The sequence below is a fragment of the Camponotus floridanus genome, unplaced genomic scaffold, assembly GCF_003227725.1.
Source record: "Camponotus floridanus strain SB8 unplaced genomic scaffold, Cflo_v7.5 scaffold99, whole genome shotgun sequence".
NCBI classification, from domain to species: domain Eukaryota; kingdom Metazoa; phylum Arthropoda; class Insecta; order Hymenoptera; family Formicidae; genus Camponotus; species Camponotus floridanus.
The window spans coordinates 2,761-74,849 of NW_020229870.1; the positions used below are offsets into that span (position 1 = coordinate 2,761).

Sequence of the window (72,089 nt, forward strand, 5' to 3'; positions counted from 1 at the left end):
AAAAGTAGGGAAATAGGAAAATTAGAGACAAAAGACGGATATGAGCGAAAGCTCGAAACTGTAAAAAGAAAGAGTAACAAATTAAAAAAAAAAAAAATGTCCGCTGCCGGCTGCTGCTGCTCGCTGTCCGCTTCCCGCTGCCGCTGTCCGCTGTCCGCTGCCCGCTGCTGCTGCCCGCTGCCCGCTGCTGCTGATGTCGACTGACAGACCGAAATTCTGAAAAAGAAAAAAAAAATAAGAAAAAGAAAGGAACAAATTAGAATAAGAAGAGAAACAAATTAAAATAAAGAATAAAGTTTAAATAAAAGAATCCTTAAACATAAAAGTAGGGAAATAGGAAAATTAGAGACAAAAGACGGATATGAGCGAAAGCTTGAAACTGTAAAAAGAAAGAGTATCAAATTAAAAAAAAAAAAAATGCCCGCTGCCGGCTGCTGCTGCTCGCTGTCCGCTTCCCGCTTCCCGCTGTCCGCTTCTCTCTGTCCGCTTCCTGCTGTCCGCTGTCCGCTTCCCGCTGTCCGCTGTCCGCTTCTCGCTGTCCGCTTCCCGCTGTCCGCTGTCCGCTTCCCGCTGTCCGCTGTCCGCTTCCCGCTTCCCGCTGTCCGCTGTCCGCTTCCCGCTGCCGCTGTCCGCTGTCCGCTGTCCGCTTCCCGCTGCCGCTGTCCGCTGTCCGCTGTCCGCTGCCCGCTGCTGCTGATGTCGACTGACAGACCGAAATTCTGAAAAAGAAAAAAAAAATAAGAAAAAGAAGGGAACAAATTAGAATAAAAAGAGAAACAAATTAAAATAAAGAATAAAGTTTAAATAAAAGGATCCTTAAACATAAAAGTAGGGAAATAGGAAAATTAGAGACAAAAGACGTATATGAGCGAAAGCTCGAAACTGTAAAAAGAAAGAGTATCAAATAAAAAAAAAGAAAAATGCCCGCTGCCGGCTGCTGCTGCTCGCTGTCCGCTTCCCGCTGCCGCTGTCCGCTGTCCGCTTCCCGCTGCCGCTGTCCGCTTCCCGCTGCCGCTGTCCGCTTCCCGCTGCCGCTGTCCGCTGTCCGCTTCCCGCTGCTGCTGCCCGCTGCCCGCTGCTGCTGATGTCGGCTGACAGACCGAAATTCTGAAAAAGAAAAAGAAAATAAGAAAAAGAAGGGAACAAATTAGAATAAGAAGAGAAACAAATTAAAATAAAGAATAAAATTTAAATAAAAGGATCCTTAAACATAAAAGTAGCGAAATAGAAAAATTAGAGACAAAAGACGGATATGAGCGAAAGCTCGAAACTGTAAAAAGAAAGAGTATCAAATTAAAAAAAAAAAAAAATGCCCACTGCCGGCTGCTGCTGCCCGCTGCCCGCTGCTACTGCTGCTGCTGCTTAATTTTTCCTTTACTTTTTCACTTTAATTTTTGCTCGCGTATTGTCCCGCCAACGGAGAGTTAGAAGCAATGGATTTCTTCATGCATTTATAAATTGATATACGAAATGTAATATTTCGCGCCTCGCGTTTCACACAATGCGGCCATCTTTTTTGCTGTTTAGTATCGCCATCTGCATTCGCGTTAAACGCCAGAATTACGTAGTCTACATACTTCGACTGCCGGTAAAGTCATCATTTTGTGCATGTCGGTAAATTGTTAGAATCACTCGCGCAAGCATGATTTTTTTTATTTGTAGTATAATAAAATATGTAATTAAAAATTCATATAAGAAACGTATTTTTAATCAAATTACATATACTTATTCCGTTACTCTAATACTTGTACGTTAACAGATTTAGGTTACACACATTGCATAAAGCTTCCAGAGAAAAGTATCCAGAAGCACAAATATTTTATAGACGAAAAACATGCGAAGATGAAACAATAGATTAAAGAAGCCTTATAATCATTGTACTTTTATGTATAAACGTTTCACAAAATAAAATCTTTATAAATGAAGTATTACATTATAAATATTAGTATAAAATTAAATATCCATGTCAGATTAAAAATTTTTTGTCCTTTTTTTTCTTTACAATTTTTTTATTTTTTTTTTCTAAAGATTCTTTAAGCGAGAACTGCTTCTTTCGCAGGACTATTGAACAATTTGAATATTTGATATTTTTCTAGTAGTTTAAATTTCGTGAAAAAATTCGAGAGAAAATTAGATTTTATTGTATTACTGCACATATCTATTAAATGCTATATCAAATATGTAGTGTAAATATTTTAATTCTTTTGTATACGATCTACTTTTTATTCTATCTATGTTTTTATAGTGATGCACCTTGAGCACTTTGCTTCATATGTTTGCAATAAAAATATATTAAAGCAAATTATTTTGCAAATTTATTATTCTAATTTTTATTTAGAAAGATTAAGATTAAAAAAGACGTATGAATTTTTTCAGATATTTCTATTGAAAAAAACGCATCAGATAAAACTGACTTTCCTGTACATTCTAAATGTGCCAAAAGATTTCCTCTTTATTCCACTTACTGCAATAATGTACACTAAAAATGACAGATCTATATTAAAAATGATAGATCTATATTTAGTAGTTGAAAAGAAAGAGAGGAGAAATGAAAAGTGTATCTAGAGAATTTAAAAGAATAAAAAACAAATCTAAAAATAATAATACATAAAGATTAATATTATGTATTTTTTTCATGAGGAATGTGGGACGCACATTTATGCATTTATTTATTTAGATGAGATTTACTTTAGAGCACATTCAGTATTCAACTTTTACTTTATTTTCTCTTTCTTACGATATATAAGTATAACATAATTACCTGCAATTAACCAATCAACCAATTATTCCACCGCTCTGTTTCATTACAGTTGCAATTTTCTTTTATAATATCACGAATATTATAAATAAGATAAAGATTTCAGTACGTTTCAAATAAATTTATATATTTTATGTATGTAATACTGCGCACACATATTAAAAGGTGATAATATCGCAGTTATAATAAGATACAATCCTGGCAATGTAGCGATGTTTGGATTCTGAAAATAATTTAATTTGATTTATTTTTGAGAAATGCACACAATACTTGAGAGCAAATTATTTTTGTGCCATGTATTACCTGTGTAAAATTCCACACGCAGTATCATATTGTCTGCGATATATGAAAAGCTTCATCGATGAAATAAATGGTTGAATATGATTGAGATATAAGAAAAGTACTTGTAATGTAGTAATATAGTACTTGTAATGAATAACGTTAATGTGGAATACATAAATATTTTATATTTTAATTTCATGTAATCGAGATGTGATAAGACACTCGTGATTACTTTAAAAATGTGTCCACAAATATCATGTAACTTCAATAGCTGCACATTCGTCAAATTAATCCTATTACGTTAAATGCAATATAATCACAGCAGCTTGTTTTAATTTAATCTAACCTAACCAATTATATTATATGCTACTCATTAAAATGTGTAAAACTCTACGTCGCACATTTAATACGATTAATATATTACGTAATAAAATGTAATACACTAATGAAATAATTAAATATTATTTTTTAAAGCATGATACAATCCAGGCAGCATACGCTTCTGTTTACATTCGATATCCAAAGACACTGAGAGGTTAGGTTAGGTTAGGTTAGATCAAACAAATTTATCGTCTAACAGTTGGCAACCCTACGAGATAGGCTGTGCAGCACTGCGCGCGCGTATACAAAATTCAAATCGCTTCTAGCATAATCATCTTCACGCGATCGACTTATTTGAATTGCACCGAATCGAATTATGATGCGGCGCCGATATGTCCGAATATAATTCGGAACATCGCGATGCTGTATAAGCGTCGAATGAGCACGAATTGTCACGCAAATATGATAAATCAAATCTACTCAGGCGGCTGTTCCACAGGCCGCTCCTCCTCGGGACAGTTCGCTCGCGTCGGGACGTCCCATTCCGATCTTGATGCACACAAATTCAAACGATATCATCAACGCGAACGCGCGACACTTTATGCGGCACTCCCGATACTCGCTCGCATCCGATAATCATCATCAAGGGCGCGAATAACGCGACGCAACTTTGCTCCATCTTCGCGATGACGCCATCACTGAATATCGTCAAAAATCGCTGTCGCGCGTTTCCATCGACACACTATGAAAGTCGCGCGATCATCCTTGGACACTCTCGACGCTCGTTCACTCGCGATATTCGTTTAAAAACGGTTAAAAGATGCGAAAAATGCGGACGTACGACGATCCGTGTAACTGCGTATGACTCCGATTCACGCGCCAACATGGCGGCCGTATGACGCGTTTGACGTAGCAGTGACGTTGCAATGACGAAACAGTCACCCGCCAACATGGCGGCCGAATCAGTGCGCAGTCGTTTCTGCGCATGGCCATTCCAGCGCGCAACTTTGATTTCTGAATAATGTCTACGGCTTTAAATAATAGCACATAATGATAAATATATAAAGATGGAATCAATTAATCATATTGGTCATATATGTAGACTTGCCCGAAGAAACAGAAATAAAATTAAGAGATATTTTTAATTTCTTTTTTTTAGTAAAGGATGGAAATGTCTATTCATAGGCTTGTAATTTTCTTCATCTTTCGCGCAATTTCGATTCAATATATAACGTAGAAAATTCATAGTATATTATGCTAATGATATGAATTACGAACGATTCGATTGTTTTACTGCTGCCGATCGCCGCCCGCTGCCCGCTGCTGCTGCTGGTTCCCGCTGCTGCTGCTGCTGCTGCTGCTGCTGCTGCTGCTGCTGCTGCTGCTGCTGCTGCTGCTGCTGCTGCTGCTGCTGCTGCTGCTGCTGCTGCTGCTGCTGCTGCCCGCAGCCCGCTGCTGCTGATGTCGGCTGAGAGACCCACATTCTGAAAAAGAAAAAAAAATAAGAAAAAGAAGGGAACAAATTAGAATAAAAAGAGAAACAAATTAAAACAAAGAATAAAGTTTAAATAAAAGGCTCCTTAAACATAAATGTAGGGAAATAGAAAAATTAGAGACAAAAGACAGAGATTAGCGAAAGCTCGAAACTGTAAAAGGAAAGAGAATTAAATAAAAAAAAAAAAAAAAAAAAAAAAAAAAATGCCCGCTGCTGCTGCTGCTGTCCGCTGTCCGCTTCCCGCTGTCCGCTGTCCGCTTCCCGCTGTCCGCTGTAAGCTTCAAGCTACCGCTGTCCGCTTCCCGCTGTCCGCTGTCCGCTTCCCGTTGTTCGGTGTCCGCTTCACGCTGTCCTCTTCCCGCTGTCCGCTTCCCGCTGTCCTCTTCCCGTTGTCCGCAGTCCGCTTCCCGCTGTCCGCTGTCCGCTTCCCGCTGTCCTCTTCCCGCTGTCCGCTTCCCGCTGTCCTCTTCCCGCTGTCCTCTTCCCGCTGTCCGCTTCCCGCTGTCCGCTTCCCGCTGTCCTCTTCCCGCTGTCCACTGTCCTCTTCCCGCTGTCCTCTTCCCGCTGTCCGCTTCCCGCTGTCCTCTTCCCGCTGTCCGCTGTCCTCTTCCCGCTGTCCGCTGCCCGCTGTCCGCTGTCCGCTTCCAGCTGTCCGCTTCCCGCTGTCCGCTGTCCGCTTCCCGCTGGCCGCTGGCCGCTTCCCGCTTCCCGCTTTCCGCTGTCCGCTTCCCGCTGCTGCTGTCCGCTGTCCGCTTCCCGTTGCCGCTGTCCGCTTCCCGCTGCCGCTGTCCGCTGTCCGCTTCTCGCTGTCCGCTTCCCGCTTTCCGCTGTCCGCTTCCCGCTGTCCGCTTCCCGCTGTCCGCTTCCCGCTGACCGCTTCCCGCTGTCCGCTTCCCGCTGTACGCTGTACGCTGTCCGCTTCCCGCTGTCCGCTGTCCGCTTCCCGCTTCCAGCTGTCCGCTTCCCGCTGTCCGCTGTCCGCTTCCCGCTGTCCGCTTCCCGCTGTCCGCTTCCCGCTTCCCGCTGTCCGCTTCCCGCTGTCCTCTTCCCGCTGTCCGCTGTCCGCTTCCCGCTGTCGGCTGTCCGCTTCCCGCTGTCGGCTGTCCGCTTCCCGCTGTCCGCTTCCCGCTGTCCGCTGTCCGCTTCCCGCTTCCAGCTGTCCGCTTCCCGCTGTCCGCTGTCCGCTTCCCGCTGTCCGCTTCCCGCTGTCCGCTTCCCGCTTCCCGCTGTCCGCTTCCCGCTGTCCTCTTCCCGCTGTCCGCTGTCCGCTTCCCGCTGTCGGCTGTCCGCTTCCCGCTGTCGGCTGTCCGCTTCCCGCTGTCCGCTTCCCGCTGTCCGCTTCCCGCTTCCCGCTGTCCGCTTCCCGCTGGCCGCTTCCCGCTTCCCGCTTTCCGCTGTCCGTTGTCCGCTTCCCGCTTCCAGCTGTCCGCTTCCCGCTGTCCGCTTCCCCGCTGTCCGCTTCCCGCTGTCCGCTTCCCGCTGTCCGCTTCCCGCTGACCGCTTCCCGCTGTCCGCTTCCCGCTGTACGCTGTACGCTGTCCGCTTCCCGCTGTCCGCTGTCCGCTTCCCGCTTCCAGCTGTCCGCTTCCCGCTGTCCGCTGTCCGCTTCCCGCTGTCCGCTTCCCGCTGTCCGCTTCCCGCTTCCCGCTGTCCGCTTCCCGCTGTCCTCTTCCCGCTGTCCGCTGTCCGCTTCCCGCTGTCCGCTGTCCGCTTCCCGCTGTCGGCTGTCCGCTTCCCGCTGTCCGCTTCCCGCTGTCCGCTTCCCGCTTCCCGCTGTCAGCTTCCCGCTGGCCGCTTCCCGCTTCCCGCTTTCCGCTGTCCGTTGTCCGCTTCCCGCTTCCAGCTGTCCGCTTCCCGCTGTCCGCTGTCCGCTTCCCGCTGTCCGCTTCCCGCTGTCCGCTTCTCGCTGTCCGCTTCCCGTTGTCCGCTGTCCGCTTCTCGCTGTCCGCTTCCCGCTGTCCGCTGTCCGCTTCCCGCTGGCCGCTGGCCGCTTCCCGCTTCCCGCTTTCCGCTGTCCGCTTCCCGCTGCTGCTGTCCGCTGTCCGCTTCCCGTTGCCGCTGTCCGCTTCCCGCTGCCGCTGTCCGCTGTCCGCTTCTCGCTGTCCGCTTCCCGCTTTCCGCTGTCCGCTTCCCGCTGTCCGCTTCCCGCTGTCCGCTTCCCGCTGACCGCTTCCCGCTGTCCGCTTCCCGCTGTACGCTGTACGCTGTCCGCTTCCCGCTGTCCGCTGTCCGCTTCCCGCTTCCAGCTGTCCGCTTCCCGCTGTCCGCTGTCCGCTTCCCGCTGTCCGCTTCCCGCTGTCCGCTTCCCGCTTCCCGCTGTCCGCTTCCCGCTGTCCTCTTCCCGCTGTCCGCTGTCCGCTTCCCGCTGTCGGCTGTCCGCTTCCCGCTGTCGGCTGTCCGCTTCCCGCTGTCCGCTTCCCGCTGTCCGCTTCCCGCTTCCCGCTGTCCGCTTCCCGCTGGCCGCTTCCCGCTTCCCGCTTTCCGCTGTCCGTTGTCCGCTTCCCGCTTCCAGCTGTCCGCTTCCCGCTGTCCGCTTCCCGCTGTCCGCTTCCCGCTGTCCGCTTCCCGCTGTCCGCTTCCCGCTGTCCGCTTCCCGCTGACCGCTTCCCGCTGTCCGCTTCCCGCTGTACGCTGTCCGCTGTCCGCTTCCCGCTGTCCGCTGTCCGCTTCCCGCTTCCAGCTGTCCGCTTCCCGCTGTCCGCTGTCCGCTTCCCGCTGTCCGCTTCCCGCTGTCCGCTTCCCGCTTCCCGCTGTCCGCTTCCCGCTGTCCTCTTCCCGCTGTCCGCTGTCCGCTTCCCGCTGTCGGCTGTCCGCTTCCCGCTGTCGGCTGTCCGCTTCCCGCTGTCCGCTTCCCGCTGTCCGCTTCCCGCTTCCCGCTGTCCGCTTCCCGCTGGCCGCTTCCCGCTTCCCGCTTTCCGCTGTCCGTTGTCCGCTTCCCGCTTCCAGCTGTCCGCTTCCCGCTGTCCGCTGTCCGCTTCCCGCTGTCCGCTTCCCGCTGTACGCTGTACGCTGTCCGCTTCCCGCTGTCCGCTGTCCGCTTCCCGCTTCCAGCTGTCCGCTTCCCGCTGTCCGCTGTCCGCTTCCCGCTGTCCGCTTCCCGCTGTCCGCTTCCCGCTTCCCGCTGTCCGCTTCCCGCTGTCCTCTTCCCGCTGTCCGCCGTCCGCTTCCCGCTGTCGGCTGTCCGCTTCCCGCTGTCCGCTGTCCGCTTCCCGCTGTCCGCTTCCCGCTGTCCGCTTCCCGCTTCCCGCTGTCCGCTTCCCGCTGGCCGCTTCCCGCTTCCCGCTTTCCGCTGTCCGTTGTCCGCTTCCCGCTTCCAGCTGTCCGCTTCCCGCTGTCCGCTGTCCGCTTCCCGCTGTCCGCTTCCCGCTGTCCGCTTCTCGCTGTCCGCTTCCCGTTGTCCGCTGTCCGCTTCTCGCTGTCCGCTTCCCGCTGTCCGCTGTCCGCTTCCCGCTGTCCGCTTCCCGCTGTCCGCTTCCCGCTTCCCGCTGTCCGCTTCCCGCTGCCGCTGTCCGCTGTCCGCTGCCCGCTGCTGCTGATGTCGACTGACAGACCGAAATTCTGAAAAAGAAATAAAAAATAAGAAAAAGAAAAGAACAAATTAGAATAAGAAGAGAAACAAATTAAAATAAAGAATAAAGTTTAAATAAAAGGATCCTTAAACATAAAAGTAGGGAAATAGGAAAATTAGAGACAAAAGACGGATATGAGCGAAAGCTCGAAACTGTAAAAAGAAAGAGTATCAAATAAAAAAAAAAAAAAAAATGCCCGCTGCCGGCTGCTGCTGCTCGCTGTCCGCTTCCCCCTGCCGCTGTCCGCTGTCCGCTTCTCTCTGTCCGCTTCCCGCTGTCCGCTGTCCGCTTCCCGCTGTCCGCTGTCCGCTTCTCGCTGTACGCTTCCCGCTGTCCGCTGTCCGCTTCCCGCTGTCCGCTGTCCGCTTCGCGCTGTCCGCATCCCGCTGCCGCTGTCCGCTGTCCGCTTCCCGCTGGCGCTGTCCGCTGTTCGCTTCCCGCTGCCGCTGTCCGCTTCCCGCTGCCGCTGTTCGCTGTCCGCTTCTCGCTGCTGCTGTCCGCTGTCCGCTGCCCGCTGTTGCTACTGCTGCAGCTCGAAACTGTAAAAGGAAAGAGAATTAAATAAAAAAAAGAAAAAAAAATGCCCGCTGCCGCTGCTGCTGTCCGCTGTCCGCTTCCCGCTTCCCGCTGCTGCTGTCCGCTTCCCGCTGCCGCTGTCCGCTTCCCGCTGCCGCTGTCCGCTTCCCGCTGCCGCTGTCAGCTGTCCGCTTCCCGCTGCCGCTGGCCGCTGTCCGCTTCCCGCTGCCGCTGTCCGCTGTCCGCTGCCCGCTGCTGCTGCCCGCTGCCCGCTGCTGCTGATGTCGACTGACAGACCGAAATTCTGAAAAAGAAAAAAAAAATAAGAAAAAGAAAGTAATAAATTAGAATAAGAAGAGAAACAAATTAAAATAAAGAATAAAGTTTAAATAAAAGAATCCTTAAACATAAAAGTAGGGAAATAGGAAAATTAGAGACAAAAGACGGATATGAGCGAAAGCTCGAAACTGTAAAAAGAAAGAGTATCAAATTAAAAAAAAAAAAATGCCCGCTGCCGGCTGCTGCTGCTCGCTGTCCGCTTCCCCCTGCCGCTGTCCGCTGTCCGCTTCTCTCTGTCCGCTTCCCGCTGTCCGCTGTCCGCTTCCCGCTGTCCGCTGTCCGCTTCTCGCTGTACGCTTCCCGCTGTCCGCTGTCCGCTTCCCGCTGTCCGCTGTCCGCTTCGCGCTGTCCGCATCCCGCTGCCGCTGTCCGCTGTCCGCTTCCCGCTGGCGCTGTCCGCTGTTCGCTTCCCGCTGCCGCTGTCCGCTTCCCGCTGCCGCTGTTCGCTGTCCGCTTCTCGCTGCTGCTGTCCGCTGTCCGCTGCCCGCTGTTGCTACTGCTGCAGCTCGAAACTGTAAAAGGAAAGAGAATTAAATAAAAAAAAGAAAAAAAAATGCCCGCTGCCGCTGCTGCTGTCCGCTGTCCGCTTCCCGCTTCCCGCTGCTGCTGTCCGCTTCCCGCTGCCGCTGTCCGCTTCCCGCTGCCGCTGTCCGCTTCCCGCTGCCGCTGTCAGCTGTCCGCTTCCCGCTGCCGCTGGCCGCTGTCCGCTTCCCGCTGCCGCTGTCCGCTGTCCGCTGCCCGCTGCTGCTGCCCGCTGCCCGCTGCTGCTGATGTCGACTGACAGACCGAAATTCTGAAAAAGAAAAAAAAAATAAGAAAAAGAAAGTAATAAATTAGAATAAGAAGAGAAACAAATTAAAATAAAGAATAAAGTTTAAATAAAAGGATCCTTAAACATAAAAGTAGGGAAATAGGAAAATTAGAGACAAAAGACGGATATGAGCGAAAGCTCGAAACTGTAAAAAGAAAGAGTATCAAATTAAAAAAAAAAAAATGCCCGCTGCCGGCTGCTGCTGCTCGCTGTCCGCTTCCCCCTGCCGCTGTCCGCTGTCCGCTTCTCTCTGTCCGCTTCCCGCTGTCCGCTGTCCGCTTCCCGCTGTCCGCTGTCCGCTTCTCGCTGTACGCTTCCCGCTGTCCGCTGTCCGCTTCCCGCTGTCCGCTGTCCGCTTCGCGCTGTCCGCTTCCCGCTGCCGCTGTCCGCTGTCCGCATCCCGCTGCCGCTGTCCGCTGTCCGCTTCCCGCTGGCGCTGTCCGCTGTTCGCTTCCCGCTGCCGCTGTCCGCTTCCCGCTGCCGCTGTTCGCTGTCCGCTTCTCGCTGCTGCTGTCCGCTGTCCGCTGCCCGCTGTTGCTACTGCTGCAGCTCGAAACTGTAAAAGGAAAGAGAATTAAATAAAAAAAAGAAAAAAAAATGCCCGCTGCCGCTGCTGCTGTCCGCTGTCCGCTTCCCGCTTCCCGCTGCTGCTGTCCGCTTCCCGCTGCCGCTGTCCGCTTCCCGCTGCCGCTGTCCGCTTCCCGCTGCCGCTGTCCGCTGTCCGCTTCCCGCTGCCGCTGGCCGCTGTCCGCTTCCCGCTGCCGCTGTCCGCTGTCCGCTGCCCGCTGCTGCTGCCCGCTGCCCGCTGCTGCTGATGTCGACTGACAGACCGAAATTCTGAAAAAGAAAAAAGAAATAAGAAAAAGAAAGTAATAAATTAGAATAAGAAGAGAAACAAATTAAAATAAAGAATAAAGTTTAAATAAAAGGATCCTTAAACATAAAAGTAGGGAAATAGGAAAATTAGAGACAAAAGACGGATATGAGCGAAAGCTCGAAACTGTAAAAAGAAAGAGTATCAAATTAAAAAAAAAAAAATGCCCGCTGCCGGCTGCTGCTGCTCGCTGTCCGCTTCCCCCTGCCGCTGTCCGCTGTCCGCTTCTCTCTGTCCGCTTCCCGCTGTCCGCTGTCCGCTTCCCGCTGTCCGCTGTCCGCTTCTCGCTGTACGCTTCCCGCTGTCCGCTGTCCGCTTCCCGCTGTCCGCTGTCCGCTTCGCGCTGTCCGCTTCCCGCTGCCGCTGTCCGCTGTCCGCATCCCGCTGCCGCTGTCCGCTGTCCGCTTCCCGCTGGCGCTGTCCGCTGTTCGCTTCCCGCTGCCGCTGTCCGCTTCCCGCTGCCGCTGTTCGCTGTCCGCTTCTCGCTGCTGCTGTCCGCTGTCCGCTGCCCGCTGTTGCTACTGCTGCAGCTCGAAACTGTAAAAAAAAAAGAGAATCAAATAAAAAAAAGAAAAAAAAAATGCCCGCTGCCGCTGCTGCTGTCCGCTGTCCGCTTCCCGCTTCCCGCTGCTGCTGTCCGCTTCCCGCTGCCGCTGTCCGCTTCCTGCTGCCGCTGTCCGCTTCCCGCTGCCGCTGTCAGCTGTCCGCTTCCCGCTGCCGCTGGCCGCTGTCCGCTTCCCGCTGCCGCTGTCCGCTGTCCGCTGCCCGCTGCTGCTGCCCGCTGCCCGCTGCTGCTGATGTCGACTGACAGACCGAAATTCTGAAAAAGAAAAAAAAAATAAGAAAAAGAAAGGAACAAATTAGAATAAGAAGAGAAACAAATTAAAATAAAGAATAAAGTTTAAATAAAAGAATCCTTAAACATAAAAGTAGGGAAATAGGAAAATTAGAGACAAAAGACGGATATGAGCGAAAGCTTGAAACTGTAAAAAGAAAGAGTATCAAATTAAAAAAAAAAAAAATGCCCGCTGCCGGCTGCTGCTGCTCGCTGTCCGCTTCCCGCTGCCGCTGTCCGCTGTCCGCTTCCCGCTGCCGCTGTCCGCTTCTCTCTGTCCGCTTCCCGCTGCCGCTGTCCGCTGTCCGCTTCCCGCTGTCCGCTGTCCGCTTCTCTCTGTCCGCTTCCCGCTGCCGCTGTCCGCTGTCCGCTGTCCGCTGCCCGCTGCTGCTGATGTCGACTGACAGACCGAAATTCTGAAAAAGAAAAAAGAAATAAGAAAAAGAAGGGAACAAATTAGAATAAGAAGAGAAACAAATTAAGATAAAGAATAAAGTTTAAATAAAAGGATCCTTAAACATAAAAGTAGGGAAATAGGAAAATTAGAGACAAAAGACGTATATGAGCGAAAGCTCGAAACTGTAAAAAGAAAGAGTATCAAATAAAAAAAAAAGAAAAATGCCCGCTGCCGGCTGCTGCTGCTCGCTGTCCGCTTCCCGCTGCCGCTGTCCGCTGTCCGCTTCCCGCTGCTGCTGTCCGCTTCCCGCTGCCGCTGTCCGCTTCCCGCTGCCGCTGTCCGCTGTCCGCTTCCCGCTGCTGCTGCCCGCTGCCCGCTGCTGCTGATGTCGGCTGACAGACCGAAATTCTGAAAAAGAAAAAGAAAATAAGAAAAAGAAGGGAACAAATTAGAATAAGAAGAGAAACAAATTAAAATAAAGAATAAAATTTAAATAAAAGGATCCTTAAACATAAAAGTAGCAAAATAGGAAAATTAGAGACAAAAGACGGATATGAGCGAAAGCTCGAAACTGTAAAAAGAAAGAGTATCAAATTAAAAAAAAAAAAAAAATGCCCACTGCCGGCTGCTGCTGCCCGCTGCCCGCTGCTACTGCTGCTGCTGCTTAATTTTTCCTTTACTTTTTCACTTTAATTTTTGCTCGCGTATTGTCCCGCCAACGATGAGTTAGAAGCAATGGACTTCTTCATGCATTTATAAATTGATATACGAAATGTAATATTTCGCGCCTCGCGTTTCACACAATGCGGCCATCTTTTTTGCTGTTTAGTATCGCCATCTGCATTCGCGTTAAACGCCAGAATTACGTAGTCTACATACTTCGACTGCCGGTAAAGTCATCATTTTGTGCATGTCGGTAAATTGTTAGAATCACTCGCGCAAGCATGATTTTTTTTATTTGTAGTATAATAAAATATGTAATTAAAAATTCATATAAGAAACGTATTTTTAATCAAATTACATATACTTATTCCGTTACTCTAATACTTGTACGTTAACAGATTTAGGTTACACACATTGCATAAAGCTTCCAGAGAAAAGTATCCAGAAGCACAAATATTTTATAGACGAAAAACATGCGAAGATGAAACAATAGATTAAAGAAGCCTTATAATCATTGTACTTTTATGTATAAACGTTTCACAAAATAAAATCTTTATAAATGAAGTATTACATTATAAATATTAGTATAAAATTAAATATCCATGTCAGATTAAACATTTTTTGTCCTTTTTTTTCTTTACAATTTTTTTATTTTTTTTTTCTAAAGATTCTTTAAGCGAGAACTGCTTCTTTCGCAGGACTATTGAACAATTTGAATATTTGATATTTTTCTAGTAGTTTAAATTTCGTGAAAAAATTCGAGAGAAAATTAGATTTTATTGTATTACTGCACATATCTATTAAATGCTATATCAAATATGTAGTGTAAATATTTTAATTCTTTTGTATACGATCTACTTTTTATTCTATCTATGTTTTCATAGTGATGCACCTTGAGCACTTTGCTTCATATGTTTGCAATAAAAATATATTAAAGCAAATTATTTTGCAAATTTATTATTCTAATTTTTATTTAGAAAGATTAAGATTAAAAAAGACGTATGAATTTTTTCAGATATTTCTATTGAAAAAAACGCATCAGATAAAACTGACTTTCCTGTACATTCTAAATGTGCCAAAAGATTTCCTCTTTATTCCACTTACTGCAATAATGTACACTAAAAATGACAGATCTATATTAAAAATGATAGATCTATATTTAGTAGTTGAAAAGAAAGAGAGGAGAAATGAAAAGTGTATCTAGAGAATTTAAAAGAATAAAAAACAAATCTAAAAATAATAATACATAAAGATTAATATTATGTATTTTTTTCATGAGGAATGTGGGGCGCACATTTATGCATTTATTTATTTGGATGAGATTTACTTTAGAGCACATTCAGTATTCTACTTTTATTTTATTTTCTCTTTCTTACGATATATAAGTATAACATAATTACCTGCAATTAACCAATCAACCAATTATTCCACCACTCTGTTTCATTACAGTTGCAATTTTCTTTTATAATATCACGAATATTATAAATAAGATAAAGATTTCAGTACGTTTCAAATAAATTTATATATTTTATGTATGTAATACTGCGCACACATATTAAAAGGTGATAATATCGCAGTTATAATAAGATACAATCCTGGCAATGTAGCGATGTTTGGATTCTGAAAATAATTTAATTTGATTTATTTTTGAGAAATGCACACAATACTTGAGAGCAAATTATTTTTGTGCCATGTATTACCTGTGTAAAATTCCACACGCAGTATCATATTGTCTGCGATATATGAAAAGCTTCATCGATGAAATAAATGGTTGAATATGATTGAGATATAAGAAAAGTACTTGTAATGTAGTAATATAGTACTTGTAATGAATAACGTTAATGTGGAATACATAAATATTTTATATTTTAATTTCATGTAATCGAGATGTGATAAGACACTCGTGATTACTTTAAAAATGTGTCCACAAATATCATGTAACTTCAATAGCTGCACATTCGTCAAATTAATCCTATTACGTTAAATGAATCACGGCAGCTTGTTTTAATTTAAACTAACCTAACCAATTATATTATATGCTACTCATTAAAATGTGCAAAACTCTACGTCGCACATTTAATACGATTAATATATTACGTAATAAAATGTAATACACTAATGAAATAATTAAATATTATTTTTTAAAGCATGATACAATCCAGGCAGCATACGCTTCTGTTTACATTCGATATCCAAAGACACTGAGAGGTTAGGTTAGGTTAGAACAAACAAATTTATCGTTTAACTGTTGGCAACTCTACGAGATAGGCTGTGCAGCACTGCGCGCGCGTATACAAAATTCAAATCGCTTCTTGCATAATCATCTTTACGCGATCGACTTATTTGAATTACACCGAATCGAATTATGATGCGGCGCCGATTTGTTTGAATGCAATTCGGGACATCGCGATGCTGTATAAGCGTCGAATGAGCACGAATTGTCACGCAAATATGATAAATCAAATCTACTCAGGCGGCTGTTCCACAGGCCGCTCCTCCTCGGGACAGTTCGCTCGCCTCGGGACATCCCATTCCGATCTTGATGCACACAAATTCACACGATATCATCAACGCGAACGCGCGACACTTTATGCGGCACTCCCGATACTCGCTCGCATCCGATAATCATCATCAAGGACGCGAATAACGAGACGCGTTACCGAATTCGTTACCGAAATATTTTATATATTATGAAATATACATTAACGTAAAATATTAAATTATGAAAGTATTTAATTTATTGATTAAAATTAATTATTTATCATACAATTCACGCAGTCTTTTGTTATGCTAATTATTTGCTTCTATAAATCGATTGTTTTACTTCGCGTTCTCTCACATCCCAAATTATATTTACATTATCAAGTAGAACGATAAAATAACACGGATGAAATATATTTGCGATTCTAAATATTAAAATAATAATGATTGTCCGTAAAAATCGCAATTATCAAAGTGATTATTTAATATTTTAAATCCCTATAATTTCATCGATTATCGATTAAATTGTGTATTTAGAAGGATTCAGAAAACTTAAAGCATCGAATCAATATATATTTAATTCTAATATTATATTCTAATATTATAAAGAAATATTCTAATAAAAATCGATGATCGAAATATCACAACATAGTCTTTTATTTTATTTTATGTATAATTTGTTTCAATTTTCAATCGCGGTAATCAATGATTGCGATTTGATAAAGATTTATCGTTGCTATACTGTTTCATGTCGCTAATTAATTTTTATTAAAATTTATAGTAAATTATGTTTCCATACTAATTGTAATCATGTTTAGTAAAAAAATTATAATATACAAAACGATTCTTACCACTACTTTATTACTCGAGAGTCACCGTACGAATGATGACAAAGCGGCACCGTATAGCGCGCTATTGTTTATATTTTATATTGCCAAAATCGTACATCGTGTCATCGATAATTCGTTACCGAAATATTTTATATATTATAAAATATACATTAACGTAAAATATTAAATTATGAAAGTATTTAATTTATTGATTAAAATTAATTATTTATCATACAATTCACGCAGTCTTTTGTTATGCTAATTATTTGATTCTATAAATCGATTGTTTTACTTCGCGTTCTCTCACATCCCAAATTATATTTAGATTATCAAGTAGAATGATAAAATAACACGGATGAAATATATTTGCGATTCTAAATATTAAAATAATAATTATTGTCCGTAAAAATCGCAATTATCAAAGTGATTATTTAATATTTCAAATCCCTATAATTTCATCGATTATCGATTAAATTGTGTATTTAGAAAAATTCAGAAAACTTAAAGCATCGAATCAATATATATTTAATTCTAATATTATATTCTAATATTATAAAGAAATATTCTAATAAGAATCGATGATCGAAATAAAACAACATAATCTTTTATCCCCTGTTATGTATAATTTGTTTCAATTTTTAATCGCGGTAATCAATGATTGCAATGATAAAGATTTATCGTTGCTATACTGTTTCATGTCGCTAATTAATTTTTAGTTAACTAATTCTTATTAAAATTTATAGTATATTATGTTTCCATACTAATTGTAATCATGTTTAGTAATAAAATTATAATATACAAAACGATTCTTACCACTACTTTATTACTCGAGAGTCACAGTACGAATGATGACAAAGCGACACCGTATAGAGCGCTACTGTTTATATTTTATATTGCCAAAATCGTACATCGTGTCATCGATAATTCGTTACCGAAATATTTTATATATTATGAAATATACATTAACGTAAAATATTAAATTATGAAAGTATTTAATTTATTGATTAAAATTAATTATTTATCATACAATTCACGCAGTCTTTTGTTATGCTAATTATTTGTTTCTATAAATCGATTGTTTTACTTCGCGTTCTCTCACATCCCAAATTATATTTAGATTATCAAGTAGAATGATAAAATAACACGGATAAAATATATTTGCGATTCTAAATATTAAAATAATAATTATTGTCCGTAAAAATCGCAATTATCAAAGTGATTATTTAATATTTTAAATCCCTATAATTTCATCGATTATCGATTAAATTGTGTATTTAAAAAAATTCAGAAAACTTAAAGCATCGAATCCATATATATTTAATTCTAATATTATACTCTAATATTATAAAGAAATATTCTAATAAGGATCGATGATCGAAATAAAACAACATAATCTTTTATTCTCTGTTATGTATAATTTGTTTCAATTTTTAATCGCGGTAATCAATGATTGCAATGATAAAGATTTATCGTTGCTATACTGTTTCATGTCGCTAATTAATTTTTAGTTAAATAATTTTTATTAAAATTTATAGTAAATTATGTCTCCATACTAATTGTAATCATGTTTAATAAAAAAATTATAATATACAAAACGATTCTTACCACTACTTTATTACTCGAGAGTCACAGTACGAATGATGACAAAGCGGCACCGTATAGAGCGCTACTGTTTATATTTTATATTGCCAAAACCGTACATCGTGTCATCGATAATTCGTTACCGAAATATTTTATATATTATAAAATATACATTAACGTAAAATATTAAATTATGAAAGTATTTAATTTATTGATTAAAATTAATTATTTATCATACAATTCACGCAGTCTTTTGTTATGCTAATTATTTGTTTCTATAAATCGATTGTTTTACTTCGCGTTCTCTCACATCCCAAATTATATTTAGATTATCAAGTAGAATGATAAAATATCACGGATGAAATATATTTGCGATTCTAAATATTAAAATAATAATTATTGTCCGTAAAAATCGCAATTATCAAAGTGATTATTTAATATTTCAAATCCCTATAATTTCATCGATTATCGATTAAATTGTGTATTTAAAAAAATTCAGAAAACTTAAAGCATCGAATCCATATATATTTAATTCTAATATTATACTCTAATATTATAAAGAAATATTCTAATAAGGATCGATGATCGAAATAAAACAACATAATCTTTTATTCTCTGTTATGTATAATTTGTTTCAATTTTTAATCGCGGTAATCAATGATTGCAATGATAAATATTTATCGTTGCTATACTGTTTCATGTCGCTAATTAATTTTTAGTTAACTAATTCTTATTAAAATTTATAGTAAATTATGTCTCCATACTAATTGTAATCATGTTTAGTAAAAAAATTATAATATACAAAACGATTCTTACCACTTTATTACTCGAGAGTCACAGTACGAATGATGACAAAGCGGCACCGTATAGAGCGCTACTGTTTATATTTTATATTGCCAAAACCGTACATCGTGTCATCGATAATTCGTTACCGAAATATTTTATATATTATAAAATATACATTAACGTAAAATATTAAATTATGAAAGTATTTAATTTATTGATTAAAATTAATTATTTATCATACAATTCACGCAGTCTTTTGTTATGCTAATTATTTGTTTCTATAAATCGATTGTTTTACTTCGCGTTCTCTCACATCCCAAATTATATTTAGATTATCAAGTAGAATGATAAAATATCACGGATGAAATATATTTGCGATTCTAAATATTAAAATAATAATTATTGTCCGTAAAAATCGCAATTATCAAAGTGATTATTTAATATTTCAAATCCCTATAATTTCATCGATTATCGATTAAATTGTGTATTTAAAAAAATTCAGAAAACTTAAAGCATCGAATCCATATATATTTAATTCTAATATTATACTCTAATATTATAAAGAAATATTCTAATAAGGATCGATGATCGAAATAAAACAACATAATCTTTTATTCTCTGTTATGTATAATTTGTTTCAATTTTTAATCGCGGTAATCAATGATTGCAATGATAAAGATTTATCGTTGCTATACTGTTTCATGTCGCTAATTAATTTTTAGTTAACTAATTCTTATTAAAATTTATAGTAAATTATGTTTCCATACTAATTGTAATCATGTTTAGTAAAAAAATTATAATATACAAAACGATTCTTACCACTACTTTATTACTCGAGAGTCACAGTACGAATGATGACAAAGCGGCACCGTATAGAGCGCTACTGTTTATATTTTATATTGCCAAAATCGTACATCGTGTCATCGATAATTCGTTATCGTAATATTTTATATATTATGAAATATACATTAACGTAAAATATTAAATTATGAAAGTATTTAATTTATTGATTAAAATTAATTATTTATCATACAATTCACGCAGTCTTTTGTTATGCTAATTATTTGCTTCTATAAATCGATTGTTTTACTTCGCGTTCTCTCACATCCCAAATTATATTTAGATTATCAAGTAGAACGATAAAATAACACGGATGAAATATATTTGCGATTCTAAATATTAAAATAATAATGATTGTCCGTAAAAATCGCAATTATCAAAGTGATTATTTAATATTTTAAATCCCTATAATTTCATCGATTATCGATTAAATTGTGTATTTAGAAGGATTCAGAAAACTTAAAGCATCGAATCAATATATATTTAATTCTAATATTATATTCTAATATTATAAAGAAATATTCTAATAAGGATCGATGATCGAAATATCACAACATAATCTTTTATCCTCTTTTATGTATAATTTGTTTCAATTTTTAATCGCGGTTATCAATGATTGCGATTTGATAAAGATTTATCGTTGCTATACTGTTTCATGTCGCTAATTAATTTTTATTAAAATTTATAGTAAATTATGTTTCCATACTAATTGTAATCATGTTTAGTAAAAAAATTATAATATACAAAACGATTCTTACCACTACTTTATTACTCGAGAGTCACAGTACGAATGATGACAAAGCGGCACCGTATAGCGCGCTACTGTTTATATTTTATATTGCCAAAATCAAACATCGTGTTATCGATAATTCGTTACCGAAATATTTTATATATTATGAAATATACATTAACGTAAAATATTAAATTATGAAAGTATTTAATTTATTGATTAAAATTAATTGTTTTTCATACAATTCACGCAGTCATTTGTTATGCTAATTATTTGCTTCTATAAATCGATTGTTTTACTTCGCGTTCTCTCACATCCCAAATTATATTTAGATTATCAAGTAGAACGATAATATAACACGGATGAAATATATTTGCGATTCTAAATTTTAAAATAATAATTATTGTCCGTAAAAATCGCAATTATCAAAGTGATTATTTAATATTTTAAGTCCTTATAATTTCATCGGTTATCGATTAAATTGTGTATTTAGAAGGATTCAGAAAACTTAAAGCATCGAATCGATATATATTTAATTCTAATATTATATTCTAATATTATAGAGAAATATTGTAATAAGTATCGATGATCGAAATATCACAACATAATCTTTTATCCTTTTTTGTGTTTAATTTGTTTCAATTTTTAATCGCGGTAATCAATGATTGCAATGATAAAGATTTATCTTTGCTATACTGTTTCATGTCGCTAATTAATTTTTAGTTAATTAATTTTTATTAAAATTTATAGTAAATTATGTTTCCATACTAATTGTAATCATGTTTAGTAAAAAAATTATAATATACAAATCGATTCTTACCACTACTTTATTACTCGAGAGTCACCGTACGATTGATGACAAAGCGGCACCGTATAGCGCGCTACTGTTTATATTTTATATTGCCAAAGTCGAACGCCGCGTTATCGATAATTTGTTGCTGAAATATTTTTACATTTTATATATTATAATATATACATTAACGTGGAATATTAAATTATGAAAGTATTTTAATTTATTGATTAAAAATATTAATTATTTGCATCTATAATTCGATTGTTTTACTTCGTGTTCTCCCACAATCCAAATTATATTTAGATTGTCAAGAACGATAAAGTGACTCGGATAAAATATATTTGTGACTCTAAGTATTAAAATAATAATTATTGTCCGTGAAGATCGCAATCATCAAAGTGATTAATTAATAATATCTTGGATTCCTATCATTTAATCGATTCTCGATTAAATTGTATATTGTTTATTTAACAAGGATTGAGAAAATTTAAAGCATTAATCGAAATATATTTAATTCTAATATTGTTAAAGAAATATTATAATCAGCATCGATAATCGGAAGATTATATTTAATTTTCTTATCACCTTTTGTATATCCTCTGTTTCAATTTTTAATCGCGGTAGTGAATGATTATGATTCGATAAATATTTATCGTTGTGGTACATTTTCATGATCGTTAATTAATTTTTAATTAATTAATTTTTGTTAATATTTATAGCAAATTATATTTCGATACTAATCGTAATCGTTTTTAATAAAAAAATTACTGTATACGAAACGTTTCTTACCATTACTTTATTAGGAGCGAGCCACCGTGCAAATGATGACAAATCGGTAACATATAGCGCGCTACTGTTTATATTTTATATTGCCAAAGTCGAACGCCGCGTTATCGATAATTATATATAATTTGTGTGTGGGATTGATTATATCATTCAATAATGTAATCTGACTCATTATAGCGCTTCTGATTTTTACGTCATGTACGAAATAAGTATGTAAGCATTTAGTTAAAATAAAATTTTTTTTTCTCATTGTAATGTCTACTTATATGAATATTATTGAATAAAAGATTAGGTACACGACGATCATTTTCTTTAATAAAAAAAAATTGGAATCTAATTCACAGAGATGTTAGAATAATAAATAACAATGAGAAAATTATATAATAATTATATTATATATAATATTATATTCTATATATTATATATAATAATTATTATCACAATTGCTGCTCCTTAGATTTGCAACCGCGTTCATATTAATATATAATGCTTAATTCTTTTTCTTATTATTTATTTCCGTTCTTATATGAACGAAATGTCGACCGAAAGATAAAAGCAATCTGGATAGCTGTCTAATTGTATATAAAACATACTATCTTAAACTGAATCAATGAAAATTTTTATTGATTAAAATATAATACAGCGTATTTCTCATTTAAATAAGCATTGTCTTTTTATAACATTTTTTGCGAATTATTTATATAGAACAATAAATGTGTTTTTAAAATCTGCAAATAATTTTTTAGAAGATATAGTTAAAATGTTTTAAATATATTTTTTTCTAAATGCAAATCGAAATTATCAATGAATTAATGTACGTTAATTACAATAATATTTTATAGCTGAAAAACATAAAAATATATGTATATCTAAACATTTATACAGATGACATTGATTGCTTTCATTGTAATATATGAATAATATATAAAGTACACCTTTAATAAATCGAATTTAAAAAGAAAATGCTCAAAACTACACTGTACAAACGAGTGTGTAAGTAACTGAAATATATGAAATACATTTGTGCGAGTACATTTGTGTGTAACTAAATTGAGACATAAATCTTGTACGCGATAAAAAAGTGATGACAGGCGGACATGAAAATCGGTATTATTTTGGCTTAGTTTTTATCTTCATATCGAGTTTTTATGTTCATATCGAGTTACAATAGATAAGGCCGAGTTGAAGCTCGCTCGAGCTTGCCCTTTAAAAGCAATTAGAGAAAAGGATGCAACGAGGGTGCGACAAGGATGCGAGAAGAAACGCGAATAAGACGTGAGATACGACGCGAGTGACAAAATCCGAGTTTTCTATTGGATTTAAGGATCGAGGAGCTATGCTTATTGGCTATCGATTGAGTCCGCGTGGAGTATTTAGCTCAGCAGTCCGCGCGGATTATTTAGGTCAGGAAAAATTCGGGATGCTACATATATGCAACATCTGACGCGAATATTAATCATTACGCAAACACAAATTAAATGCAAATACATTCAATTTTAATATTTTTATAAATCTATTTTCTAATAAAATTAAGTATCTAAATTAATTGATTGTAAAATTAATTATTACGCGCAATCAATTTTTTTGCCTTTCAAACAGATATTTAATATTGTAAATTATAATTATCAAGCATTATCTTGAATATAAACTTTTAATAAAAATTCAGTCTATAAAAATATCCAATTCTTATATACAAAGTATATAATAATTACATTATTGTGAAATATTTTATAAAATATTGAACTATCTTGAAATATCAATTAACACGAAAAATATTTTATTATATTATTTGGAATATTTTAAAATAAAAACTGAAATATTTTTTATATATGCTAGATAATAATTAAGAATAAATTCGAAAAAGTGAAATAGGAACAGGCAATATGTCTAAAAGTAACTAAATGAATGATAAATAATTTATAAATGACTTACATTTTATATTTCGTTGCTCCGTAAGTACGTCTTTTATTGCTTAAATTGATAAATGACAATATTTTATCAAATCGAATATATATATATATATATATATATATATATATAAACTGTAAATTAAAAAAAAATAAGAAATTATTTATGTTCTAATATATAATTTAGCTTTATTTAATATCTTAATTATCGGCATTATTAGATAACGATAGCATTTACATTTGAACTTAACATTATATAAAATGTTTATAATGACATACAATATTTACTATATTATATTTATTTTTATATATACAAATTATATTATTAATAATATATAATATATATAATTATAAAATATATATAATATATAATATGTTATTAAATATTACAATTACACTATATCAATGTTAAAAGCTGATTTTATTTTCCTCATTCCCTACGGATTTGCATTCAAGGTATCAATCAAGGAATTTTTTCACTTTCCACGAAAAAAAATTACATGATCAATCCTCTGATTTTATTATTTTTCAATTTTGCGAGATCGATAAAAGAAGAACGATCGTCAGATAGGCAACCCGACTTACTGATCTGTATGTTGCGGAAGCACCCTGTATATGTTACCCTCTGAGAACATTTGTGAAAATTGTTTTGTAGTTCATGTCCTCGTTTTTAATGTCCATAGAGGGAGTATCGCTTCCAAGGATCATTTAAAAGCTGGCCATGACATCTCTCAGTCTTCTCTCTGGTTCAAATGTAAGCAGAGCAGAAGTCACGTATGTTGGGGTATGCAACGCAAATAAACTTAAAATGAATGAGAATCTGGAAAACATCAATCCAAAGCTCTATAAGAGATTGAATGACAGAGAAATCACAGCCGAAGAGCAAGACGAAGATGTCGCGGATGAATTTGACGCAAGAGAGATTTTCGGTACATATAACTTCAAAGTGTTTATCAATAATCGACTCTTGTTTAGTTAATTATGCATGCAGTAATTTAAATATCTCTATTGTATGTATGATATTTATATGCATTTGGCATTTAATTGAATAAGGAATAATTGTTTTTGCTTATATACATATTATTTAACGGTACATATATTAAGAAATATATAATATAACATGGCAATTATTTGTATAACATTATATATGCGTGTGTGTATTTTATTATATGTGCATTCTTTAAATAGAATAGAATCTAATATTGATCATTTGCAGACATAATCAGGAACATCAATGATCCAGAACATCCTTTAACTTTGGAAGAATTAAATGTAGTAGAACAGAGCCTCATCGAGGTAACATATACATATTTTTCTAAACAGTAATATTCCACATATTGCAATTTGTTAAGATTCAACTTTATAGGTGGATGATAAAGGAAACAAAGTGGATGTAAAGTTTACACCCACGATACCTCATTGTAGTATGGCTACTCTAATTGGATTGTCAATTCGTGTACAATTGCTGCGTGCTCTACCTGCCAGGTTCAAGGTTAGTGTGAAAATATCCCCTGGTACTCATGTCTCGGAGGAAGCAGTAAACAAACAACTCGCGGATAAAGAAAGAGTGGCTGCAGCTTTAGAAAATTCAATGTTACTTAATGTGATCAATCAGTGCTTAGCTCCAAAAAATTAACAATATAAATTAAGATTTTTATAACATTGATGTGTCTAAGTTATTTTACATAGATATGTACACATATATGTGTGTATAAAACATATATGGCTATGTAAAACAACAGCACATCATTGTTATAGATATAAGAATACATATATATGTGTATATGTATATATAGCTTTAAACTTCCATCAAATATATCTTTCTAATAAATTTTTCGAAGTGAATAAAATTATTTGGTTCTGAATTTTGTCGCAAAATTTAAATTTTTAAATGGGCTAAAAATTATACAATAGCTCTTATAATAATTTAGAAATTAGTTGAAAAGTGAATGGCTCGAAAAATTTATTAAAAATTTATATATATATATATATATGGAAAATTATGACAAAGAAATACTTAATATGTTTTATATACATGTATGTATATGCATATATGATGTGTGTAATATTAGATATAAGAGAGAGCAAATATAAAAATAAAGTGTTTTAAAAGCAAAATAAAAGGAGAGAAAACCAGAAGATTTTTTTTATGAAGAGAAAACACTTGTATACCGACATTCTATGAACATTAATAAGTTGAAAAAGTTATCTATACAGGATTTGGAAAATAGCAGTATTTCAGGAAGTGATCCAAAAACGAGAAAAAAAGCTCTACAAATATAGGTCCAGAAATAAATCGTTTCCGAATTGTAGGCACTTTTATGTTTAAAAAATCGTAATTTATAGTCTGTTTGGTATTTCTTTTTTTAATTTTACATTTTTTAATTTAATATTTGAATTTAAAAATTTAAATTTAAATATTTATATAGTTTTTTAAATTTAAATAGCGTTTTTGGGGTCCCGAATCATTTCTCGAAGTATCGCGATTTTCTGAATATCCCGTATAAATAAATTTTTCTTCCCGGAAAAGGTTTATATGTGACGTCATAATTATAAAACTTGTCTTATGCTTGCATACGTAAAGGTGCGGCCTCATTGACGCTAAAAAGTAGCGTCAATCATTGGTTGAACAAGGAGGTAAGTATAGTTGCTTCATTGTTCAACCAATGGTTGACGCTACTTTTTAGCGTCAATGAGGCCGCATCTTAACACGTGTTTATTCGTCCATATAAACATATTTAATTTTTTTCTTCATTCAATTCTTTTATCGTGATTCGTTTTCTGATTGCATTTTTTTTTATGAATGCTGAAAGCAAGAGATAAATCAAAGATTTTTTTCTTTTGATTGATCAATCAAATGTTTTCATCAAAGTTTATTCGCCATTTGAAAACGTGGCTTTCTTGACGCTCTACCACGTGACTTGTGTCATGTGATATATGTTTTGGTGCAGTTTAGTGTAACATGGCGGTTCTGTCTGTCAAAATTCGATGATACGGTACTCGAAGATCCATTTCTGCCGTGTTTCACATCCGATGAATTAACATTAAAAGATGCCCGTTGACATCAATAGATTGACAGAGGGTTGGTTAGAACTGGAAAGTGATCCTGGTACGTTGATGGAGAATATGATGAGAAATGTATCTGTCAATGAAATGTGTCCACTTTTGTGCATTTCTTTCTTCTTCGTAGTTTTCAAAAAGCGCGCATTTGCGTTGTAAATTTGCAATATTTGAAAACTGAAAATTTTTTCGCACATGTTTAAGGCTTGTTTACGTTGCTCTTGGAAGACTTTGGGGTGAAGGGCGTTCAAGTGGAGGAGATTTATGATCTGCAAAAATCCCTCGAAGGTCCGGTTTATGGTTTTATTTTTCTATTCCGTTGGATCGAAGAGCGGCGATCGAGACGAAAGGTCGTGGAACAGGACGAGAGTTTTGTCAAGGATGAAGAGATTGTCAACAATATCTTCTTTGCACAGCAGGTCTAGTATACAGTGGCATTTCTAATGTCAGATCTCTATATCTTTATTATTTGTTATTTTATAATCTTTATGTACATCTTCTTCATAATCATTGTACAACAGGTTGTTCCCAACAGTTGTGCGACTCACGCGTTACTTTCGGTTTTGCTGAATTGTCCGAATATTCACCTGGGTACAACCCTATCTCGATTGAAGATGCATACCTCTGGTATGTGTCCAGAAAACAAGGGCTGGGCAATCGGTAATACACCAGAGCTGGCCTGCGCACACAATTCACACGCTATGCCTCAAGCCAAGAGGCGACAAGATAAGAACACTGGTGTCTCTACAGGCCGCTTCACTGGTGAGGCTTTTCATTTTGTAAGTTACGTTCCAATAAATGGCAGACTTTTCGAGCTGGATGGTTTAAAACCTTATCCCATGGATCACGGACCATGGAAGGAGCATGAGGAATGGACGGAGCAATTTAGACGCGTGATAACTGATCGTTTAGGTATGGCCACGGGCGAACAGTTGCAAGATATAAGATTCAATCTGATGGCCGTTGTGCCCGACAGACGTCTCGCTATTTCACATAAATTAACAATGCTGAAAACTAACCGACAAATAGTTTTGGAGGCTTTACAACAATTGGTTAAATTGAGTCATCAAGATGGTAATACTGAAAAGAACTCGCACGATTCTGACAAAGAGAAGCAATGTGAGAAAAGGCATAAAACTGAGGATGAAAATGGATTGCCTACCAAGACAGAGATGGAAGAATCGTCTTCGATTCCCACCATCAACGTTGAGAGGAATAATGATTCTGCGGTAGTTATGGATGAATCAATTTCCACTATTTCATCTGGGAAAACCGAATCTAGGTAAATCAAATTTTTCTTCTTATTATGATAAAATATGTTATCTCTAGTTTTATCTTAATATCTTAGTTTGTAACATGATTAAATTTTGCAGATTATATATAACAGATAGAGGCAGAAAGAGAGAGAATAAAGTCTTTTATTAATTATTCAATTAAAAAGAATTATGTTCTCATTCATTTATTTTCTTATAATCATGACTAATTTGTTTCTTGATGCTGTAAAAATCGTTTCAAAATCGGAACATATTACACATACGATGTAACGGTTTATACTTGATTTCAGTGGAATGGAGAAAGTGGTGATGTGTGCTCTGGATTATGCCACACCGTTACGAATTCAAACCTCGCCGGCTCACAGTTCATCGAGCACAGATACGTCATCAGAAATAGGATCGGCCTTTAATTCGCCCACTCAAGGTAATCAGAAAAGAAAAGAGATGTGCATGCTTTACACGTCATCATCGCGACACAATCGTCTAGTGGTGCACACTTTCTTGCCTTGACAAAATATCAAAGCATTTGGACAACTCATTCGAATTGATTTGATATCTTCAGACCCCGGGCTGCTGTAACATATGTAATAATGAAAATCAGAAGCGGGATCCTTCATTTTACCGAGTTCCTGGCACAATTGATTCTCTTCCATCAATTTTTTGCCAGAATCCGTTGTCATATTTTCATGACGCTCGACGAATATCTCATTTATCGGAAGTTTGTTTCCGCACGTTTTTGCACTCTCGATGTCGCAGATTCGCGAGTTTACGTTAAAAGCCGTATGTAATGGACAAGAGAATTCTAATACGGAGGCCGTTTTCGGATCGCACATATAATATCTGTTACAATCGGTGCTGTTCGGCAGACGAACGTTCTTCGTACAGGGTACAACGCTAATGTATCGTGATATTAATTGAGAAGCTATGTTCTTGTACCTATTGATCGTCAGGTACTGCTTGTTCCCGAGATTATCACTAATCCTTATTATATTGTTTTCAGGATCCAAACTGTTGATTAACAATTGCAAAGTGCTCTCTGTCGAAACGACGTTATTCGGAGTTGACGTGCTATCATTTATCTGAGATCCATTGTCTTCTTTCATTTCGGTTGGTTCATCCTCGTGTAACTTTACGTTCCCTCCGGTATAACTTTGTACTAGGTAATTTAACGTTATATTATGTTCCCGATTATGAGATTCAAATATAGCGATAGTCTTAGTCGGCTTTACAGTCGTAATATCCCTAATAGGTATCGACAAAGCACTCGATATCGCAGACAGCTTCTTGTAATTGTGCAACTGATTAATCAGTTCGTTTAAACATTTGTAATGATTGTCTATAATATTTTTATACTCTTCCATTAGAGACAACGATGCTTGTTTATTCATATGATATTCATATAAATAATTCTCCTTCTTATGATACGTCACATTTTTCGCATTCTTATCAGTGCACGTTGTCACGTTTGATTGTTCAAATTCTATTAAAGGATAAGCAGTTACTGCTTCGGTCGTTAATTCGGTGAAATTATCGATCACATAGGATGAGTCGATCACATTAGAGAAAGGATCCTGCGTATATTCTGACGAGCTCGAATCCGTTGGATACCCAACAAGTTCAGGTGTCTCGTATTTGTTCGTCACGAAAGTATTCTCGGTCGTCCAATCGCATGTCCAGATATCGCCAGGAACCACGCACATCCGTAAATATGGTTGAAATACCTGTAATTTTAGATATTAGCGTTAGCGCAACGCTATTATAATTCCCAAAGTGTCCAGATCTCTAACATGTTTGTTCGCTCGTTAACATCTTACCAAGCCTTCGGTACATTTCGATGGTATCCACACGTAACCGCCGTCAGGTAAATTCACACAGTTGTAGAAAATCGTGCAACTCGTGAGATGCGGTTTCTTGGGTTCCGGACATCGCGATGAACTCGCTAGAAAGATCAGACTGTATGCGAAGAAAAGCGATACGAGCCGCATTTCGTTGTTGCCGCTGTCGCGCGACCTATTCTGTTGCAGACTGCAATTCGTGCGTCTGTCTCATGAACATTATGTACTTTTCACACGCACACATAACATTCCGTCCCGGAAGACGCTCCATTTCGCACCTTTTATGTACAGTTATTTGACCCGTCTGTCATTATATATTATCCATTACTAGTTTCTTAATGTACAGAATTTTGGAAATGTATTGTACGCACAATGAGCTCAAATATATTATATAATATTGTGGAACCACCAGAGTTAGAAGATCTTGATATCTTTTTTAGCTTGGGGTTGGAATTCCGGTCAGAGCAGCCCTACGTCGACAAAGGACTTTAAGAAATTTGTAGTAATCAGAGTTGCCGGTGACGAGAAGAATGAAGCAGGTCTGAGTAGGTATCAGATTTACCGTACAATTTAGTAAGATTTATCATTTTACTTAACATTGAAATTTACACATTTACATACAGGTCGTTCTCTGGGGAATATTAATATAAATGGGAAAAGATTGGTTTCTGATAGCGGTCATCTACACAAGAAGGTCTGCCTATCGGGAGAAGTCAGGATACCTCACGCAAGAGTGAAAACCAGCAATGGCGACACGGTTACGGAGGAAAAAAAAGTTGAGAAAATCGATCCCAAACTGTGCTCCAAATATCCGGAATTGTTCGAGCCGCATACGTTCGCGCCTAAGGATCTTCTGGCGCTGTTAAAAAATTTGGAGCATGAGATTAGCGTGTGCGAAACTAGCTTGAAAGATGAGAATGATAAAAGAAATAAATACAAGGTCCGTACGAATTACGGAAATTTTACCATGTTTTTTCATGATAAATTATTAATTCTATATCGTAATTTATATTATCTAATTAATAAAATGCTTATAGATAATGAATATTTTAGTCTCGAAGGATGATGTAGAAATTGTGTCAATTTTTCAGATCGATGATTGTCGGAGAACGCATAATTACGACGAATTTATTTGCACGTTTCTCTCGATGCTCGCTCAGCAGGGAAAGCTGGCAGAATTGGTCCAGCAGCATTTGACATTGAAGAAGCATACTTCTGTTTCGGTCAATAGGGTTCACAGGTACGACTTTTCGCGGCTCGTCTATTAATGTTTAATTGCAGTAAATTTTCACATTTTAATTCGTAAAATATAATCTTTTTAAATTAATTAATTTATCAAGTTAAGTGTATTTTTGAAATTTTGATTTATTTATTTTTCCAGGTCATCGAAAAAGTCCGACACTCGTCAGAATTCCTCGCGCAGACGTCGTGGCAGGACAAAATGTAAGAAACGAAAGTAATCTCTTTCTAACTTTAAAGTAGGACAGCATTATTCCGTTTGTTCGGAACTATTTGAATTGTTTATAATAGATAATTATATGTGTAGAAACTATCATTTGATAGTTTTATAAAAATCCATGATCACTGAAAAGGCTATATATAATTTTCAATTGTAGAATAACACGTTAGTTTCTCTTTGAATCACCAATTTTTCAACTTTTGACGTTACTAACATTCTAACGCAATACAAATAATGGCGCATGGATGATTTTAATTGAAATTTTACATCGCGATGAAATTACTTTACAAATTAACTCGTACAACATGCAAGTTTATGCATACAGATGTATATATTGTTTTCTATTCTCTGTATAATCATACATAATATCTAAATTATATTTGCGATTTGTTTCGTCTACTCTTAATGAATACTTTATTCGTTCTTTTTTTTAATATATTGCAAAATATATGACTTGTTAAGTACGCAGAAAGTATTTGACTCTTTTTTTTTATTTTGTGTTTTTTTTTTGTCGAATTGAAAGAAGAAAAAGATGTTAAGAAAAGGGGTTTTGTCAAAAACATTGAAAATATTTATTTATCGGTATTCATATACAAGTACACTACACGCGCTGCGGATATGTCCCTTAGAATCTAAATACTTACATCTCCGAACAGCCGGAGAAAGGAAAACCAAACTTATCAGATTGGTTGGAATTACAATTTTTTATCATAAACTGACGACGGGTTAACGATCCTCGCCTTTAAGTTGTTTTATCGTTAATATAGTGCATAGGAACTGTAATCGAAACGCGCGCAAACGGAATACAACGGAAAGGAAGGAAAGAAAATGAAAGAAAAGGGAGAGTGAGTGGGAGGATGAAAATGTTCCTTCTCCGGCCGATGTTCCAGCGATTCTCGTAACTGCTTTTTGGCAAAAAGGTGCGATTGTATGTACAATTTGTAATAATAATATATTGGCTCTCGTCGTTATCATTCGAGGCGCGAGCGAGGCAAAAGTGCGCGAATAATCGATGTGTGTGTGTGTGTGCGCGCGCGCGCGCTTATGCGTGTGAAGAATTAAATCTGAAATCATGTCGAGATTTCATCCTGCTTGCGGAAAATCGTGGACGCTCGTTAATTAACGATAGAAGACAACACATTTACAATACTTTCATTCTTTTCTCTTCCGCTTTCAAACTTTTAAATCCCAACAAATTAGCCATCAGTAGTAAGTCACGGCAAAAAATGCACATGATTCGATTGTTACAGGCACTCTCGGTATTTTAGCAAGTGACGCGACTGTGAAATATAATATCTTGCTGACAAATTTCGTCCCATTTTTCTTTCTTTCAATATTGGAGCTCGGCGACGATGATTCGGAATATTTATCATACTGGTTATTTAATGTTTAACATTATCGATGCACTTTTGTATGTGCATTTTGAAGCCAAAGAATTGAAAGTTGTGACAGTTTGACAATCGGATTCTTCGCGCGACTGTCATATTCTCGACACCGCGAAATTTTACGTACAAACATATCGTATAAAATATAAAACATTTACGCTAAAGAGAGTAATGTAAAAGATACAGAGAGTGAGAGGAATATAAACGAGAATGATATCGCGGTATAATAGACAGTAGAGATACGTGTCTCTACTTTTGTGTGACTCGCAATAATCGCTCGTTCATTTTCCTCGTCGTCGTTCGCTCCACCGTATCATGGATGATTAACATACAATAAATAGAGATGCCTTAGATATACAAGATATCCGGTAAAAATCGTATCAGCTCTCGTATGCAGATGAAACGGATTAAACCGAGACAATTTTTTATCATTTTGCAATTTCGGCCAAAGTCGCAAAATGATACCAAACTTTTCCATTCGCTTTAATTCACTCTACCTATACACGAGAGATGATACAATAATATTACGGTTATTCCCGAATTAACGTCGATTCGCGCTTTTATCGTTCTACACATACTTTATCACATGTGGTAAAAAATAAACAGTTGATCGAGCGGATATATTATAATAGTTCGCCAATTCCTTCTCCACGATCGCGTCGCCGACTTGTCTGCCGATTACTCGCTTTATCGTCGTCGAGTCAATAGACTTGTTTGTCACACTTTGTCGTTTTTGGGAAAAATCACACTTTGGTTCTAGTTGCGCGATTTCGACGATTCGCGCCGATAACGCGATTCCCAATATTCGATTGACAAAGCTATATCTCGAGTATCTCTCTGAATCGACGACGACATAATTAAGCACTGTACACGCGTTGCAGCTAGCTTTAATGACGATATCGAAAAATACATCAATTTGAAAAATATATATATGTATATATATGTATATATTCGTGCGTGTGTAACACACGCATACACACAGACACGCACGCACACACTCTTGCAAATATACTCTATGTTACATACACTTGTAGGCTTGCTTAATACTTCAGTATGCGTTAAATTCCATCTTTCGAGGGAATTTTCCGCGTCCTATTGTACATACATCAATATTGGCGTTTCTCATCCGGCGTTTGTAACATAGAGATGCAAAACTTTTCGTTTTCTTCACATATACATATATACAGGCACGCTACTATGTCGTAATGATTCGATAACAAAAGTATAAAAAAGAGGCAACATATACATGTATAATCGCGAGAAAACGGACGTTTTTTCGACGAAAATTCGATACGACTGTCAAAGAAGCGCAGCCTCGGCATTCTTTCTTTTTCGCATCAAGTTTATATTTATTGAGAAAATAAATGAGGCAAATTCTAAGATAAGTGGAGCTTAGTTGCTGCACTTTGGTGCGGCTTTCGAGACGAAAAGAAATAATAAATAGGCAGCGAATTTGAAATTAATATTTTGAGTCTCTAAACATTCTAGGTAAAATATAAGTATTGCTTATAAAACTTTGAAACAATTTCAAGATTAATATATATAAAAGATCGATGTTGATAATTAAAAAGTGAAAAAGATTTTTTGACGCTAAATAATTCCAATCTATTGAAAAATCTAGCCTCAGAGTTCCACTGTGCAAAATCGTCGCTCATCGCTTTGCATGTGAATAAAATGATGTTGATGATATGATGATGCAAATGTCTAACGAAAAAGAAGAAGAGGAAAGAATCCCATTTCGTACGCTGGAATAAATCGTATTATGAATATCCGATGGTAGTGAGATAGCCGGTTGCGCGAATCGGTGAGTAACTCACGTGTAATAAGTGTTTCGTTTGGATGGCGATAGTATCCACCAGAATTCACCGATTATGTTCAGTTTGATACAACTGACTGCTCGAATCGACAAAACTCTAGTTAATGATAATATAGAAGAACGATATTAACCTACCTACGGGAGTTTTATAACGTAACAACCTTACAACACTATAGGTATCGCATCAACTCTTAATTCCTAGCTTTGCTTCGTTTCAGGATCAAGAGCGAAGAATGCCTGTAAGTCCTTCGGCCGGTAGATCGATCGGGAAATTCTAAACGGACACGACTAATATTTTTCGCGTATCGTAATAATAATTTACATTTTTTTCATTAAAGAGAAAAATACGATCTACGGGTTGAGGGATTAAAATTTCGCAGGCGAGACTTCTGATTATCAGTTCGGGGTGGCTTAAGCAGATTGATAGTAATCTAGATCTAATTACAAGTTATATTAATATAATTTATATAAATCTTGCCATAAAACTAGGTGAAATTTCTTTCCATTTTGTGATACAACATGCTTGGCTTGACATGTTTGATTAAACGAATCATCAATAAATTCTACATTTTATCAATACACATCGCATGAAATTATATAATACATATCAATAGAGATGAGAATAATCACGGTCCAAGATTTGACTTTTAAAAGAATTTATAATAATATTGTCAAGGATGAATTTAAAAGATGAATTTATAATATTGTCAAAGATCGCGATTGCTATCCACCTGCTTTCGTTGCATCCGCAAACGCGAGAATTCTTTACAATCGTGTTTAAATAAACATTTACAAAGTCTCTTTCCAATCAATCGACGATATTCCCAGATGGGCGCGACATCAGACTCCACGACAGTTTGTCCTTTCCTTCGTCACGACGTTCGCTTTACGTCGTCTTCTTTACGTTCCATTTCCAAGAATCCCGGCCAAGGGGAAGAGGAAGATTCTCGCGCGACTCCCGCGCGAAAGAAGGGCAGGCCGCGAGTCCTTCACGGCCCGCTGACCGCGGCAGCGTGTCCGGCCACCAAGCCGTCCGCCGCGGCCGCCGCCGCTGCCGCTGCCGCCGCTGCTGCCGCTGCCGAGACCGGTTTCCCAAGACGAAATATCGACTGCAGGGACGCGACCTCGGACGCCAGACGGTCCAACTTCATCTTCACTTCCCGATCGCTCTCCGAGACGGCGGGGACGGTCGACGAACCGGGCCATTCGGCGCCCAGGGAGATGCCAGAGTCGCGCTCGTCGCTCGAGCCTTCGTTATCCCAGGGTGGCGATGCCCGCGGTCCAGGTGGTTCCTGCTTGATACCTTGGAGCGCCAAAAGCGCACTCGCGGCGTCCTTGTCGCCGATGCGCGACTTATGCCTGAGCTTGTGCGGCAGACTGTTGTTGGCGGCTGGATTGTTCTGCGAACCGACGACTATCTGGGGACCGCCGGCCTCGTCGCCGCTGCCCGACGACAGTTCGTACGGCGATTGCGCCCGGCGACCGCGCGACGATAGGTTGAGCGCGCTCGAGGTATCCAGGTGGTGCATCGCCGGATGCGAGTACGGATATTGAAAGCTCTCGGTCTCGGGATACGCGGTCGTCTCGGGTACGTAAAGCTGCGAGGCGGGCGACCTGGGCGATCGGGCGCCACTCACCGGTTGGTGAATCACCGATGTGTGCACTGGGCTGGGCGTGCGAGCGTACAAGAGCGCCGCCGACGCCGGAAGTTTCGCCCGCTTCACGCTGATCGGCGGTTCCGTTGGCAGCGCGGCCAACACGTGCTCGGTGCTGATGACAGATTCGCCGCAGATGCCAAACTTGTCGCGTATCGCCTCGAGTTGCGCCTTGAGAATATGGTTCTCCTTGCTCAGCTCCATCACCCGCTGCTCCAGTACCATGTCGTTGAAACGACGCTTCTCGCGCGACCGCTTGGCCGCCTCGTTGTTGCGCCTGCGACGATCCCAGTAACTGTCGTCCTTTTTATTGTCAGGAATGAACTCGCGCTGCTTGCGCTGCGAGAACAGCTCCTTGCGGAGGTCAAAGTTGGGCGAGTAATTGTCGGGATGCGTCCCTTGGGCCGGATCGTGATGATGATGCGGCTGTGGCGACTGTTGGCCCTGATGGTGGTGATGATGATGCGGCGATTGTTGCTGCTGTTGCTGCTGCTGAGGCGGGGGCGGCGGCGGCGGTTGCTGCTGCGGTTGATGTTGATGCTGCTGGATCGCGACCGGCGGTCCGCCGTGATGACCGGGATGCGTTAGGGGCATCGTAAGGGGTCCGTGGCCATCGTGGGGCCCGTTATGGGGCGCGCCATGACCGCCACCGTGCGCCATCGTGTGCGTAGCCGGTATGTTGCTGTTCAGGCACGCGGTCTCACCATTAATGGGCGATCCACTCTGGCGGGCGACAAATTCTGCCACCATAATTTGTCTTCTTAATACATCTGGAATAAAAAGAGCACTTTAACTACTGGTTCAAGAGCCAAGTTCTAAAATATATACATATATCGTTGCATCATATTTAATTTGCAATGCGCATTTATTAATGACGAGAAAGTTACGTAACATGTGACACGCATAACATATACGTCTGAGAAACAGAGAGATAGATTGTTTTTTAAAAATCCATATTTTTTATTAAAAAATGAAGATTGTATACAATTTTTCTTTTAGGAGACTTATATTTAATTTTATTTTTAGATAATAATTTAAGAAAATAATTTATTCAATTGACTACAGAAAGCTTCTATTCGTCCCGTCAAACAACGAATAGTTTGTCCGACGCCTGTAACGTCACGCGCGTATTTCGGCGACCCGAAGATGATCACCGTTGACGATGTAGGTGTGGGTGTAGGTGTGGTCGGGGACTAGATGTGCTCTCGCACAGCTAAAGATAAAGAATGCCGAGCGACCAGAAGACATGCTCGCGCGGACGCTTCTCTCGCCCAAAGTCGTAAAATAGCCTTGGGTAAGGTCGCGCTCGCAAGGTCGAAGGTGTCAGTGAACTCGGTTCCAACATTCGTTTCGTTCAATTTGGAAGAAAAAATGCGCATTAACATTGTGGTTTTGCGAATTTCCAAGCAGTGCCTCGTGAAATTATACTTGTCCTTCTTGATCTTTTCGATTCGAGACTTACAACTTGTGGAAAAATTAAAGCTTTATAATGGGCGAAGAAAAATCGCGATAGAGCTTCAATTATTGGGCAATTACCTGCGTTATTTAAATTAAATTCTCTCGCTGGTTGATGGGAATATTTCATCATAAGCTCGTGTAATTAATTTGTTTCCTCGTCGCGCACGAAGAAAAGCGTTTCCTCGTGGGCTTTATTTTTAACTCGAGAACAAAAATATTTCTCCGGCTTCGCCTTCGTCTTCGCGTACGTATGTATACAAGCTTTAATCCGCAAGCTACGGGTTACGCAATCGCGCACGTGCGTTTGCGAACCGCTCCACGTGTCGAGTGATACATTCGGAAATATATATTTATCTGGCCTTTAGTAATTGCTGCATGAGTCGCATTAGTATTCATATATGTTAATAACGATCCAAAGATGATAATAATATTTGTTTGTCTTTTTTTTCTCCCTTTGTTTTTTCTTTTTTAGATCAATAATTGGAAAATCACGCAAAAATGCCAGTTAATCAGACACCATTTGCTTTACGTATAATCTATACATAGAAAATAATTCACTTCTAGATGAGGTGAATTCCATTACGCGTTTTATATGCGGAAATATTTTAATCGCGCTCATGATAATGAATTTTATCATCATGATATAATTGCAAACTTAACTCGCATAAAAAAGTCACACGCGTTTCGATGACTATCATATATGATTCCAAATTTTATGATTTATAAAAAAGATATATATATATGTATATAAAATGTATTTTAAATTATATATATATTTTTACTTAACATACAAGTTTCTTTATAGTTGCCAAGTTTTTTTGCGTCATATTTAAAAAAAAACTTTTTTTCATAATCTAGATTTTATAGGCATAATATATGCATTATTATTACACTATAATTGATGTAGCGTGAAAAATAAAGTTCTAACAATAAAATGGCTTACTTCATCTTACAATTATGTAACTTTAGATTCTAAAAAAAATGATACACGAGTGATAGAAGACGTCCCGAAGCGCATTAGGATACAGTCCATTATGTAAGCCGCGTTTTCGCGGAACACGTGCATTACGCGTTCGTTGCTGAATAACAATAATGCTTTGGCGACACGAGAGAAAAGAGAGAAGGAAAAATGTAGAGGGAGGGGAGAGAAAAAGAAAGCAAATGTGAATGTTCTTTATCAAATTTTTTCAAAGAAATAAACATTTAACGTGACCGAGTGTTGAGTATCGATTACTTGAAAATTTGAAAATTCGAAGAAGAGAGGGAATAATAAGAAAGATTTCTAGAATCTCCCCTCCCTCCTGTTATGGAAATCGGACGACTCACTCATCGAATGACGCATGCTCTCCCGCTTATTATTTAATCTAACGTTACGCAATTTTGTTGCTGCTTGTTTTTAGAAATTCGGGAATGTTAGTCATTAGTTTTTTTCGGTGAAAAGTAGCCTTAACGATTAATCATTTTAATGGAAAAATAAAATATTTAAAGATACAATTGACGCGAATTTTTCAATTAATATCTTGCAAAAGAAATAGTTCAATAGTTTTTAATTATCATAAATTTTCAAAAAAATTATGTACAGAATTTTACGCTCGAATTTTGAGGGTTGAAGGGTTATAAATCGCGTTGCTATTACGATATGTAATCCAAAAGTCAATCGACTTGTCCGAGATACGTATCAACCAACGACGCGAATAATGAATTATCGGTGAAACGTTGTCGAAATTGAGCAATCTTTTGAAATTCCAGGCGGTCGCTTAAATCACGTATACGACAATTTTGCGTGTGACTCACGTTAACTCGGAATCTGATCTATCAATTTTTCCACGTCGTCCGGAAGCCATTCATACGAGGCTCTTATTGGAATAAAAAAATAGACATCTCAACTGACACATGTGATTCAAAAAAAAGGAGGGCCAAAAATAAATCTTGAAATTATTTTATTATTATTAGGAACATATACGTGCGTGTATTATTAGGAACATATACGTGCGTATATATCGTATATTTATTACACGTACCCTATTATATGTACATATACGTAGAAAAATCAAAGGTCCAACAAAGTACGTCGCAATCTTGCGAAATCCAATTTCGATGGACGCGCTCCAAAACTCGCTCCACTTTCGCCTACGAGGGGACCGCCGACCTCCCGAAACACCTCTGCGTTTCCAAATTAGCTCGGAATTATTTCGGTGACTCGTAAATCTTGCCGAAGCACGCAAGTGCGTCTATTTAAAAACGCTGGTTCGCGCGTATTGTTGTCGCCGCGCGACGACTTTCCCCAAAATCGCGCGTCGACGACAATCGGAATCCGATTCGATTCCGGAGTCGATTTCGCGGAAGCGGTCGCTCGTCGTGTCGGCGATTTAATTAGGCGCGTAAACAACATTGTTGACGAACCGTGAGGCCGGGCATGGTCGTCGCTGGCTAATGGAATTCCGACGCAAATCGCGCAAACAACTGGCCGCGACTAGACTGGCGCGATAGGTCGCGTTTCGCGTCGCACGCGTTTGTGACGCATGCGGAAACACCGCGTGGTGTTGCGTCGCGCCGCGCCGCGTGACGTACGCCACGTGTTACGTTCGGAGTCGGGACGGTGGGAGGGGGCGATAGGAGGGGAGTCACGTTCCGTTTTTTCCGCTCGTACGCGACGCACACGGACGCGAATAATCAAATTTGCGAATCTGCGCCGGACCAAACGATCCGGGATCTGAATTTAAAGAATTTTTTTTTTCATTTCAAGGCTCCTTTAATTTGCATGTAGATCGCGGCGGTCGATTGCGCGACTATTACATCATATGCGTCAACGGAAGTAATTCGATTCGGATAAACAGAGTCTGCGGTTTGCGTAAATACGTGATATTTATTTTATTTGTATCATGTGTGTGTGTGTGTGTGTGTGTGTGTGTGCGCGCGTGCTGCTGTTATCGCGATCCACGTCACTTGAGACAATATATTTATAATTTATACGTATTTATAATTTGTGGGAAATTCAAAATGGAAAGAATTTTATGAATATTTCGACACACACATACGTGTGCATTTTGCACGTGTATGTACGTATGATTATATATTCTAATGTTTCAACGTAAAATTATAAATACAATTCTGTTTCGGAATTTTTTTCACCGCAAATTATACAGAGATTGCTCAAGTCGGATTTTATAAAAAAAAGTTGATGAGCAAGGAGGTATATGGAAAAACGTACTCCGGTACTCAAATCGAGGTTAAAACAGCCTTTAAAACAGATTCTTATGACGTCAGTGTGCGGCATTATTCTGTTATTCCCCAGCCAGATAAAGATGCCTTCTACGGAAATGAGCTTATTCTCTAACGCGTCAAACTAAATAAAAATGTTGCGCAATTCCATTAATCGCTAACGATTCCTCGTATTATTAATATATCATTTGATTGTATAATCTATTGCAGTTTGATTATATATTTTATTGTAATTTCCCTTTTCGTTCTGTGAAAATTATACTTGTATATAATACATGTAAAAAATATATATATGTATATGTATATTTAGTGATGAGCTTCATCGAAATGCTTTCGCGAATATTCCAAGTCGCCGAAGAGTCATTGGGAAAAATAAGTGATGTTGAATCATGTAAGCGCCACAATTTTCTTGCAATCATTTCTCCGAATCATCGCGTCGATTGTGTGTAAAGTCGTAGGTTGCACCCACGTGGCTTTTCCGCCGAAACGTCACGACTGCGTAATTCGTTCATAGCCATCATATATATATATATATCGTACAACGTGCTTGCTTGGAAAATGATTATATGCGATGCAAGAGACACAGATACAAGCGCGCGCGATAACTTGGCTCGCTACATATTATACATATGACATACATATACATATTTAATGATGAGCTCATTGAACGTGTGTCGCGCAGCTTTTAGATGCGCAAATTAAAATTTTTCGAAATACCAAGATATTTTTAAAATGTGATTTCCGTCGTAAATTCGCAGATTCGGAGGATACATATTTGTTCTTAAATATCACAAGACCGATTTGTCACGGGAAACTACAATCGAGTCGCCATCGATGACTCGATTCGAAATCACGCGCTATTAATATTTGGCCGTTGTTGTTCGCGCGATAAACAACGCAACGAGGAAAAAGATTGCGGCCAACTGCGCGGCTCTCTCTTTTCGTTCGTATTTTTCTTCGACGAAATCTTATCTCATCTAATAATATTCCGGGAATGGAGGAAAAAAAAGAAATGCAGAAGGGAGAGATAGAACGCGTACCCACGAGCGCGCGTGCGTTTCGACACCGCACGTTGCGCAATGCGGGCAAGTCGCACGTGACCGGTTGCGCGTGTATACAAGATGCATTTGCGCCTCTCGCGATTCGGATTCCTCCTTCTCGGAACCTGCCTCCGTGGAAAATTCTTCCGAGATCGCATCGCGCCAAATTAAATCGTGCTTCTTTCCGCAGCAATGTTCGATGACTCGCGAATAATGCATTTCTCCCCTTTTCGTGTACGATATATCGTAATTAAAAAAAAAGATGAGCGAGTTTTAAAACAAAATAAATAGATCTTCGATTTAACTCCTCTAATAAAAAAAATTACAAATAAAGGATACAAGTAAACAATATATCATAACATAATATTGAAAATATAAAAAATAAATACCTCTCTCTTAAAATTATTAAAATTAAAATAATTAAAATAAATCTAATTTCATATGATAATATTTGAGACACCGAACGAACCTATTATTGAAAATATTGAATTAGCAGGTCAACACTAAGCACACAACAACATATTTCCTTACTGATATAAAAATAATCATTAATAAAAATGAATAATTTATAAAATAAATATTAGTAATATACGGATATAAAATTCATATTATTATTATTATTACAAATATTATTATTGGGGAAATGTAGTATAAATTATAATTTGATTTAAAAACAAAAAACACTTTAAACTAGCCCTTTGGCAAAATATTTGTTGCCGATACAAGGAAAAGCGTCGCATTATTTTTACTTTCTTTACCGCGATTTTAATAAACACGTTTTTAGAAGGCGATATCGCAGTTTAGAATACAGATAATTAACGGCATGTTATATAGCTGGACGAGTTAAAATTGGCATGATATCATACCGTGTCGCGATTAAGTCATCCGTTGACCCGATGCCAGCGTTTGTTTTTTTCTGTCCTGATACACTCGTTCGAGGAAGCGGCCTACAATATGCATACGCGACGTGTTCTCACCCGCGTACCAGCTCAATCTTCCCGGAAATTTATTTACTTTATTTCCTACGCGGAGTCGCTTCCGGAAAATCTCCCGAGATCGAGAGGAAGAGTATAAAATTATATCCCACTTAAAAGAGGGGAAAGCGACGTGCTTTAGAGCTAATCAGAGATAATTTTACGGAGCTTCTTTCGTGCGATAATTTCTAATCGGGAAATAAAAGAGAATTGTAGTAAACGCGAATTTTAATTCAATCAACAAATATATATTTATATTTATCGGACGTGTTTTTATGACGTAAGATGATGGTCGGAGAGCCGTCGCGTCGGCCAGATATTATTACTCGTGGAATGTGTGTTTCAGAAAAACCGCTGAATAGAGGATGCGCGCGAACGCCCGAAAATAGTCCGGGTACGACGAACTCGCGCGCACGAGTATACATAAAGGCATGTGCACAATGCCAGGGCCCAACCGGCCATCCGATACCGCTCCCGGTTGTGCGTGTCACGATTGCGGTCAGTGCTCACGTAACGCGCGTGCGTACACCTACACGCACGCACGCACGCACGACAGATACCGATCGACCGACAGACCGACCGATCACTGATACCGTTATCGGCGATGCCTTCGCCGAGGGGCATCATCTCGAACCGGTCTCCGATTTCGTCCTTACTCCTAGCCAAGCTCTTATTATGCAATCGATTCGCGATTCGCGATAACGCGCCAAACAAGAAAGAGGAAAATTTTATTTAAATCGCGCGTATCGCGACATCAGATTAGATTCCGAATCTTCGTCTTTATCGATCTAAAGATCTAGATGCCTAGAGATTGCGTTGCTCGCGAATTTAACGAAGGCGAGCGATATAAATGACAGCGTCGAGGGGATTCTCGATGCGCGAGAAACAACGCGATCGATCGGGAACACCCGGTATAGCCGTATCATAGTCTCGTTACAGACACGCTTTGTCGTTACGTAATCGTGCGTCACGCGGCTTGATACGATTTGAAGAAGAGCAAGGGAGAGGCGTCGAAAACGGGACCGAGACAATTATACGAGACATTTTAGATCCCCGGAAGCACGGGATCGCTGATAACTCTCACGGTTACGAATCTTAAATGGTGTTAGTTTCAAAAATTTTTTATTTATTTTTTATTTATTTTTTTATTTATCTCTATTCTTTATTTATCTTTATCTATTATTTTTCTCCGTCATCGGTAAAAGAAAATTTTTGTTTTGGAAATTAATGCATTTTTTCTGTCTCTCTTTTAAAATTTATAATGTATTAAGACTTAATGAGCATATATAATTTAATGGTGATAAAAATCTTGATATAAATTTTCTTTTTTTTCCTCTCTCTCCTTTTTTCTGAAAAAAAATATAGACGTCAGAGAGTGCATATTATTCATAAACTGTTTACAAGCGATGGACGCTTTTTAATCGTCGCACGTTTCGACGAGATCTCCATCCACGTGAGATTCTTACGACGCGTTTCGCCGGCCTTCCCCGTTGACACGTGACACGAGCGGATAACGAGCGAGGCCTTTGCGCAAAAGCATTTATCCTCGTTACATAATGCACGCGACAGCATCGTTACATGATCGACATCTCTTCTCCTTATTTTCCCGCGGGCTCCGGAAAGGTTTACCGTAATATCCGGAAAATTATTATTCTTACCGCAATAATTATGCATCTAATAAAATTGTTAACAAGGAAGAGAAAAAGGATGTTTCAGAGAGTTTCCAAGCTTGCGTCGACTTTGAAATTTATCTTCAAACGGACTCGAAATAAATCGCAATATAATTTATCTAATTATGTAAACTTTGAGATTGTGTCATAATAAGGTTCTTGAAGATCCGGCCGGCGGTGTGAAAGTCGTTTAAGAAACAACGCGACGTATGTGTGTGTGTGTGTGTGTGTGTGTGTGTGATGCAACTGTTAGCACATAGCGAGCATACGCTCTTGCAATTTGCGCGGCGGCTTCGCCTTGTGTTGTGTTGCGACCGTCTCGTCCGCCACGTGACTGCAACACGTGCAGGTTGTTATGTTAGACCGTTCACCTTCGTTGCATAATACGAGCGGGAAAAGGTCACCGTTCAACGAACAACGGAGTCTGATATTTGCTAATATGATCGATATAATAAACCAATCGCGTTATCGCCCATCGGAATTTCCTCGTTCCGTTTAACGCTCCTGTTGCGCAATTCCCACGGCAACAGCGTTAAATTCTCGCGAAATCGACATCTGCGATCGATATTCATCGAAATCTTGCGAAATCGAACCGTTCCGTAATTTTCTCTTTGGATGAAAATTTCAATACGTCTCGTTGCGAGAGTTTGACAGTTGCATTGCCCGCGGAAAGAATGACATCCTACCGTGACGAGAATCGTCGATATCGTTTAAATAAGAGATAGAGCTGCGCACAAGACAGATATAAGGCGCGTTGCTCGCCCATTGTTCCTCTCTCTCTCTTTCTCTCGTGATGTAGCGATCGATAAACGACCAATGATGCAACGTATAATCTACAATATCCGAGACGCGCGACGACACATTTGATATGGCCGGTATATCCGGTTGATACGTAACATACACACATGTACGCATACACACGAGACAAGTGTAACTAGCAGTAGCTGCACTTGCGAATGTAACACCTGCGACGACGTGCATTTCCTCGCAACGCAGATACCGCTAATCCATTCTCCGATGCGACTACACTCTATCCAACAATAATCTAGATTGTCGGAGACAATTATCTCGAGAGATAATGTTCCTTCACGGAATTTTTTCACGACGATTAATACAATCGAAATCTATAATTGGAAAGCTAGTAGATGGATTCGAGTGCCGAGAATATTTTCTCTTTGTGTATTGCTAAGTAAATACACATCGTCATCGAGTTATTCATTTATCGTAATCTTCATTATCAGTGAACTAAGTTACTTTAGCCCCTGATACGTTATCGGCAACTATATAACTTATGTATTTATTTATTAGTTTAGCTGCTAAGTGATTATTATGATGTTACTCAACTTTGACTTTTGTTCGATTTTCTTTTCAATTTTTCCGTTTTTTTATTCACGACTAATCGAAAGATTTTCCACAAACGTGACCAGTTGTAGCTAATGCTAAGCGATTTTGCAAATGCACGTGTTTGACCTTCGACCGAAATCCGTCAAGTTTATTGCACGGATGATTTACGCTACAAAATTGAGAGAGTTTTGTAAATTGGGCCGTGGCCCACTTTGATAGAGCCGTAGTGGTACGCAGCGAAGGAGATCGATGAGAAAGGAGAGAGCTCGCAAACTTGGTACAACGAAAGGAGGAGAAGAGAGAGAGAGGGAGAGAGAGAGAGAGAGAGAGAGAGAAAGAGGGAGAAATATATTAGTATATTTTCATTTCATTTCGAAATTTCTCGTCTCGATGAATCACGATGGAGAAACGATTAAAAAATGTCATCATCGCTTTAATTTTGAATGTGCTTTAAATTGAAAATCAAAATATTTGCCGGATTAATTTTAAATTACGATTAATTGGAGTTTTCACGAAAAAAAAATTACATCGAGAGTATCGATTCTTTTTTGCAGCAAGTCGACGGAGAACTGAAAGGATAAAAATAAAGTCCGACCTTGATCCTTGATCGTGATGCATTTCGCAAACGTGTTGCGAAGGCGGAACATTGTATGCAATTGTGTCTTTTACGCAAATATATTAAACCACTCGAGCCGAATTATCGGCATATAATAAATTATATTTGAAAATAATTTCCTACTTTTTAGCTTGAAAATTTTATTGCTCCAACTTTTGAAAAGGTACCAAAAACCGACAGAACAAAAGGTGACACTCGAGAATAAAGTAGATTAAAGAAGTTGCTGGCGTGATTATGACATCAAATGTTCCTTGAATTATTTGCACTCGAGATATCTGGGTCTCGAATTTTTTGCTCGCGAAATAAGTTTAAGAAATGTATAACCAATTAAAATTTATATTTAATTTAATTTATATCGATTTATTTAAATAAAATAACTTTCATTTCGCGATCAGGATATCTTTAAAATAAATAATTCAGGAAACATTTCGATGTCATAATCATATGCGAGTAATTAATTTCTTTAAAGACCTTTACTCTTGTAGCATCGTTTGTGTAAAATCTTTTAAATCTATTCTGATAATTTAGCTTACATTTTAATATACCTCTTTCGTCGAAAATGTTCTTTCGAATCTCTCTCTTTCAAAAAAATGGACGCGCACACTTTCATAAATTCCAAAGAACCGTTCTCGCGTGTCCAAAGAGGCTCATCGTAACATCATCGGCCACTGCGTATTAATTGCATTTCTCGAAATCCGGGGACTTTATCTACCACCTTCGTTATTCGAGAGACCATGATTCAGCCATGAATCGACAGTCAGCTGATAAGATATGCACCGCGACCGGACACAATAGATGCACCGGTGATGATCACGTTCACGAACATCGCTGACGTTATTGCGTCATTCGAGAACGAGCTTCTTAAATCACCAATTATTCAGCAGTTTCGAAATAACGCGACAAAATTATAACAACAAAAAACAGATACGTAATCAGTCTTTTGTCAAATTAAAAAAAATCGGTAATATTTGGCCGTGCATTAAATTATTTCATTTTTCCGATATCAGCGACGCGTATTGATTTTTAAAGAGGAAATTTCACGTTAATGAAGATCTTGGCGCGAGAGCTGTCAAAACAGCATGCGAATCGTGACTCGAGCTTTCGTACGCGTTTCACCTGCCGGCAACACGTGTTCTAGGATGCATCCGACGTGACATCGCGTCGCGAATCAAATGCATTAAATCTCCAAGTGATTTTTATAAATTTCTTTTTTCTTCGTTATAATTTAATTTTTATAGTTTAAGTTTCCAGAATCGACATTTGCCAATATTCCTCTCAGACGCAATGTTTTTGAAACATTCACCGCCTCAAAAAATCGACCCAAGCTCTACACACGTTTCACTACATGGTTAAACATCTCCGGATTAAATTGACGCGAGATGAATCTTGCGAAACGCGAAATCATTATCCTAGAGAATGGGAGAGATTCGTCGAAATACTCACCAATTTTGAAAGGTTCCGTCGATCCAGAATGCACGATGCAACTGCGATCCACTTTGTCCGTCGACTCTATCGATACCCCTGACTTCCGCGTAGACAGTCAAATATACACGTACAGTTTCCCGTGATTCCACACACCGTAACTATCGCTAACGAACGAGATGAAAACGGGAACGCCACGCGGTTATGACCCCCCGTTCGTCGAACAGTCCCACGGCGACTGTCACACAACAGTCACGTCCTCCTAACACGAATCTCAACAACTACTCGGCGAGATGCGACGTGCGTATCACCGACACTTCCGATCAGAAAATTACGGTACACTACTCCGGGACGGAGATAATCTCCCAGTGGCTTCCTTCCTTCCCTTCTTCCTTCTCGCGGAGTGAACTCGAACGGAGAGGCGAACTTGAACTCTCCGTTCTCGCGCTTCTTATCTCGCTGCAGGTGTCGCGTACACTTCGCGAGCGTGTGTCAAATATATATATATATGTATGTATATGTATATATACGCGTCTCTTCGTAGATGGACTCTTGAACGCAAGTACGAGAGAGAGAGAGAGAGAGCAGAGGACGACGTACACGTCCGCTCGCTACCAGGTCGGGCTGCCAACTGCGCGCACCGCGCGAAACTCTGACGGCGACTGCCGTGCCGCCGTCTCGGCCCCAATGTCGTCTGGTTACGCGATGCAGAGAAGACTGTGACTGGCCGGGGTTGTCTCGCGCGCGCGCGCGTGCGCGCGTGCTGTGTCACTTCACACACACACACACACACACACACATACACGCGCGATACGTGGGCTCGTTCACGCGAACGCATGTGGCTCGCAAAGCGGTGGGGAAAGAAGGAGGGGAGGCTGAAAGAGAGGCCAGTTTACGCCTGGTTTATACTCGCGGTTTATGCGGCAGCCTAACCTTCCTCCCGCGTCCCTTGCCCACGCTCACCACCACCAACGTACCGCGATCCGCGACTGTGCGCGACTGGCTCCGCTTCTGCGCTGCGTCAGATTGTCTATCCCCACCAGGCGCCCGTCACCCGGCCCCCCACCACTCGGCCCGCTTCCCCCTCCACCTCCCGCGGCGGCGGTGGATTGTATCGTTCTGAACGGCGCGATTAGATTGCGTCGCGCGCGCGACTGCGACACAACTGTCACGTAAGTGATACAGAGTTGAAATCTCGCCGCACTTGCTCCGCATGAATGGCGGAATACCCTGATTAATTTCGAGAGCTAGATACAAATTTATTTCAATAGATTTTTTAATTGGAATCGACAGTCCCTCTCTGTCTATCTCGAGCGAATCTCTCCGTCGTATTTTTCAAGAAATTTCAAGTCCAATGTAATCGATCGATTTGATTATTATTTAAAACTCTTCGGGTATTTTCGGCATATTAGAGGAATTATTATTATGAATTTAGATATGTATATATCTTGCAAGAAAAGTTGTATATAGTATACTTTTCAATATGCAATCTCTTAATTTGAAAGCATGAAACGTATTGAATATTTGAAAAAAATAAATAATAATTTTATATGATTCTTTCTTATTTAATTTTGACGAAAAAGTATCTTTATTTCTCCAAGTCTTCAAATTTGAATAAAGTTATCATTAAACGTTGTGTACGTTTTATCTTTACATATCTATATGATAATGTAATCGCAGACTACTCTCTACGACAGTTAGAGAAATCAATTTCTTCGTATCATTCAAACATTCCACAAATTTTAAATCGCCGCTTTCGTCATGACGAGAGCGATAAAAATTTATTATTATAAAATCAATTTGCGTCAACGACAAGGACCAAGACGGTAGAATTTTACGCAGCAATAGACTATGAGTCGCATACACACACACACCTACACACAAGAGAAATATGACGTTTGTTCTTTGTCATTTGATTCGGTGTGAGATATCGTTATTATCATATCTTGAAACTAGAGCGGGAGACTGTAATTTTATAGCCCGGATACAAAGATTTTCCCCTATATATATGCGTATTCAGAGTATACCTTTCCGCCCGCGTCAAACTTTTTCGCGCGAGTTTGTTTTCGATGGCGCGTGGGCGAATCTCGCGACGATGCCGGCGACCTCTCGGCGCGCGTTTCGCGGCCATGCTGAAAAATTGATTTACGCGCCGATCGTCGATCGCTGATAAAACGAGCCCGTAACGAGATACGAGGAAAAAATAGAGGGGGAGAGCGCGAGGGAGAGAGAGAAAAGACACATACTCGGAATCACGTCGGCCGCGATCCAGCCAAAACAAAGAGCGGACCGCTCGATTCGGCCGGCCGGCTGGCAAGGTCCCTCTCGCCCCCTCCCCCGCTCCCGCCCCCATCGTCCTCCACAAACCGAATGCCAGACAACGAGGGCATCAGCCCCCGTGAATCACCGCCGGTCACCTTCACTTTTTATGCAACTTTCCGAACCCGATCTCGCTGCCTGCGCCTCGCGTCGCACCTTCTCCCCGCTCGTTATGAATATCCGTGCAATCGGTTCTTTTTATCGATGTGTTGTGTATGCGGCACGAAGGAGAATAAAGATGTCGGCGCGTTATCAAAGTTGCTTCACTAATCGTGTTTAATAAATCGTAGTCGTAAAATCCATCGAAACTTTGCGACCCACTCGACTTGCGACCCACTCAAGTGTCTTTTTTTCCCTTTGTTTAAAAAATTCCCTCCATATTATAATGTGTATTTTGCACAATTTTTATTATTATTATACATATATGTGCATGTAGAATTTTTAAAAATATACGTATACTTGTATACATATTTATATCCTACTTTTAGATGCGAAGTTTGATGGCGCGATTTACATAAATTCGCACACGCATAACGACAATACCACGTGTCCGTTGATGCTACGGTGGGCGAATTCGGTATTTCAAGGACACGCGCGCGTGCACGGATGTGCACTGCGTCGCTATCTCGGCACGCTGCAGTTTCGTGCACGTATGCAAGTGCGACGCGGGCCACGTGTATTGTTTGCGCAAATAATCCACGGCGATGAATCGTAAGTTATGGACGCTGAAAAATAACAGGTCGATAGTCGCTAAAAAAAAAGATCTCCAATTGAAAGACGCACGAGAGAATTATACAAAGAATAATAGTAATAATAATAATGATTTAAAAAGAAACATAAATATATATAAGTCAATAATTTAATATTAATTATAAAAATAATATCGCGCTTATTATCATTTTTATTGATAATACGTCACGATTTATTATCGGTGCGATTGTTTCTTTTGTCAAGCTGATATTTTAAAACTTGATTTTATTACGTAATATTCTCGATATGTTATACATCTACCTACGCATTCGTGTATACATCTATAGTATCTATAGTATCTATCGTATCTATAGTATCTATAGTAGGGAAATCAAAGTTGGGCTCTATGCGCAACAACTATTGGACTATGCGCAATAACTATTTCTAAACACAACGGCAGAGGAATCGTCGCCTTTACCGACGCATTTAACTTATTGCGATGCGTTACATTACATTACTGCAACTCGCGACCGACACGTGTACGCGTGGAATGCGTCATTGAAAAGTACGGGAAGAGCGTATGCCGGTTCAAGTACACATACGCAGTCACTTTCCTTGTGCAATCTGTAAATCGAGCCACGATTATTTCCTCGCTCGAAGAAAAGCACGATGCTTATCGCTAGATGTATCGAAATGACGTTAAAAAAACGTTGCGATTTATTTAAAATAAATATACAGATTGCAATAACGCGCTGCGCTGATTATATTATAATTAATTTAATATGATACAAATATAGTGCATTAGTATGCGTGTGTGCATAAAATTTTTCATTTAAATTAAAAATACTTTTCTTCGAGAGGGAAATGCACGACAGGGATTTTAATCGGGCAATAATTCTTGTTAATTTATTTAAAAATTTGATCGAGAAATCCATCTTAAAATCTAGATACTTATATTAAGATCGCGATAAATATATTCGTATATTAAACGCGATGTTAACGTTGAGTATATCTTTGTATACCAAATTATATACCTGGAAGCTCGCTGACGCAAATGCAGTTTATTATCATTGCGTGCATAATCTTCAAGGAATTGTCAAGCGCAACAGTCGGAGAAAGAGAGAGAATTATCCTTCGGGAATACATGTTTCTTAATCGCGTAGCCACGTGCTCGTAACGATAAATCTGCGAAGCATCTGGCGAGGAAGAATGTTGGAAAGCTAGATCAATTATAATTTTTCTCAACTCTTTCGCTCTCTCTTTTTCCGCCGCATTCTTTTTTTTCGTTCGCGTAAAAGTGCGTTTGATCCGCGAAAGCGCCGGTCATTAGCGACTGGCGTGTCATTTCGATCCGAGTCTCAGCGACAATGTGATAATTAAATCTGCTCTCCCCGCGGAAAACAATAGCGTCCTCCTTTCCCCCTCTTTCCCAGCGAGAAAATGCTCCATGCGCTCGTTATACGAGCGAAATCGCCGCGACGGTAATTAAACGCGATCGCGTTGAGCGAATTGCATACGCAATTAAATCCTAAGAGCGAATATCCGATCATTTTAAGATCCTCCATTGAGAGAGCTCGTCGAGAAGCGAATAAATTTATTAACATAAATCGTGACGAGAAAATAATTGAATCGTTAATTTTATAAATGTTCTCTCTCTCTCTCTCTCTCCTCTCTCTCTCTCTCTCTCTCTCTCTCTTTTACGATTTTCATAAATAAATAAATTTTCTCAGTCACGCAGCCTACTTTACAACTATGAAAGGTAAGAGACGAGACTTTCGTTCGCTCGGTCTTGATATATTTTTTTTTTATACAACTGAGATTGTGTCGGAGTTACTTATTGTTAGTGCGCGTCCTTAACGCTTAAGGAAAGTCGTAAGCGAGTGACGCGGGCAATCACCTTTCTTATCGTGGTCTTTAACGCGCAAGGCCGCGACGGGACCTCCATATCTCGATCTCGAGACGGGCTTTTCTTGACGAGGTTTCGAAATCCTCGTGCGCGATAGATTTCGTTTCTTCCGGATAAAATTATTCTCAATTAACGCGCGCGCGCATTAATTATGAACAAAGCCATTACATCTCGCGAAATACAATATAATATATAAAATAGAAAAAAAATAAAATGTTTTTAAATAATAATAATATTCTATATCTCTCGAATAACATTGTTTTTTTTCTGAGGACAATATATTTTTATTGCACACGCATATATATATATATATAAGATTCTCAAATATGTCTCGCGACACAGTAATGTACGCAAATGAGCAAATAATGCACGGTAATTGATTTGATTAATACATCTCGGTTGATTTTTCGTGACCGATTTCTTCCCTCTGTTTTTTTCGCGATTAATAAATTAAAAACGAAAGCTTCTCGGAAAGAAACGAAACAGAGGGGTACATGCTCGAGTTATGGAATATTAATATTATCTAAGAGCGTTTCTCCTTCTTTCTATTTAATCACGATGTGCGCTAGTTGAATTATTAATATACATATAGCGCGGGAGAGAGAGCGCATATTTTAAATGACCGCCTCGTTCAACAACAATCATTTCCTCGGCGCGGTTTGCTCTCTCCTTAACTACGTCGAGACTACATGGAAGACGTCGAGGAGAAAGTGTAACTGTTAAAGTAATAGTGACGACGTCGCTGTAATCGGGATTGCACGTGCAAACGTTTCCGATAGCTCGGCAAACTCGATTCCGTTTCTTTAATGTCTCTGCGTCGTTGAATCTAATTCCCTCGGAGAAATGGAGGAGAATCTTGAAGCAAAGTTTCTGGAACGCACGCGTCTGAAAGCGAGGGACTCTTTAATATATACTTTTAATCATTTATATCGCGATAATCATCCAGATATAAAGCTACGATTAACGTAACGTCGATTGCATTATTCGTTAATTAAGAAATAAATTCACCAAATTGAAACATCATCCTCCATTCTTCGACAGATACATGTAAATATAAATATTTTCTATTCCTCTCAAATTTTATACGAAAGATTGATCAGCGATGCAAACATGTAGGATGTATAGAGGGGAAGTTTGATTTCTCATTTGCAGCTGCAACATGGAGATTAAGTCCGAGTTCTCGTCACCGTGTAATTAAAGTGTACGGATCCGTGTAATAACGGTAATAACTGAAGCGAGGCATCAATCGCGATTGTATAAAGCCTAAGGTTCCTGACCAGATCCTGTCGGGTTCACCGACCCCTGGATTCCAAATCTCAAATATAAAAATATGGGACGGCGACATACGTCGACGTTTCATTCTGGGTGTCTGGAAAGTAACAATCCCATCAGACGAGCTATATCCTAAAATTCCAAAAAATCGGCGATGCTTTTCTCGAGTTTTATGTAACGTGAAAAATCTCAAACTTTCCAAATTAAAGTCAGTAGAAAATCAACAATTAACCAGCGATTAATATTTTGCTGTAAATATCGGTGATCAAAATAACGAGGGGAAAATTGGCGAATAAAATGTTTGTTTTGTTTTTTTATCGTTCGTTCTTCATCACATATTCGATGGATCGAGAGAGATGCTCTATTTCGTTCACTCTGTATAAAAGACGGGAACCTACTTGGCTCGCGGACGGTACTTTCATCCGCCAAGTGAAAGCAATATGAAAGTGCCTGATTGTAAAGTAGAAAGGTGAAATGTACGATAAAAAGACGATGCCGTTACGTGCGTGTGTACCGGTCGACCCATTTGAGATTGCGACGAGAGACGGAGCAGGAGAGAGGAGGAAGGATGGGATCGATCGCGAGCGGAGAACGTTGCGGGGGATCCTTGATTTTGACGTCTAAGGACAACGATAAGTCGATATCCACCTCTTCAAAAGGAAAAAGATTTCTCGTCTTTACAATCGCCGACTCGCGAAATAATCGAAGGAGGAAAACATTATTGGAGCGAATTTATGTTGTGTATCGGAGTAAATATAACTATTACAATATGCCGAGAGCGCATAATTGCTAAATTGTTGTAATACCGCTATCGTGTATTGATAATGAATTATCTCGGTAAGGTTATTTCATTCCATGGGTCAACACGAGATGCGATAACTTTTACATCTCTTTTGCATAAAGTTTGCAATAATGATGCAGGAAAGAAAAGAGGAAGAAGGGAATCGCGCGAGGCGCATTAAAAGTTTATGGCCTTCTCGCTCCAGCTTGGAAATATCTCGCTTTAATTTGCGCAATTTAGAATAATTGCAAAGTAACTGTATATACATAACGATATACGGAGAGAGAAAGAGAGAGAGGCGGGGGGAGGAAGAGTTAAGATATGAATGACATTCCGCTGCAAGGGTGCAGGAGGTGAGAGGTCAAAGCAATGATTTGATCGTTGACGCGTTTACGCCCCTGCTGTTTTTCACCTACAATTGAGTAATGTCGTCATCGTGCGTATCTTTATGCAAGCGAGTTAATTTTTGCATCATAATAAAAGTTCCCTAACGATTTTCCAAGTCGAGTCCAAGTTGCTTTTATTCCAAATTCGATTTTGTAAGTTTTTTTTACAAAAAATTGTAAAGTTAATTTCTTAAATATTAAAAAATGTTGGAGAAAAAAACAATGAAATCAAATAAATAATAGAATTTTAATTCGTGAGAATGATTCGAAGCAATACTTAAATTCTTCAAATATTGCTGTTTTTTATAATGTATTTTTCTATAACGTGATCTCTTCTCGTGGAGGAGAAATTGACTCCGACAAATTCGTTTATGAGAACACATGCACGTGAACATGATGCGTCGTTAATCGAATATCGGAATATGAAATTAAAGAGACTTTTTCTATTTGCTCGACCAGCAATTCAATCGAATTTAAACGTAATTTCGATGTAACTTGAGCGTACAGCCAAGCTCACGTGAGGCAGGAAATCTTAGACTACTAGAGAAAGTAGCTTTCGTAGCTACTTAGTAATGTATACATACTTACTGCATATGCTACTGCACGCGTGCATCTTGCTAAAAATCTGCATAAAATACAGCTCCTCGTCTTGATCTTTTCGATCACGTGATCTCATCAAGATGCCTTTCTTTCCTTATAATCACAAACAATCGCATCGATGATTCGCATTCCTTCAATTTTTTTTATTTTAATCCTGTAACAAGTTATATTCATAAGATTAAATAAAAAAATCCTTGCAATAAAATTAACAAGAAAATCGTAATCTTATTTTGATTAAATACGTTAAAACTTTTTCACGTCCCTCCTTCTGACAAGCAAATATCTCCCATTAAAAAAATGATAATGATAATATTGATGACACGTATAAATTATGTATTTCAATCTATCATAGAAAATAATAAAATCACTCGCATGATTCATGTCAAGAGATAATATATACGTTTCTAATCTTTAATCTCTCGATCGCACAGACATCATTAACATTATCATCATCATCTGGTTACTCAAGCTATTTATTCTTATCAATATCGGCTGTATTTTTGTTTCACATACCTTTGACGGATTGATATTTTTTTTATGTAGCACAGCGTGAGAATCACATTTCTCCTATTCTGCAGTCTCAGAGCCTTATTTGGTAATCGACGTTGAATCATCGTCCTCGCTGACAAATGTTCAGATACTCGGTCAGTTTTCATTTGCTATAAATAAATATAATGCAGTTAGAGTGAAAAACGTTTTTTTTTTCTAATAGAAACGTTGAAAAAAATAAATTTGTTTGTTTTTATATATTTTCTTCAATATAATATTATTTTTCTTTATATTTTTTTATTAATGTAATAAGAAAAAATATATTTTTTTATTAATGTAATAAGAAAAAAATTAAAGTTTTGATTTGTTCTATTTTTAATTAGTTTCTTTTAAAATAATTTTAATGAATTTTATGGCAAATTAATCAAACATGATTTGATTCGGATAATTTTTAATTAAATGCGTAATATAATTTTTATTATGCAATTAATAAAAAATTATTCGAATTATGTCAATTTGTCATTTTAAAACAAAAATCTCAATTTATTAAAATTGTCTTTGAACAAAGTAAATATATTATATTAAAAATACAAATAAATAAATAAAATATATATATATGAAAAGTATATAAGAACTTTAGTTTTTTTATCTTATTAAAATAGCGATTAAAGTATATTTCTAGAGATTATAAACTATATGTTTTTATTACGGACATAATATATACACAGACTCCGCATGTGGCCAAAAAAGTGAAGCCAACATATAAAAAGAGACAGATAATCTAATCTCTCTGTTCTTTGTCTCTTTTTCTGCGCTTGATGAATTACAAAAAAAATAAAAGAAAGAGAGAGAGAAAACGAGCCCCTCTATTCTCGCTCTCTTTCTAGATGTTGGCTCAATTAAACGGCAAAACCAAGGGAATCCATGGTTTTTATATCCAGAAGAAAGACAATTCATTCAATCTTGATTTGTTTTGGAGAATTTATCTAATTAAAAATAATAATTACATAACCTATATCAATAGAAATATAATCTATATTTAAAAATAATGGTGATGAGTTCAAATCTAGTATCTAAAAAAATAGGAAATCAATTTGCAATGATAAAAATATAAAAATGTCAAATACCTGGAAGAAAATGATTTGTTTCTTCGTAAAAACCCATTTTATGAAAAAAAGACCTTTTTCTATTCACATTTTTAAACGAAGCACTCTGAACGTTGCGTTGCGTCCCTCGCGCCATGTTAAAGATGGCCGTCTCTTACGTCACAGTTGCGTTTCCGTTTCGCGCGCGAGTAAACGCGTAGAGACGTTCTCCGCGATTTTCCCGCGAGCTTTTACTCGTCGGAAACGTATCGCGGGCATAAATAAGTGTCGAAAATGTCGAAATAAGCGTGCGCGTGCTCGTCGTGCATTTATATTTATCGCGAGTGCGTAATAGAGTGCAAAGTGAACGCCGAGTGGAATCGTTGGAGAATTGAAATAATGGCACAATGGCCGAAAGTGTCGTTGCCGTTGGATTCGTGACCCTGAATCCCATAGGTAAAAGAATGATGTACCCACAATCATCGCGCAGTTATTCTTATTTATTATTTACTTGTCGAAATGTATATCGCAATTTATCGAACGAATTTCCAGTAATTCTTATTTTTTCACTTCCGATTTTTAACCTATTTTTCGATCGAGCAATTTATACCGGTGTACTTATTTATCAAGATGTAATTCGAACATATACTATACTACGAGTGAGGTTGTTTCCAAAATTGTATCCCTTTATTAAACTCTCCACTATTTGGATACAAATAAAATCACGCAAATTATCGACAATATTTTTTTTATCGACAATACTTTTTTATCGGTCAATTATCGACAATATTTTTTTCGGACAGAATTGTTTTCCAAAACTGTTTGCGTCATGACGCAATAGTTATTCTCTCTCTCCGTTAAATACGTGCTCAATGTGCGAGAATAATTGAAAGATTTGAGAATATTTGGAGCGTGAAATATATTTCGAGGCGAGAATATGTATCGGTAAAAAAAGTGTCTTGAAAATGTAACAGTGCTTATCTACACTTTTTTTTCGACGCTCGGCTGGATTCCAGGAATCGCGCGGCTACCGAAGTTGTTGCTCCTACCCCCTCTCCTCCCGCTCTTGCGTTCCTTCGCGCCGGCAAAGGTACGTCGAAGGGTCAATAGTCTATCGAACGAGGTGAGATAAGCGTCGCGCGACTTTCTCCAATGTTGAATGTTCATCTGTGTCAAGGAAAGGGGATTATTCGACGTCGAAAATACACGAGGGCACAATTGGACGACTGGGGTGAGTAAATTTTCTACCATAATATTCTTTCGTCCTTTTATTTACGTCCAGTTATTTTGTTATTAATTATCTTTGTCATTTTTTTATTACGTTCACTTTTCCTATATTCTTTTCTACAATATGGAATATATAATAAATAGTTTACGCATGTCGAAAGAAGCGTGTTTCTCATCTCGAGAATTATTTATAAAAATTTGCATCCCACAGATTATTTCAATTTTCACATATATATGTATTTATTTCTCAATCGCGTGCGTCTTGAATTGCACGAAGGTCGTTTTTAAAGTTGTAACGCTTTAAAATATCACTACATTAATCGCTATTTATTCGATCACTCTGATTAAAATTCTTTTGTTATTATCTCGTATTTTCTTCCATTTATACATTTTTTATAGTTACATACGTTAGTCTGCAAATACGTACATTATACGTACATGTACGTGAAAGTATGATACGATGAAAGTTTTATAGCTTGGACTTTAATAATAAATTAAGACTTTATAAATAAATTAAGCCATCGTCATATATACATTTTCTGAGTAAAATAAAATTATATTTGCCTCGTTTTCCGCGAAGAAAAGGAAGTAGTGGCACGTGTCCTTGACCTTGTTTTGTATGGAAAATACGCACGTGCGAGATAGTGAGCTTTTAAGCTGAATGAAAATTACTGTATTTTCAAGCGTTGCATATCTTTGAAATAAAAAATGATTCCCGTGTACAATTCAAAGTGCCTATGTTCTAAAAAATATTCTTCAACATGCACAATTAAGATAATCTGAGATCTAATGTTTTATGAATAATTATCATTGTCTCTAATTTTTATTATTTATATAGAGATTATCTATATTATATAAAGATTATTTATATTATTTATATAGAGATTATTTATATTTTTTTATTACATAGAGATTATTTTATTTTTATTATTTATATAGAGTGACTTATTTTATTTCATTGAAATAATTTTGTGGGATCGTTGACGTAAAACTATCAATCAAAACGGATTAAAGCAGATTTTCTTCCTCAACGATAATTAATAACAATGATGCGAGTTTTGCACGGTTGAGAAAAAGAAATAAAATATAATTATATTCAATATGTGTGTAATTTTAAATGAGGCGACAAGTTTGCTCGAATACAGATAAGATTTGTCGGGATATAAAATCTCGCGTAGGACTTATCTATCGTCTATTTTTCAGCAACGATCGCTTATCAGTAACACGCGCGTCTCGTGCGCTTCGTTTAATCGTAACCACCGACATTTTGCGACACCGGAAATACCCGTCAACTTTTATCACTTTGCATTCTTGCAGCAGCGAGCTTGTAAAGTACGCGCTGCTGTGGTCTTATCGCGAGTCACGTTGCATGATGAGCTAAACTCTCTTCAATCATATAATACTTATCTCATATTACAGTTTCGTTTATAAAATATAACGTTATTTCGTTTATAAAATATATACAATTATTAAACGTAAAGTAATTAAATTATACAATTAGTGAATGAATAAGTAAATTGAAATAAATAAACAAACATTACATACATTTATAAAATAAACAAATCGAGCAGATGCGACGTGATAAATATTTTTCATTTAGTTAATTTATTTAGTTTGTATAAAAAAAACGTATTGAAATGTGTTACACATTTTTGAATGAACTCGAGCGCGAGGCGTATTTCGGTGGGTCTCTTTCGCGTAATAAATTCGCATGTTTAATTGGCGAGAAGGCCGACAGATTAATTTTCGTTTCGAAAGTCGCAATTCCGGAGAATGCAAGCGCGAGGAAAGCTTTCGGAATCGGAAAAGTAGGTCAACGAAGCACGTGTACAGCAGGCTCGACCGAGTTCGAGGTCGTCCGTTACATAACACAGATATATTAGCTATTATTTACGTTCTCTCTCTCTCTCTCTGGTACCGGGCCAGATCCTGTTAAAGCCGACATACGACACCGAAATACAACGTGTATAACAGCGCGAATTAACGAATTGTTGTAAACGTCACACGACAAACTTTACGAGTCCTCGTGGAAAGAGATTATCGGATAGAATTATAAGATGTCTGTGATTTAATTTCATATTCTGTTTCTTTTTGTTGATTTTTCTTACGTCGAAACTCTTCTTTCCTCTCTCTCTCTTTTTTTCGTATCGAGATCTCTTTTCGTGCTCTTGCTCGTTCTAATGCCATTGTACGAAGATAAAACTTAATAATCTGCGACTGTGTAATTCATCTCTCTCTCTCTCTCTCTCTCTCTCTTTCGATGCGACTTGTCGGGTTATTTGCGTACGGCCAATCTGCTGATTTATTCTTCGTTACGAGATAATCTCATTTCCGACGAAATGCTAGCGGCGCAATCTAATTACCAACCGCTGCGTATTTCCTCTCCTCGGCCAACGACCGTCCAATTAATTCGCTGTTTTCGAATCTGCGCTAATTTATCGGCTACATCGACCCTCCGTACATTTGTCGTATTTAGCCTTTAGTCTCTCCAGAATACGTTCGACGTGGATATAAAAGAAAATTTCATTTGATACACGTTATATATACGTAGCTGTGTCTTACAAATCAATATTTTTTTTTTCTACTAATCTTTTATTTTATTCAAACGCTCGTTCTTTCCTTGCACGATCCATCTATAAATAAATACAAAAATTGATTAATGTGTTAGATTGTTTAATTGATTTATTTAGTCAATCTATTTAAATTTATTTATTTATAATACAAACGGGAGAAAATTATATTAAACAGATGATGCAGTTCTCTTTCATGACTTTTTAATTACCAAAAATTAATTTCTCAGATGTAAATAATTACTTTTCCAATTTTTGGCACAAAAAATATAATTATCCAAATATCACACATGTATCTGTTCGCGTGAAAATAAGCCATGTAAATCGCGGAATTAATTATCGATTATTTTCATCCTTCTTTTTACGAGAGATTTTATTTCGTGCTCGTGTATTCGGTGAATCTAGAGATTCGTTGCATCAAAAAGGATGCGTCGCCCGAAAAAGAATGTCGACACACAATCGATCGAGGTCGATCGAGGAAAAATTCTCGAAGTCTTTCAAAGAGAAAAAAAACGGTTCTCCTCTTCTCTCAATAATAAAATCCAAACGGGATACCCTGAAAAAAAAAGATCTAGTGGGGGTAGATTCACTCGCGTTTATCGATCAATTTCCTGCATCCGTCGATCATTGTGCGACCGCTTTTGTACATCCTTTGCGCTTATAAGATTGGGGAAGAAGGCGCATTGTGCACCGGAATATGTGTGGAATATTATTACGAGATGCAAAATATAATCTGTGGGTGCTCGTCTCGTGTTACGTTTCGCGACATAGCATAACACGGGGAAATGTTCTTTTAATTTAGATTCTCTCGACACCGCGAGTGAGACAAAATTAAGTCCTCTCAGTCTCTCGAAATTATGCCGCGAAAGCGAGATAATTACGTCGCTCTTAATTCAAACTATATTTGTTTTTAAACGTACTCTTGAACACATTTTTGTCTCTTATTATTATAATTATATAACATTTTCTCTCTCTGTAATTTATCTTATAATATTTATACAGCATTCGAAATATATTTCCAAACTTTTAGCATTGAAAGAGAGGATGAATTAACGATTAAAATTAAAGTTTGAAAAATGACGAGGAGAAAAAATATTTGCGTCACTTTTTACTGAATCATCGATGTTATCTCATTAAAATAAGTCATCGTTGTGCGTTGCGAAATTTTCGATCGGAATCGAACAAAGATGACAATCGAGAACAAGCACTGCAATATGCGATTGCGTCGCTGCAAAGCTCCGCTCTATTTGCATATGAAAGAATGTCTCTCGTTGCGATTGCGGAGTATCGGATGAAAATATTCTATACAAATTGGGGATCATCGTATTTTTTATAGATAAACGCATAAATACACAGAAAAAAACAAATGTCAAATCAAAAGTTATATACTTAAATTGATTTATTGTTTCGTATATACGCAACAATTTATAATCTTAAAAGAATTTAATAATTTTAAATTTAAGCAATATTATAGTCTTTTTATATTGCAATATTTATATTTCTTTTAATATTGCAATTGTCACCTCAAGAATATATAATTATTTAATTCTACTTTAAACAAATTAGAATTTTTGATTTAAAAATGTTATTTTCTATCTAACATTGTTTCTTTTTCATTCGAGAAAATTAAATCTTAAATCATAAGAATATATTTTTCTTAATTAAATTATATAAAATTGCTTCATTCAATTATTCAAGCAATTAATCTTTCTTTAATTAATCTCATGTCAAGATTTTCATGTTAAAACTAAAAGTATATTTTCAAAACAAGAATATCCTTTTTTTCTGTGTATATTATTATCGCGATTTATCCGTGAAATATTGTGTTAATAAGTCTTAATAATTTTCTTTCACGAATAATAATAAGAATGACAGTCTCGTAGAGACTTTCGTAAAAAAAATCGTAGAAAAATTTTAATTTTATAATCTTGTACTGTCAGTATTTCCTAAATATATCCGATATTATGCCCGTAAAATGTCACAAGTTGGAAGAAAGAACTCGATACCACTTGAAATATGTACTAGGCGTGAATTTTGAAAAATAGTCGAGACAAAATTATATCTCGCGATTATCGTCCTCTCGTTCTCGAGCACTCCCTGGGCGACTTGCGAGGAGCGTCGTCGGGTAAAAAGCGAAAGAAAGGACGAGGGGTGAGCGGACGAGGCGACAATTTCCGATGCAAATTGCCGTACGATGAATAGAATGACGCACAAATACACCGAGGAGGAGGTGGAGCGAGAAATGAAAGGGGGGAGAGTGGATCGCACGAGGGAGGAAGCGGTCGTAAGGCGAGACGGCGGCGCGACGTAAGTGTGTCGTCGCGAAGAAGCGGTACACGCGACGGATCCTCTGTCATAATATATAGTTTCACAATAGCGCGGCTATCGAGGGCAGAACACCGTTAGCTCCTCTTCGTCGCTCTACTGGTACCGTGTTACTCGGAGAGGAGGCAGCGTCGTCCCGGCAAGAAATCGTCTCGCCTCGTCTCGCCTCTCGGCTTGTCTCTTTCTCGCTACTTCCCGTGTCACGTGCATCTCCGACGCGCACGAACCCCGCGACAATGACGGATCGGTTATCGTAGAATTGGAGCAACTGGGGCTCGCGATTTCGGGAGGACAAAGGTTTTTTTGTGCCAATCGCGAGGCTTCCCTTTGCTCCTGATCAATTGTATTAATCTTATACAGCTCCAGAATTCTCCGACAATTATCTAAAAATTGAGAAAGATAATCTCTCTTTTTTCTCTTTTTTTTATTTATAGTTTATAAAACGAAATTATACATGTGAAGATATCCAATACAAATTCTCACCACGAAATATTAAAGTTCCGATAGATACAAAAAATTCAATATCTCGAGATTTTGCGAGATTAAGCTTCCAAAAATTTACATCTCATCTTTTATCAAAATGTCCCATATTTGAATTTGAAACGAGTCTCGTCGATATTTTTTTTATTGAATATATTGTACGGGATTTTAATATCTTATACGCGAAGGCGGGAGAAAACATGACGGATAAAATGCAGCGGGCATTATCGGTTCTCTCTTCCAACGCAATGCGTAAGGTTAATGACACGTTGTGTATGACAGGCCGTATGCATATCCAGGATGTCCGCAGCGCGCGATAGAAATGTCTCGGTTGCAGTATCCTGATGTCTGCATGCGTGTCGTATCGGCACACAAGTATGTATGCGTATCCCTTTTTCTCGGAAAACTATAATCGCGATATTTTCTCCAACATCGGACTCGCGTAATTTTCTTCATTGATGTAACAAACAACTTCTGTCTCGAATATTTCTGCCCTGAAAATAATCTTGCTCTCCCGCAGTTACTTATCAGATTTTCAAATTTATTCATTTATTTTATTTTATTTTACACTTAAATTTATTAATTTATTTTTAAATTTAATTTATATTTTTGTATTTATTTTATTTTTTATTATTAAATAAACTTTTTTTATTATTTTTTATTACATTTTATTTTTAATATTTAATTTTAAATTAATTTATATTTTTTATTAATTTATTTTTAAATTTATTAGTTTATTAATCAGTTTGGTTAGATAATTTCTTTATTTTTTTTTCCTTGAAAAAAAGGGGAAATAATTTATACAACGTACATTATGTGTCTAAGGGATTATTTTATATCAAATTGAAATAAATTGACATCTTCTTTTTATCTTTGCGATAATTCTTTAATGCGTCTTTCACGGATATCGATAACCGTTGAGGAAAATATCGTCTCTTTTTTTTACATTTTATTTTTTTCATCCTATATTATACATCGAAACATTTCAAGATCGCCGCTAAGTAGGTTGAATTTGCCATCGTTATATTATTCGCGCAAAAGGGGGATATTTCGAGCGATATCTAGGCGATGATTTGCCGTTAGACGGCGCACGCTAAAACTAGAATCGAGCCGGAAAAAAAGGACGGCGGGTGCGAGCTTCACGTGCATCCTTGCCGTGCAACGCTTTGTTTTCGAAGGCTGCTCACGAGGCTTATGCGCGAGAGCTCGGCGAGTTATTTCTGTCCCGACACCCTCTTTCCTGTGCCTGCCTCTATCTCTCTCGCTTCCCTTCCTCCTCCTCGATATCCTCGCCCTCGCGTCCCCCCTCGTCCTGCGACCGTGCCAGGGTGCCGTCTCCCTTCTTCCGTTTTGTCGCTCCCTTCTCCCCGCTCGGTTATGTCTTGCCCTGCTCTTGCGTCATCACCAACGTCTCGCCATAACCTTCCTCAAACGCTCAAAAGACCCTATTGTTGGAAAATTTTATTTTAATAAGATTTATTAAAATTTTATTTTAATAAGCTTTAGATTTATCTTTTATACATTCTATACAGTTTCTCGAGTATCGAATAAAATTTAAATAAAATTTTATTTTACTTTATAAATTATTGTTGGACTATTGCTGGAAAATTTTATTCGATACTCGAGAAATTGTATAAAATGCATAAAAAATGTATAAAAAATAAATCTAAAACTTATAGAATACGACACAACGGATAAAACGGGCAAAAGATAGCCAAGAGAAAGAGAAATCAGGTTCTTCTTCTAAATAACCCTTTAATTAATTAAATTAATTTTTATGAAAATTCTCATTTCTTTATTTGCGCTCTATTTTCGAAGCTAGCCTTTTACTTGCCTATTTTTTCCCTCGCGTTGTATATTTTTATTTAGCAATTGCCACGTAAAAATAAAAAGTTGATCGATTCTCAAGTTTTGTCGCGTAGTTTTTCACATTCCATTGATTTTATTCTTCGAATGTCCGCGAGTACAAGGAAACAATCCGTTATTCGGTCGTGGAAATGCGTGTCGTTTGTCGAGGGGATAGCACAGATAACACGATCGATGAAGCTAAAAGTGCACGCAGTGAGTCATGTTGAAACTTATGTGTGCGTCTGAAACTTTGTAACCGCATCTAGCAAATATTTCAACCGAGCAAGTGCCACGTGTGATCGCTCTAGGTAGCGCTTGTCCTTCTTTAATGATTTAATTTTTGCCCGTTAAAAATCGACGAACGTTTTATAACACGATTTATCGTACGATTTTTTTTTGCTCATCGTCGACTGCGCTTTTAAACGAAACGCTACAACGCACTTTCATATTATAAGAGATTATAAATTCATTCCTGTAATCGTTACGTGAACAATCTCTCGCTCTGTCATTGATTGCAAATGATTTCAATTCCGTTTCCGTTCATAATTGTCTCGCTGATCGCGACAAATTACACGCTGATGACAAAACAATAAACGCAACGAACGGGGACGCTCGTTGGAGCATTTGCACGAAACTTGCTCGTTTAATAGCGCGATTGATCGAAGGACGCGATTGAATGAAATGTTCGTTGAGAAAGTCCTTGTCGCAATCTCGCTAGATTATTAATCTTATCGCGCCAAATATGTATGCAAGTACACGTGCATTCTTGTTACTCCTTGCATCACGGGAAATCGATGCGGCAATAAATATTATGTTTAGAACAACTCGCGGCTAAAAACGTCGTATTGTTTCGCGTTAAATGATTAACGTTGTAAAAAAAAAATTTCGCGATTAATCATCTTTTATAAACACGTATGAAATCGAAGACAACGCGCGATTCTCACTTTATCCGCTTCTATTATTCGCGGTAAACAGACGCGTACGTGACTCGAGTGACGTCATTGCAAAGTCAGAGTCCAGGTATCATTGATATCTCATGCGAGTGGAACGAAACGGATTCGTATAGATATACACGGGTGATTAGTAACGTGAACATAAAGCGCATTACATAAGCCGCGACTTATGACACCTCGGTTAAGCACGCTGCCTTGTTACAAGCTCGGCTTCAAGGAGGATCAGCTACGTCAAAAGTTTATCAATTTAATATATTTCGAGAGATTCTTACGTTTGACATTTTTTGCAAAGTCTTTTGAGCCTTTTAACATATAAAATTAATAATTAATTGTATATATGAATTCAATTAATTAATGTATGTATGAAAGCTTTATCCTATAGATAATCCAATAATCTAAAAAAAAAATAATACTAAATAAATACAAAAATGATTTGAAAATCATAAATAGTATCTTACATCGAGTTAACATTTTTTTATAGCAACTGTATACAAAAATTCATGGAAAAATAAAAAATTTAATTTTACAGGGCAAACTTTTAAGCCACCCAAAATTAATTAATTATTAATTTTATATTATAAGGCCGAAAATATTCTGCGCAATCAAATCCCCGAATCTCGAAACGCATTATTAGATTGATCAACTTTTGATATAGTTGATCCGATCCTCCAATTTCTCCTTAACACGCGAGAATCGCGATACGTATATATGTATAATGACGCTATCGGCACAATAGAACGAGCGTGTATTGGGTATAAGTGTTGTTATTTTTCCACATCGCGTTCGTTTGAGCGCGCCTGCCTTGCATCTATTCTCGTCCATGGAAGAACAGCGTCTGCACACACGATAATAATGTAATAACGGCGCTTCCCCTGTCCTCTTATCGCGAGATGTGGGCTACGGTCAAGTTTAACTATCGAACCGAGTAATAAGAGAGTTAATTAACCCCTTTATGTACATATATATAGGTCGCGTTTCCCCAGGAACTCCTTTCTCTCGTGACGCGTCTACGTTAAATTTCTCAAAATTACATTTTCCCCTTGTTTCAATCCTTATGTCTTTACTGCAACGCAGAAGATTTGATGAAAAATTCTATAATTAAAAATATATTCAAATTTATAAACCACTGCGGTCACAATCGATTTGTTTGATTCATCGAGGGAAAAAAATCGGAAATGATCGCGAAATAGCTTTCGTAAGGTACAGCTTTTGTTGTGAATCTGTTTTTGTCGACGGCGACAGACGTTACGTGGCTGTCAATCTCGTAATCGAGGGGGAGGAGGGGAAAGGGGCTGTGTTACCTCCAGGGGATTGCAATGGGAGCCCGACACGCGATCACGAACCGCGAGGTCGTAGGAGAAAGTCGCCGGTAGCCCTTGAATAAGATAACGATCAATGATACTCGAATGAGAAAAGGCACAACGTTGTCATTTTCGAGAAAATGTTCGTGTTTTAAACACATGTGCGGATAATTGAACCATATATATATATATGTTTATCATTGAAGAATACTTGCGTGATTGTCGAAAATATTCGACAATTATTTCCCCACCTCAACTTTTTAATCGAGATTAATTTTTTTCCTTCCCAACGAAGGCGAAAATAATTAGCTTCCGCTCACAGATGTCGAAAAATTGTGTCCCGTCATCTCGTCAATATCGTTCATTCCTTGTTTCGGAGTTAAATTATGGCCGGGGTCGACAATGTCATATCGCGATCAAAATATATTTTGCGTGTAAAATTTATTATTCTCAATATAGTCGGCGATAGATATCGCGATAGTCGGCGATCTGTGTCTCGCGGTGATTTTTCTGCGGATTAATATTGATGTTACGAATATTGAAAGTTTACCGATATACAGGGTAGGTCATTTTAATTTACGCACTGAAATATCTCAAAATCCATAAATTTAAGACAAAAATGTTTGAGACAAAAGTTATATGGCTTGAAGGGGGCCATTAGTTTGATCTTGAAGAGTCACCTGAAAGTCACGTGAAGATTACTCCAACTTTTTAAATGGGACCCTACATACTTTTACACACTCTTGTAGCTTGCCTCAAGAGCTTCCCAAAACACTATAATAAAGTATTTTTTCATTGAGTATTTTCCGAGTTATGAGGCTTGAAATAATTTTTCAATTTTACATAAACCATAAAATATCTAGTAAAATATTCGTTTTTTTATTATCTTTTATGTACAAAATAATGAGAGGAATCAATTGGTGTAAAGAAAACACACAGTTGTTTTTAAGAAAGAATATGTAATTGTTAATTGCAAATTACATATTTTTTCTTCGAAATAATTATGTTTTCTTTACACCAATTGATTCCTCTCATTATTTTGTAAAAGTATTAAGGTAAGATAATCGAAAAATGAATATTTTACTAGATATTTTATGGTTTATGTAAAATTAAGATATTATTTTAAGCCTCATAACTCCAAAAGTATTCAATGAAAAAATACTTTATTATAGTGTTTTGGAAAGTTCTTGAGGCAAACTACAAGAATGTGTGCAAAAGTATATAGGGTGGCCCGTTTAAAAAGTTGGAGGTAACGTTCATGTGATCTTCAAGATCAAACTAATGGTACCATCTTATGTCTCCCTTCATACAACTTTTGTTTGAAACATTTTTGTCTTAAACTTATGGATTTTGAGATATTTCAGTACGTAGATTAAATTGGCCTATCCTGTATAAATTATTCCGTCGTCATTTGTTTTATCCGCAAACACTCGCGAGGAAAACATGATCATGCGCGTCACGTATACAAGTATCAAGTACTTGTAACGTGCCGTTCCGCTTTCTTATTCTTCCGGAGCGTACACACATACGTACACACATGCGCAGATTTTCAACACGGCTACAGTTTCTAGAGCAATGCTGATCGGCAGGGAAACTCATTTGCGGCTCACAAGTTTCTCCCAACGCATTTCTGTGCCATAAGAGACTAATTTGGAAGCCCCCTCGTGCATCGATTGTCACAGGCGAATTTACGTAATCGAGATCGCAGGAAGATCATCAGGCGATATTGAGAGAAGCAGAAATTTCACTCGACGCGTTTCGCGATCGATCGAGGTCATTTATTCGATTAATGAATCATCTCTCGTTGGAACGTTAAAAATACCATATATTTTCATCGCTTTGTCACGACGTATAAATTGCGCTGCGACTGCAGGTAATCGGAGAAAGTCGTTGACCCCGTTACAGGACGCACCGGCATGCACTTGCGATTGAAAGACCCCGAATCGACAGATTTTTTTGCCGAATTGGCGGAAGTAACCTCGAAAAAGTCGTCGATAACACCGTTCGTCGACCCCGGTCTCCGAATCTCGAAAATGTGGATGACGACACGTGACGGCAGTTTCTTGACCCCTATCCTGTCGTATCTCATGCGTACAATATTTTTATTTTGCGAAAAACGCAGGTATACAAATTACACACACTCGTATACGATATTTACAAACGATCGTAATAAACAAAATTCACATATAGAAATATACAAAATTACGCATAATTTTTTTTTCCTTAAAATTTTTCGTTAAAATTTAAATATCAGTTTTTAAAAAAAAAGTGAAAAAAAATTATGCGTTAATTTTATCCAGAAGTAAATATGGATTGTAATAATCGTTAATGTTATACATACAACACGCTATATTACACGTTAAAATACTTTCAGTCTTTAGAGTAGCATTACGCGAAAAGTTGAAATTACGTGTATGCGAAGCGAGAAAGGGAGAGAGGGGAAATTATTACGGGAACCGAGATCGGGAGCATTTGATCGTAGTTTGTTGGCTCTTGGGTCCCGTGTTACAAGGGGCGTCCGTTATCCCTCGGCGTGTTACGGATCGTTAAGCAGTTATAAAATATGCGTGTAAGGGAGCGAGTCGTGTGCTTTCTCGCGCGCTCTCGTCCCGTTTCCGAAGAAAGTTTCTACGGCAAGTGCATTCGCACATTCGAAAGTTTCCTCTCCAATCTCTTCTCCGATCGCTCAATCTTGTCCTCTCTCTCTTTCTTTTTCTTTTTCTCTCTCCGCATTGCTGATGCACTACTATGCAATTCTATTCAGATCGAACGGATTAATCTTCACGCTGTCGAGAAAATCGAAAGATGCCTGATTGGAAATTTTAATCGCCGCACGCGCGAATAAAAAGTTGGAAAAAGATAAATAAAAAAATGACAGTCGCAAAATCAATCTATTAATCCTCGAATAAATTATATCGCAAAATTGCGATTAATGCATTTGGTCCGAATTTTTAGGGCCGTATTGTTACAAATTTTAATGTGATTTTTTTCAATTTGATTGAATTTTTTATAGAAATTTTAATCGTGTATCGCGCGAGATTTTTATTTAATTATTTAGAATGTGACGTGAATTAGAAACGTACTTGCGATATTTATATACATACGTAATGCTACGAAGATTCTGAGAAAATTTGAGTTGCAGTTTGCACGACACCCCACGCGATTCGAACGCGGACGTGTCGTTCACCGCGAAAGAGAAACCGCTCGAGCGGTGCATTTCTTATTACACGAGCACGGCGTCGTACCGGATCGGTCAGGACATTGGCCTTCCACGAGGCTCGAGCGCGAGCGCGCACGCCTTCCGACTTTTATGTAACTCATTCCAAAGCGAAACGCACGCTAACCAGTCGGACACCCCAGCCACGCTAATCGGACACCTAGCCTGGCTTTCACGCGAGCGATCGCTTTGCGTATATATATATATATATATATATATATATATATATATATATATCTATATATATATATATATATATATATATATATATATCGTATATATATTTAATACCTGCCATTACGGATTAATTGGATGTATTTATACGTATGACGGGTAATCGCACCAATTAAATAGGGACGATAAATGAGCGAGATGCAAATTCGAATGTGCGGTAATAGATGCGATGCAGTTACGTTTACGCACAACTGTCGGACACATTTTAAGAGCATTTTTTTTTAAATTAAAATTAAATGGAATTTAAATTAAAATTAAGTAGAATTGAAATTATAATTAAATAGAATTCAAATTCAAATTTAACCTATAGCATAATTGCGATACACGAGTACAAGATGTGTGTACATTATTTGCAGAGATTGTTCGCAGCTGTTTTACTTACTCGAGCGAGTTACGTTTGCCATGCAATCGCAAAGTCGTAAGAACAAGCGCTGACGTTACACACTATTATACGCGATAGTGGCTTTGTTGACTCGAAAGCGGATATACGCACAAACTTGCACATGCAGTTATTCGTATGCGGTTAAATGCACATGATATTGCATATAATTGTGAATAAAAGATTTTATTTCTCTTTGGAGC

The 72,089-nt window shown here is 38.3% G+C and overlaps 4 protein-coding genes across 4 annotated transcripts; 2 read left to right on the plus strand and 2 right to left on the minus strand.

Annotated features, from left to right (window-relative positions):
- The first annotated feature begins 24,330 nt into the window (after positions 1 to 24,330).
- On the plus strand, positions 24,331 to 25,395 carry LOC105252506 (MIP18 family protein galla-2). The gene is made up of 3 exons (XM_011259899.3): positions 24,331 to 24,523; positions 24,811 to 24,890; positions 24,961 to 25,395. Exons 1-3 carry the CDS (start codon positions 24,403 to 24,405, stop codon positions 25,228 to 25,230), a joined length of 471 nt encoding a protein of 156 aa, XP_011258201.1. The 5' UTR covers positions 24,331 to 24,402; the 3' UTR covers positions 25,231 to 25,395.
- Positions 25,396 to 26,521: 1,126 nt separating this feature from the next.
- Positions 26,522 to 32,355, plus strand: LOC105252505 (ubiquitin carboxyl-terminal hydrolase calypso). The gene is made up of 8 exons (XM_011259898.3): positions 26,522 to 26,703; positions 26,859 to 27,073; positions 27,176 to 27,936; positions 28,219 to 28,352; positions 30,204 to 30,308; positions 30,387 to 30,703; positions 30,855 to 31,003; positions 31,145 to 32,355. Exons 1-8 carry the CDS (start codon positions 26,646 to 26,648, stop codon positions 31,221 to 31,223), a joined length of 1,818 nt encoding a protein of 605 aa, XP_011258200.1. The 5' UTR covers positions 26,522 to 26,645; the 3' UTR covers positions 31,224 to 32,355.
- On the minus strand, positions 28,226 to 30,080 carry LOC112639892. The gene is made up of 2 exons (XM_025415181.1): positions 29,743 to 30,080; positions 28,226 to 29,649 (listed from the first exon to the last, which is right to left on the minus strand). Exons 1-2 carry the CDS (start codon positions 29,911 to 29,913, stop codon positions 28,384 to 28,386), a joined length of 1,437 nt encoding a protein of 478 aa, XP_025270966.1. The 5' UTR covers positions 29,914 to 30,080; the 3' UTR covers positions 28,226 to 28,383.
- A 315-nt stretch (positions 32,356 to 32,670) lies between the features above and the next one.
- LOC105252510 lies at positions 32,671 to 48,831 on the minus strand. Its single transcript, XM_020027922.2, has 2 exons — positions 47,846 to 48,831; positions 32,671 to 36,848 (listed from the first exon to the last, which is right to left on the minus strand). Exon 2 carries the CDS (start codon positions 36,826 to 36,828, stop codon positions 35,413 to 35,415), a length of 1,416 nt encoding a protein of 471 aa, XP_019883481.2. The 5' UTR covers positions 36,829 to 36,848; positions 47,846 to 48,831; the 3' UTR covers positions 32,671 to 35,412.
- Positions 48,832 to 72,089: the final 23,258 nt, after the last annotated feature.

Bases quoted from the DNA above. Each gene is read 5' to 3' on its own strand.
- LOC105252506 (XM_011259899.3), top strand. From the start codon at position 24,403: ATGAATGAGAATCTGGAAAACATCAATCCAAAGCTCTATAAGAGATTG. The intron at 24,524-24,810 runs GTACATATAACT...GATCATTTGCAG, and splicing joins TGACGCAAGAGAGATTTTCG to ACATAATCAGGAACATCAAT. The intron at 24,891-24,960 runs GTAACATATACA...TCAACTTTATAG, and splicing joins TAGAACAGAGCCTCATCGAG to GTGGATGATAAAGGAAACAA.
- LOC105252505 (XM_011259898.3), top strand. From the start codon at position 26,646: ATGCCCGTTGACATCAATAGATTGACAGAGGGTTGGTTAGAACTGGAA. The intron at 28,353-30,203 runs GTAATCAGAAAA...TATCTTTTTTAG, and splicing joins CTTTAATTCGCCCACTCAAG to CTTGGGGTTGGAATTCCGGT. The intron at 30,704-30,854 runs GTCCGTACGAAT...TCAATTTTTCAG, and splicing joins ATAAAAGAAATAAATACAAG to ATCGATGATTGTCGGAGAAC.
- LOC112639892 (XM_025415181.1), bottom strand. From the start codon at position 29,913: ATGCGGCTCGTATCGCTTTTCTTCGCATACAGTCTGATCTTTCTAGCG. The intron at 29,650-29,742 runs GTAAGATGTTAA...CTAAAATTACAG, and splicing joins CGAAATGTACCGAAGGCTTG to GTATTTCAACCATATTTACG.
- LOC105252510 (XM_020027922.2), bottom strand. From the start codon at position 36,828: ATGGTGGCAGAATTTGTCGCCCGCCAGAGTGGATCGCCCATTAATGGT.